Here is a 72,089-nt window from a genome sequence, read left to right on the forward strand (position 1 = left end):
TGGCTGGTTTAATTATTACACTCAGGAAGACGTAAGTCATTTTGCAAGACTTAGCATGTAAGCTGATACAGTGTATGTCTTTTTTGAAGCAATTCTTCACATCCAAACTGTTTTTTTACCCTTTGAGGGTTGGGGGGGGGGGGGGGGGGGGGTGTGTGTGTGTGTGCGTGTGTGTTCCCGGGTTGATTATCCGCCTTTTGAAACTACATTAAATACTCCTCCCATGGCCAACAAGTCCTGATGTTAGACTCAAACCCAGAGTTTCTGGGCCAACAGTGGAGTTGCTACCACTGCAATACAAGGCCTCCTATATAATGCATTAATATCACCTAAAAACATCCACTGATTCCAAGTAAGGGTTCAACTGATTGATTGTAATTTTCTTCTCGATTTTCCTTTGCAATTTCAGAAGGCCTGAATTGAGTCAGTATTGTTTGCAAATCCTCATATGTACATTTCTTACCGATTACATAACCTTAACTATGGATGGATGAAGGGGCCACTTTAACTGTATAACCAGGTGTGATGTTGTTTAAAAATGCATGTGACAGCCTCTGACCTTCTGTCGATCAATCCAATTTCTATTTGCTGAACTCGTAAAGAAAATGCATTAGTTCTCAGGAACAAAATGTGTGTCTCATACAAGATGTGCATGACTTGACAAGTACATTTGTCATTATCTATGTGGTTTGAAAATTTGCACTTCAGCTCTATCCTCTTCATGGGTTTGAACACTCAATGTTAAGATACTTTTATTACAAGCCTGACCTTTCTAGCATCTCCCCTTTTGTCTCAGTCATACGTAAAAATATATAAACCCATCTTCTTCTGTCTCTGTCATATGGACTTAAGAAAGTGGTAGAACTCATTCACAATGAATACTAGATGCTCAATGACAGAAGGTAAATGGATTTTCATGAGATCCTAAAAGTATTTAAGCCTGCTTAACCTACCCAGACATACTGGGCATTAAAGATCTCCCTGTGGTGACATGCAAATCTGCTCCAAAAAATTGTAAGCTGAAGAAACAACAAGACGCACATAAAAATGCCAAAATCTTACCATTGACGTAAGCTCCACATTGTGCTTACTTCATTGTTGTGATCGAACTTCACTATTATCTGAGAGTTAATTTCTATTTAAATGTATAGTGTACATTTCCGTTCAGCCCCTAGATAAGACTATGTTTGGCTAGGTTTTGCATAAACCACAATTGAGCCAAATATGAAATTTGAGTATTGGTGGTGTTTGAGCCTCGTTATCGCATCAATACGTGCATCTCCCTTGCCATCACTACCGTATGTGAAACCGGCCCTGGCAGTGTTTGATACCAAAAGTTGAATCTTGTGGGGGCAATGGGGATCTTGGCTGTCAGCTGGAGAGTGGGTGAGACTTTCACATCACCTCTTTTAGGGATGCCAGCAGAGATGGGATGAGGTATTTAAGTGGGCATTAATTGTCCACGTGAGGGCCTCAATCGGTGGTGGGAGGAAGGCAGTCCATGGGCCTTAATCGAAGTGGGAAGGCAGCAGGGCCTCCATCTGCCACCCTCTCGACTGACTAAATTCTCTTTGCCACCAAACTCACCATGGGAGAGGGCACGTTCCACCCTGAGATTTGGCACATTTCCAAGAACTAGCATCATTTGCCAAGCAAATAAATATACTTCTACAAAACTATTGTACATTTTCCCTGCATGTACCTTTTGACTTCTGGTTTTCGTCATTCCCTATAAGGCAACATGACCAATAGCTGTTATTTTCACCACATGTCAAATATTCTCCAAAGGATTAGAGATTAACAATGCAATACTTGCCATGGGAATTAATTTCAGCAGTACAATAAAACACAAAGTCAGGTGTTACAGTCTAATTTGCACAAAACCAAAGATTATATTTGGGTATTAGAACAGAGCATTTTTTTCAGAGTGAATCGTAGCCAATGTTCACAAAGTACCCTCGGCATTTTTCTCAAGCATGGGGCAAAGTAAGGAGGCAGCCTCCATAAACTGCTAGAGTCAGAACAGTGATTGAAGCTGCATCATTGGTATAATTTTACACCACACGCTTACCGTCTAGCCAAATGAGCCAGCCAACCGACTATTGTTGCACTTTAGGCTAAACTAGCATAACTAAATTTGTTTAGAGAATTTTAAGTGTAAATTCTGTTGAAAGCAATTTGGGTTTCACAATTTTTCCACTAGTTTAAAACACATTGCACTGAAAGCAGGCACACTCACAAAGCTGTCAGCAGCCCCAGAGTGAATTAATTGGCATTGGCATTTCTCACAATAATTGTGCTCGTTAGCATTGCTTTAAGGAAATGCCAAAAAAATAAGCTAGAACTTTGGGGAGCAAAATCGTCAGTAGACACATTTTAAAAGCAGGATACTGTGGATGCTGAGATTCTGCAATAAAACAGAAAACGCTGGAAATACTCAGGTCAGGCAGCATCTGTGAAGAGAGACACAGAGTCAACTTTCAGGTTGGTGACCTATCACCAGTTTTACTCTCACGCTGATATCTCTGCCCTTGGCCTGTTGCATTGTTCCAGTGAAGCTCGAAATAAGCTTGAGGGAAAACCTCAGGCGGGATTCTCCGCACCTTCAGGGGCTAGGCCAGTGCTGGAGTGTTTTGCGCCACGCCAACCGGCGGCGAAGGGCCTCCGCTAGCCGGCGCGAGTTGGTGCATGAGCAGGAGAGCCAGCGTGTGCTGCCGTGATCCCAGCGCATGCGCAGGGGGGATTCGCCTCCGCACTGGCCATGGCGGAACATTACAGTGGTCGGTGCAAAGGGAAAGAGTGCCCCTATGGCACAGGCCTGCCCGCGGATCGGTGGGCCCCAATCGCGGGCAAGGCCACCATGGGGGCACCCCCCGGGGCCAGATCCCCCCGCGAATCCCCGAGGATCCCGCAGGCCGCCTGCAGAGCCAGGTCCTGCCGGTAAGGACCTGGTCTAATTTACGCTGGCGGAACCGGCCGGTCGCTCGGCCCATCGCGGGCCGGAAAATCGCCGGGGGCGTTGCCAGCCGCCACCGACCGGTGCAATTCCCGACCCTGCCAAAAACCCCAGCACCGGGGAATTTGGCAGCCGGTGTCAGGGCGGCGGGGCAGGATTCACGCCGCCCCCCAGCGATTCTCCGACCAGGCGGGGGGTCAGAGATTCCCGCCCCTCATCTTTCAGTTATGCACCTGGACCTTAAATTGAGTTTAACAATTTCAGACCATCAACACTGTTGCCAAATTTTGTTTATTTTTCTTTCCATGTTTCGGGATTCCTCTCACTTTTATGATCACACCTGTTCCAGGCACATCTGTTATTGTTTACTTCCTTTTCCTGCCCCATCTCCATAATCTTTAGCCCTGGAAGGATAAATCTTCTGTCATCAAACTCCCCTGTCTTCCATCCTATCACCGACCTTCCTTTTGTCCTTGCCCCATCCACCCATTGCTCCATACCTATGCCATCTCTAACTCTTCCCTGATGAAAGATCATCAAATTGAAATGTTCACTCCGTCCTTCTTTCCACAGCTGCTGACTGATCTGCTGCGTTTTTCCAGCATCATCTGTCATTATGTATGGCATATTTTACAAGGTTTTGAACACAATTTTTAAAAATTCATGAAGAAACCACCCACTATGTCCCATAATAACTAAGAAGGCATATGGCATTCATCAGCCGTGGCATTGAGAACGAGAGTTGGGAAATCATGTTGCAGCTATATAAAACCTTAGCTAGGCCGCGTTTGGAGTATTGCGTGCAGTTCTCATCACCACATTATCAGAAGGATGTGGAATCTTTGGAGAGAGTGCAAAGAAGGTTCACCACGATCAGGGGTTATTAGGAGAAGGCAGGAGAATGGGGATGAGAAAATAATCAGCCATGATTGAATGGCGGAGCAGACTCGATGGGCCGAGAGCCTAATTCTGCTCCTATGTCTTATGGTATTATGGTCTTGCCTGGCCTTGAGGGTGTTGGCTAAGAGGAGAGGTTGAATAATTTAGGATTGTTTTCACTGGAAAGATGGAGGTTCAGGGAAGACCTGATAGAGGTTTACAAAATTATGAGAGGCATAGACAGGGTGAACAATCAGAGGCTTTTTTCAAGGGTGGAAGTGGCATTACAAAGGGGCACAGGATCAAGGTGAGAGAGGGAAAGTTTCAGGGAGATGCGCGGGGTACGTTTTTCTCGCAGAGAGTGCTGAGTGCCTGGAATGCGCTGCCAAAGAATGTGGTGGAAGCAGGCACATTTACAACATTTATGAGGTATCTGGATGGATTCATGAATAGGGAGGAAAAAGAGGGATATGGCCGAAGAAAGGCAGAAGGTTTTTGATTTTAATTAGGGCATCATGATCGGCACAGGCTTGGAGGGCCGAAGGGCCTGTTGCTGCGCTGTCCTTTTTTTTGGTTCTTTGTTTAAATCATTAAATATATTTTCAAAAAGTCATTTTCAACCATTTCTAGTCATTCACAGCTAGTGGGTTGACACTGATCAAAAATGCTGATGTGTTATGATAAACCCATTTTTCAGCTTCAAACTTTACCAAGTTATCACTTTTAAATCTATCAGGACTATCTTTTCACAGAATAATACAGCACAGAAGAGGCCCTTTGGCCCATCGAGTCTGCATCGACGCATGAAAAGCACCTGACCTGCCTACCTAATTCCACTTGCCAGCACTTGGCCCAAAGCCTTGAATGTTGTGACATGCCAAGTGCTCATCCAGGTACTTTTGAAAGGATGTGAGGCAATCCGCGTCTACCACCCTCAGTGCATTCCAGACTGTCACCACCCTCTGGGTAAAGAATCTTTTCCTTCAATCCCATCTAAACCCTCCTGCCATGAACTTGAACTTCGTTCCCTCATAACTGACCTTTCGCCGAAGGGGAACAGCTGCTCCCTACCCACCCTGTCCATGCCCCTCATCAGGGCCGGCCCAAGGCACCGGCAACTCGGGCAGTCGCCCGGGGCGCCATGTGCTAGGGGCCGCCAGACTCGGGTCCCGCGCATGCGCAGTTGGGCCGGTGCCAAATGCGCATGCGCGTTGGCCGCCCTCCCCCAGGGCGGCCCCCTCCGTCCCCCCCTCGGCCCCTCCCCCGCGCCTCAGGCCCGCCCCCCTCGCCTCGGGCCCGCCTCGGGCTCGCCTCGGGCCCGCCTCGGGCCCGCCCACCCTGCCTCGGGCCCGCCCACCCCGCCTCCGCCCCCCCCCCGCCTCGGGCCCGCCGCCCCCCCCCCCGCCTCGGGCTCGGCCCCCCCCCCCGCCTCGGGCTCGGCCCCCCCCCCGCCTCGGGCTCGGCCCCCCGGCCCCGCCCCCCTCACCCCCTGGCCCCCCCCCTCGGCCCCTCCCCCCTCGGCCCCGCCCCCCCTCAGCCCCCCGGCCCCGCACCCCTACCCCCGGCCCCGCACCCCTACCCCCGGCCCCGCCCCTCCACCCCCCCCGGCCCCGCCCCCCTACCCCCCGGCCCCCCCCCCCCGAAGGGCGTCGAAGTTCAGCTTGCCCGGGGCGCCAGCAACCCTAGGGCCGGCGCTGCCCCTCATTACCCTGTACACCTTGATCAGGTTGCCACTCAGTCTTCTCTGCTCCATCCAAAACAAACAAAGTCTGTCCAACGTCTCTTCATAAGTTAAATGTCCCATCCCAGGCAACATCCTGGCTAATCGCCTCTGCACCCCATTCAGTGCAATCACATCCTTCCTATAATGTGGCGACCAGAATTGCACATAGTACTCCAGCTGTGGCCTCACCAAAGTTCTTTACAACTCCAACATGACCTCCCTGCTTTTGTAATCTATGCCTCGATTGATAAAGGCACGTGTCTTTTTCACCACCCTAATAACCTGCACTTCTGCCTTCAGAGATCTATGGACAACCATGCCAAGGTCCCTTTGTTCCTCGGAAATTCCCAGTATCGTACTATTCATTGAATACTTCCTTGTCATATTACTCCTTCCAAAGTGTATCACCTCACACTTTGTGATGGTATGATTAGCATAGCTGCCTGCCATTGGTGCAGAACACCGGCTTACCATTGGCCCTGGTCGGTCATGTGCCTCTCGACTGGTTGGTTGAGACCAGTCATGTGAAGGCTTCCCGATTGGTCGAGAGGCTGAGTTAACCCCGCCTCCAGGGCGAGGTATAAATACCCAGTAGTCCCGGCGGTCGTCCTTATACTGTAATCGACCGCAGGGCTAACATCTAGCTGATTAAAGCCATACTTTTGTCCAGCAACTCGTCTCGCTTTCAATTGATGGTACATCACATTTTTCAGGGTTAAATTCGATCAATTTCTCAGAGGTTTGTAGGACTGGAGGAGAGAAGAAGCCGTGGAAGGATGTGAAATCAAGGGATGAGAATTTTAAAATCAACGTGCTACTCAACTGGGATATTATTGACCCAATTTAATTAGCTGGCAGGCGTCTAGTGCCAAACAGGATAAATAACAAAAGGGGGCCCTAGATTGGCAATGGCTGATTCTTATGGATCCTTTGGGACTGTGGGTTCCCAAAGTATTTACTGGTTTATTTCAGGCACTCTCATGGTAGGCTGAAACCATGCACATCCTAAATATATCTACTGTCTATCGAATGCTGCAGGCTGGAAATCTAATGGATTGTTTTCCAAGACTGGAGACTCTGGACAGAGTTAAATTCTGTCAGCTTTCAGAATCTTATATTGAGGCAGATGATGATTTTAATAGTCATTGCAAAAATTTGAAGATCTGTTTCCGATCACATTTGGCAATTTGTATACATTCCTAACCTAACTTTGTATGTGTTGATGGCTAAAATTGAAGGGAAACATAGTTCAAACACATTGAGCTATTAATGATTCAAAATAGCAGGATACATTATTCCACAGAAATGTTTGCACGATATTAAGATTGCTGAAGAAAACCAGCATAAGATATCAGTAACATCTCTATCTATTTGTTTCAAAACACATAATTGTCTGACCTCGTAAGTTCAATGAAGCCTTTAGTTCCAAACATGATCCATGTCCAGTTTAATACAGCATGCAGAGAATTGTAAATGGCTTAAATTGCTTTCTTTCTACATTTTATTGCACCGCTAATTGCCAGTACTAGTCGCTGACAATGTATCTGCAAATTGAACTGAGTTTGGTTCCATTAAACTGTGGTAACATTATAGCAACATGCTCAGAATTCACGACTGTAAATATTGCCTCTTGCAGAACCCCTTGGGTCCAACGAATCCAGTTTGAAAGAGTACGCTATATGTGTTTGAAATATTACCATGTAACAGGTTTCTGTGTCTTCGCTGCCTGACTCTCGCAGGGCACAGCTAGTCCACCTTTTCATCACAAGGTTCAGTGAAGTGCTGCGAATGGTTGAATAAAAGAAAAACAGGTTGCTAAGGCACAGAAAAAAGCCAGCATCAACATTCAGCCTAGAAAGACTCTTCACAAAGCCGAGGCAAAACCCATTTTAGTGGGCTCCCCTCTGCAAGGTTTAAATCAAATACATGTGCATTCCGTACACAGTGACACCAGCAGCAACCTCATTATTAAAGACTTACTACATATCCTGTCACCTGTCTTACAACTAGAGAGAGAAATAGGGTGAGGAATAAATGGAGATGCAGTTCTGAATCACAAATAACAGAGCGTGTTAGAAATGGCATTCATATATATTCATTACAAAGTGCTGTAGCTGTCAGTCAAATTTTACCATTATAGCTTACACAATGAAGTCCCTCCTGCAGACATTCTAAAATCATCCACAGCAGCATTTTAAGTGGTTTCTTTGTGGTACAGGAATTCCACTCCATCTGTGAATTCTGCTAATACGCCTACCTCACATTTTCTCCTAGCTTTCAAATAGGGACTAATCAATACATTATTCTTAAAGTTTTCTTTGAAAGGATTTGATTGCTTATTATATGTTATTGGCAGTGTTTTTTCAACATTTTATTCCATAAAAATCATTTAAATGCATCTAACTAGACAATTATTACAGCATTAGAGCTCAATATAAACAATATCACAGGCCCAGATTTTTGCCACAATGGAGGGCCTCTACATCGTGGTGAAAATGGCAGACAAGCCCGGAAACCCCCAAGTCTGGCTCCGGAATTTCCTATTTTCGCAGGCTGTAGTCTGGCTGGGGTTCATGCATGCAAGGACTAAGGAGGCAGCTGGCATCTTAAATCACCAACTTCGTCCACTGAAGTAGGGAATTTTGGCAGGCCATTATTGTGACACCTGAACTGTGCAGATTATACCAGGTAAGAGCTGGTCAGAACTTGGTGGATTCGTTTGGATAGCCAGAGCACCCCGGCAGAAGGGTGAGGAATCTCTTTGGACATGGCCTTGGGACATATTTGGGAGAGGTAAGGCACCTTTTGGAATAGGTGAGGCCGCGTTTGAGGGCACCATTTTGGATTTTTGAAACTAAACATAATTGTGCATATTAAGTACATAAGCTTATTGGAACTATCAAAGCAGTCAAATAACTGTCAAAACTGCCAAAGAGCTATCAAAACTGACAAAGGATAGTGAGTGAGTTGGCATGGAGGGACTAAACGCAAAGGGTGGTGGGTGGGGCCTGGTTGGCAAGCATTGGCACTAAGTTGGCATACAGATTACAAAAAGAGAAATGAAGGCATAGTGTATGTTCAGGGCCATGTAGTGGGTAGAGGCATATGAGTTGGCATTGGTTTTGTGAAGGACATTGGGGAGTGGTTAGGGGTCATGTGCTGGCATAGATTGTCATGGATGGGCAGTGGGTGTGTGTGATGGGGTGCACAGGTGAAGGTTGGGGGGCTGCTTCTTTTTCAATCTTTTAAAATATTTAATTTATCAAAGTGCCGGAGAACAGAGACAGACCTTCGGCCCAGCCTATCTGCACACCCAGTAGCCTTCAGACTCATTCCAGGCACAGAGACCTCATTTCTAATTCAGCCCAGAACCCCCTTCCGGAATGAAAATCTGAACTGTGGGTGACCAGCGAGCATGTGGAAGGATTCCTCCGTCTCTTATGCCACTCTGTTGAGGGTCTCTGACACCTCTGATTGATGTATCTATGAGTCTCTCTGAATGTTCAACATATTTTCTATTGCCACTGTTATGGGCCAGTGTTTAGAGAACCCCAAAGTGTATCATGGAGTTCACCTGACATACAACCTTTAATAGATTGTGGTATGGGGAGCACATGGCCCACTCTACAGGCGTGGTGCAGCAGAAATGGAAAAGTATTTTTTAAAGCCAAAGAATGTTTATTCTATGAACTTAAGTTAACCTTTTTAAAACCTACAGTGAACATCTCAGCAACCATTAATTCAAATACAACCCCCAAAGACTACAACACTAAGTAATCCGTAAGCTGTCCATTTAACATCCAGAAGACTTAAAAACAAAACCTTTAACAGAAGCACATCAGGTTAAAGTCACTACTGAGAGCAGTTATTAGTTTTAAATTACCAAAGGATCGATTTAGAGTTTTTAGATTACAGAGAGAAAGATGAATACCCCTTCTAGCTGTGACTGCAGCTATCCAGCTCTGAAAATGAAACTAAAACACACCCTGCAGCAAACAGCCTAAAACGAAAGTAAAAAGCAGACAGGCAGCCCAGCTTCACCCACTCTCTCACATCACTGCAGTAATAAACACCCCTTTCTTAAAGGTACTCTCACTTCAGATATTTATATACACAGCTATTTATAAACACCCATTTCTTAAAGGGACTCTCACATGACACCTCCCCCAAGAAAAAAAACCCCATCAACTTCAAGATGGTTTCATTTTTCACCTTTTCCCTATCCTTTAAGAAATGCACACAGTAAATATACTTTTTTGTTTAAAAAACAACAACACACGCAAACAGGTACAACAATATAGTCCATTTTCTGTTTTTCCTCCAACTGGAATTATTCTCGATTGACAGTCTCTTTGCACAAGAAGGTCTCTGCATGATCCATCCATTTCTCTTTAAAGTCAGATACTTTAGTTCAATCTGATCACAGAGTCCCTTGTAATTCTCCAACACAGGAGCATTGGTTATCACAGACAAATGCTTGCTGAAAGTCCGCTGTCCGCTGAAATTTTTTGTCGTTTCTTCAGCAAGTCTATCAGTGGAGCAACCACGCCACAAACATTTTTCACAAATGTCCGATCAAATCCACTCATGCCAAGAAATCGCATTATTTCCCTTTGTCTTGAGGGTATCAGAAACTCCTCAATAACTGTTGGTTTCACATCCCATGTGACCATGCGACCCTGTCCGATTGTATGGCCAATGAAAGTGACTTGGGCTTTTCCAAATTCTCTTTTGGCTAGGTTTATCATCAAACCCGCCTCCTGAAATCGATCAAATAACTCCATCAGATGTTTTAAATGTTCTTTCCATGTCTGGCTGAAAATTACGAGATCGTCGATGTATACCGCACAATTGGGTAATCCTGAAACAACTTTGTTAATTAACCATTGAAATGTGGCTGGGGCGTTTTTCATGCCAAATGGCATAACTTTGAATTGGTATGGCATAGATTGTCATGGATTGCTGGCATCGATTGTCATGGATGGGCAGTGGGTGTGTGTGATGGGGTGCACAGGTGAAGGTTGGGGGGCTTGAGGTTGTTTTCGTTAGAGAGAAGAAGGTTAAGAGGTGACTTAATAGAGGCATACAAAATGATCAGAGGGTTAGATAGGGTGGACAGTGAGAGCCTTCTCCCGCGGATGGAGGTGGCTAGCACGAGGGGACATAGTCTTAAATTGAGGGGTAATAGATATAGGACAGAGGTCAGAGGTAGGTTTTTTACGCAAAGAGTGGTGAGGCCGTGGAATGCCCTACCTGCAACAGTAGTGAACTCGCCAACATTGAGGGCATTTAAAAGTTTATTGGATAAACATATGGATGATAATGGCATAGTGTAGGTTAGATGGCCTTTAGTTTTTGACTTCCCATGTCGGTGCAACATCGTGGGCCGAAGGGCCTGTACTGCGCTGTATCGTTCTATGTTCTGTGTATGCTTTCTGATAAATCCGTTTTATTTCTATATCTTTTTGTTGTAACTCCGCCAATTTTCCTGAACTAAAAATATCTGCCTCATCCTCCACCTGTTCTTGTTCTTTTTTAACCATCTGATCAAAAATCGTTTCTGATAATTGTACTTCAACTTCATCTTCGCTCTTTGATTTCTCCTCTTGTCTTAACCTGTGACTTTGTGACCTTGTTACTACACAATCCGGAAAAATCCCAGGATATTCGTCCTTCAACACTTCAGTTGTCTGATTTTCCACTGGCTGATCAACTACAGTAGGCATCACTCCCACCTGCGATCCAGTGATATCATTACCCAAGATAAACTGTTTTCCTGGACAAGATAGTTTCTCTATTACTCCTACTACCACTTCACTGCTCTTCACTGGACTTTCCAACCTTACCTTACATACCCTGCTAGAGGGCAGCAGGGTAGCATGGTGGTTAGCATAAATGCTTCACAGCTCCAGGGTCCCAGGTTCGATTCCCGGCTGGGTCACTGTCTGTGTGGAGTCTGCACGTCCTCCCCCTGTGTGCGTGGGTTTCCTCCGGGTGCTCCGGTTTCCTCCCACAGTCCAAAGATGTGCGGGTTAGGTGGATTGGCCATGCTAAATTGCCCGTAGTGTCCTAATAAAAGTAAGGTTAAGGAGGGGGTTGTTGGGTTACGGGTATAAGGTGGATACGTGGGTTTGAGTAGGGTGATCATGGCTCGGCACAACATTGAGGGCCGAAGGGCCTGTTCTGTGCTGTACTGTTCTATGTTCTATGTTCTATAATGGAACACTACTCCTCTCACCCTGAATTCCACATATTACCACCTTTTGCTGGCAACATTCTTCCCAAAGTACATAACTCCTCATCTCTTACCATTAAAGATTGAGTAGCTCCCGTATTTCTTAAAATTGTGACTTCTTTACCTGCTCCTCCTGATACACATGAGTAAACTTTACCCACACAAGTAAATTATTTGAAGAGATTTGGCACCTTCTTATCAATCACCTCTTGATCAGGCTGTACAATCTTTTGCCCCTCATTCACTTCACTTGGGCTTTCCTTTACCACTTTAACAAACCCCACTGTCTTATCCTGTTTTACCACATCAGCCTTCCCAGTGCTTTTCTTCAACCACCAACACTGTGACTTTACGTGGCCCAGTTTATTATAGTGAAAACATGTGAAACTTTTCATGTCTTTTCCGTCCTGGATTTATTTTTTAATCTGAGGTACACTCTCCTTATTATCTCCCATCAGATCACCTTTACTTTTACCACTTGAGTATTTTTCATCTCCCCAGTTTCTATCCCTCACAGGCTGAAACTGATGTTGGAAACCAAGCTTTGATTTATGAACTAATCCATAATCATCTGTCATTTATGTTGCTAATCTCGCAGTTTTAACCCTCTGTTCTTCCACATGAATTCTCACTACATCAGGAATTGAACTTTTAAACTCCTCAAAATAAATAATTTCTCTGAGAGTTTCATACGTTTGGTCTATTTTCAAAGCCCTTATCCACCTATCAAAATTACTGTTTGATCCTTTCAAACTCCATGTATGTTTGACCAAATTCTTTCCTTACATTTCTAAACCTTTGTCTGTAAGCTTCAGGCACTAGTTCATATGCACCTAAGATGGATTTTTTCACATCCTCATACGTCCCAGATACCTCCTCCATTAGTGATGCAAACACTTCACTAGCCCTACCTATCAGCTTTGTTTAAATCAGTAATACCCACATGTCCTGCGGCCATTTCATTTGTTTAGCTACCTTCTCAAATGAAATCCTCCTTCTCATCAAACCTTGGCAATGCTTGGCCATATTTAAATGGACCCCCACCAAGCTTCGACTATGACGCTCTTTCTCACGATCCTCATCACTATCATCCATCTGTACGTTTCCCTTTACGTCTGCCAATTTTAACTGACTGTCATGTTTCATGGCCATTTTCTGTAATTCAAACTCTTTCTCTTTATCTTTTTCCCTGATCTGTATCTCCCTTTCTCTTTCCCTTTCCTCTCTATCTCTTTCGTATTCAAGCTGCTTTAATTCTTTCTCATGTTTCATTTGTTTAATTTGCAACTGAATTTTTGCCATTTCCAATGAGTCAGACTGTATCTCAGCCAACTTTAAATGCTTAGCCATCGCCATAATTACCTCATCTTTTTGCATTTTATCAGGTAATGTTAACTGCAATGTTTTTGCCAAATCTAACAGTCTGCTTTTAGTCTCTGTCCGTAAGGTACTGTGTGTGACCGTCTCTACCCCCAAACACTTCAGAGCCTCTGAAAGAGCCATTGCTCACAACACACTCCCCGCTTAAACTAGAATACCACACCTGAAAAGCAACCACAATATGCTCACCCCTCACTGTCTTTAAGTTCACTAAGCCAATCCAATTGATAGACTTTTATCCCCCTCGAGCCCCAAATTTGTTATGGGCCAGGGTTTAGAGAACCCCAAAGTGTATCATGGAGTTCACCTGACCCACAACTTTTAATAGATTGTGGTATGGGGAGCACACGGCCCACTCTACAGGTGTGGTGCAGCAAAAATGGAAAAGTATTTTTTAAAGCAAAACAATGTTTATTCTATGAACTTAAGTTAACCTTTTTAAAACATTCAGTGAACATCTTAGCAACCATTAATTCAAATACAACCCCCAAAGACTACAACACTAAGTAATCCATAAACTGTCCTTTTAACATCCAGAAGACTTAAAAACAAAACCTTTAACAGAAGCGTATCAGGTTAAAGTCACTACTGAGAGCAGCTATTAGTTTTTAATCACCAAAGGATTGATTTACAGTTTTTAGATTACAGAGAGAGAGACTAATACCCGTTCTAGCTGTGACTGCAGCTATTCAGATCTGAAAATGAAACTAAAACACACCCTGCAGCAAACAGCCTAAAATGAAAGTAAAAAGCTGACAGACAGCCCAGCTCCACCCACTCTCTGACATCACTACAGTAATAAACACCCATTTCTTAAAGGTACTCTCACTACAGATATTTATATACACACCCATTTATAAACACCCAATTCTTAAAGGTACTCTCACATGACACCACTTCCAGAGACTCATCATCGAACACGGACTTCATAAGTGCTTGTTGTCCTGCAGTCCTCCGAGTGACAGAGACCTTGACTGTGACTGCCTCTGACAGCTATGGATACAGACGAGTGAGCTGACCATCAGAGTGTGAATCCGAGCGTAAACTAGGGGCGGAATTCTCCGTTTGAGATACTAAGTGCTGATACCGGGACTGAATCATGAGTGTTCTACAGCCTCAGATAGCGGCATCAGTCCTGGAGCAATTCAGGATACGTTAATAGGCTAGCACCAGCGCCACATAGAACTAATGCAATTCCAAAGCATGCTGGCATGTAATATGGTGGGGTCGGGACTAGAGCACCTGACGAGCAGGAGCTGCAAATAGGCACTCCACTCCTCACAAACCCTCATCCTAGCCAAGAAAATGGCACTGGTTGCGCTGGAGCACACCCATTCTGTTGATGGGCCAGCTGGGGCCAGAGGGTACTGAGGGGGGTGCCCTGGAGACGCACCCATATGACGCATGTCACTAAGCTCACAGTGCGCAGGGCATGGCTGCCTTGCAGGCTGCAGCAATGATAATCCATGCCTGACCACCCTGACCCCAAGGCCCACTTCCTGGCTGCCCCCCTCTACTACCCCCCCCCCCGCCCCCCAGCCCTGGCAGATGCCTCCCGGCCAGTGGCACAACTGCCAGCACCATATAGTAATGTAGGAGTGTGGGCAGCATAGTAGCACAGTGGGTAGCACTGTTGCGACACAGCACCAGGGTCCCAGGTTTGATTCCCGGCTTGGGTCACTGTCCGTGCGGAGTCTTGACGTTCTTACTGTGTCTGCGTGGGTTTCCTCTGGGTGCTCTGATTTCCTCCCACAAGTCGCAAAAGATGTACTGTTAGGTGAATTGGACATTGTATTCTCCCTCCCTGTACCTGAACAGGCACTGGAATGCAGCGACTAGGGACTTTTCACAGTAACTTCATTGCAGTGTTAATGTAAGCCTACCTGTAACAATTAATATTATAATTATAGGATACTTTTCATACTCCTTCTTTCTCCCTGAGCAACCATGGTGCCTGGTTCCTGATTTTCAGTACCACAAGTGAACCTTAACATCATTAATTCCACCAGGCAGAGGAAGAGCATGCCGGAAGGCCCAGTGAAAGCCAGGTTGTGCCCGTTAATTATATGCCAATGGTTTTTACTGTACAATTCTGTACAATTTGCATGCCCACAATGGTGTGGAATGCATTATCGCTGCTGTCGAGGTACCGGAGCATGGCATTCTGTTCGGCACCCGTGCCCCATGCGCATGCATAAATAATGAAGTGGGAACCTTTCATTTGAAACATTCAGGAGCCTTTGAACACCTGGATTAGGTTTTTATGACCCCCTACCCCAGTGGGATATTATGGAGCGACCAAAGTACATAGCAGTTTAAGTGACCTACTGCATTTGCCGGGCTGGGGCGGGAGACACACGGCCTGGAGTCGTAAAATCCGGGCCCTGCTGAGACGCCTCTGTTATGCTTTGGGGATGATTAACTACCCCATGGGTCTTGCAGAGTACGAGCTCCCCCGATAAGGGGGCGGGGGCCCCTTAACAATACTTGGCTTTGTATAAATAGAGTCGCCAGTAAGGCACCGACTGAAGGAGACTCAGTTGGGATCTGCATGATCTGTAGATAATAGTTACTGTAAAATAAAGTAAGTTTTTGTTTTGAGCAAACTTGGTGTGGACTCTTCATTACCCTTACAAAAGCCTCTTTCAAAAAAGATCCCATCATATCATTGGAGCTAAAACAGAAAATACTGGACATTCTCAGCAGGTCTGAACAGCATCTGTGGAGAGAAAAGGGAGCTAACCTTTCGAGACTGCATGACTCCCTGCCAAAGCAGCAACTGTAGTATTTTTCATTTATTAATAAGGGGACCAGCCTGTTAACACCCAGATGAAGATTGTGAAAATTGGCACCAAACTCTTTGCGATATTTTCCATTTACTGGACAACTGGTTGTGATCCTTTGGCAGGCAGTCCACCATTAGTAGGTACACCAGGCAAGATTTAAAAACATTACAATCAATGCTGTTTTTTATCAATTGTAAGTGATATGATGCAGGGCCACAGAACAAATCATGCCATACTACCTTGTGTAATACTAGGGCTATTAGTATGGATCTACTTTTGATGTCCAATTTCACAGAGTAAAAGGGCCTTTTAGAAGGTGAATTAAAGAATTGATCAACTTCATAAATATGTCCCTTTCAATAAATAAAACAGATCACATTCGTGGTTAAGACACCCTATTAAGTTACCTATAACACAGATGAATCCATTGTGCTGGTATTATTTGGTATCATAGAAATAACCTGCTTACATAACTGGCATATCATAGAATTTACAGGAGGAGGCCATTTGGCCCATCGAGTCTGCAGTGGCTCTTGGAAAGAGCACCCTAATTAAGCCCACACCTCCACCCTATCCCTGTAACCCAGTAACCCCACCTAATTTAAGGGCAATTTAGCATGGCCAATCCACCTAACCTGCACATCTTTGGACTGTGGGAGGAAGCCAGAGCACCCGGAGGAAACCCACGCAGACACGGGGCGAGCGTACAGACTCTGCACAGACAGTGACCCAAGCTGGGAATCTAACCTGGGACCCTAGAGTTATGAAGCAACAGGGTTTACCACTGTGCTCCCGTGCTGCCCCCAGATATGAATGAGATCTGCGGTGAAGTGAACCTTGAGCCCTTGTGCTCAGTTCTCAAGTCATGCCTCTATCATTCAGTATTTCTCAGTCATGCTCCCAGTCTGCGCTTCTGCTCCAGATGTTTCATTCATAAAGTGGGACCCATGAGGAACTATGCTGATAATAGTAGAAATTCATCCAAATCAATAACAAACAAATGTAATAATTACGTTATTCTGTAGCTTTAATTTTTGATAAAGCTTGTGCCAATCTCAGAGAATTCCAATTAAACAAAAGTATAACTACTTGCCAAACACGTTGAAAAATATTAACACATAATCGTAGTGAAAACACTTTGCATATCTTGCATTTCATTTCTTCCACAGGATTACATCATAACCATTTCAAATTTCACTGTGCGACTGTAACTGGACACCATGGGCAGGATTCTCCAATAATGGGGCTATGTCCCCACACCGGTGTGGAAACCAGCGTCAACCACTCTGGCGTCAACGGCCTCCGAAAGTGAGGAATTCTCCACTTTCTTGGGGCTAGGTTGACGCTGGATTGGTTCCCACAGCTCCAGCAGGCGCCAAAGGACCAGCGCGAGTTCGCGCATGCGCAGAACGGCCAGCGTGATCTTGCGCATGCGCAGAATGGCCGCCGTATTTCCACGCATGCGCAGAGGTTCCCTTCTCTGCGCTGGCCCCCGGACAATATGGCAGAGCCCTACAGGGGCATGGCGTGGAGGAAAGAAGACCCCCACGGAACCAGCCCGCCCACAGATAGGTAGGCACCCATCGCGGGCCAGGCCAATGTGGGGGCCCCCCCCAGGGTTGGATCCCCCCCGCCAACCCCCCCAGCACAGCCCCCACACACTTAACTGCGAGGTCCCACCATGTGTGATGTGAGTAATTCACACCGGTGGGACTGCGCAAGACTTGATGGCCACTCGGCCCATCGGGGCCCGGAGAATCGCCGGAATGGCCGCTGTCAACAGCCCCCGACCGACGTGGCGGGAATCCCACTGGCTCCCAAAAACAGCAAAAATAGGGAAGCTGGTGTTGGGGCGGTGGGGCGGGATTCGCTTCTTCCCCCGGGGATTCTCCGACCCGGCGCAGGGTCGGAGAATCCCCGCCCATATTTTTATAAGATTAAAGTATGTTATTTTCTAAACAAAAGGGTGGACATGAATTGGGGAGGTGAAGGCTATGAGCAGTATTTAAAAGAGGTCTCTCTCCCAGTGGCTGGTGAGCTGATGAGAAGCCTGTTGGAGTTGCTTGTGTGGCTTCCATGGGGAGTCCCTTGTTCGAAGGCACTCAGTGTCTGATTGAGGGAGCAGGCATTGGGAAAGGAGATCCCGCAGAGAGCCATCCATTCTGCACTTGCTGCTGACCTCCCATCCATCTCGCCCCGCATTGCCCCATCCTGCCATCACTCATCTGTGGCCAGGGTCCTTCAGCAACCCGGGCCTTTGCTGGATGCCCTGTTGGTGCTGCCAAGTTTTGCACCACTGCTAGCTTCCGTTTGGGATTTCCTGCCTCAGGTTCCTTGATCCCAGTGAAAGCCCATTGCTTCCCAGTTAGGTGCGAAATTGGCAGTTAATTTGGCAGGCCTTCCCAAAAGGAGTAAACACAGGTGCTCGTTGGCTCGTCAGTCAAGGGCGAGACTCCCATTCCCTTCAGTTAAATATTGTCCTATGTGTAGGTAGGAGAGAGAGATTTTATTGAGCAGGGTTTTGGTAGGATATATGGCCTAGTGTGAGAAGTGCACATTGGAAAATCACAATGATCTAATTGAGGGCGAAGACTGCTGCCTCACAGTGCCAGGGACCAGCGTCCAATTCCAGCCTTGGGTAACTGTCTTTCTGAAGTCTACACGTTCTCCAGGTGTCTGCGTGGGTTTCCTCCGGGTTCCTCCCACAGTCCAAAGATGTGCAGGTTTGGTGGGTTTCCTCAAACACGTCCTCATCTATAGTTGTATCATGGTTTAGGGGTTCTTTGAAGTGTTCGCTCCATCAAAGGTCAATGTTTTTGCTTTCTCTCAGGAGGGTTCCATCCTTACTCCGCACTGGTTTGAGACCTGGGGTGTTGGGCCCATATATTGCCTTGGAGGCATTGAAGAAGCCCGGGGTGTCATGCTTGTCAGCGAGGAATTGCAGCTCCCTAGCTTTCCCAGTCCATCGTTGGTTCTTGGTTTCACTAGTTCGTCTTGGTACCTCTGCCTTGCCCAATTGATGAGTTCTCCTCTTTGCCTTTTTGGTTATATTGTTTAGACAGGCACAGAGAGTTTTTCTCTTCTTGATGATGACGTCCTGGATGGTGTGGTCCAATACTGTTCTCGCTGAACAGGACTTAGTGTTTCCTGGTCTTATAGCTGATGGTTTCTTCACAGCTTGAGATGATGGCCATTTTCAGCTCTTTCCAGTGTTCCTTCACTCCTTTAGAATGGAAACTTTGGAGATTTTGAAGAAGACATTATTGGAAGTTCATGAGCATGCTTGGCTCCTAAAGCGGCTCAACGTTTCCTTGCTCTTTTTTTTTGGAGCTGTTTCTTCATTTCTGCTGCTTCTGGTGTAATTTGATGGACATAGAGGAGTGGGTGAGCCGGTGGTCTATCCAGCATCCATCTACATTGATCAGCGGTTTGGTGATGAGCCCATCCTTTTGGTCTCGGGATTTGACGCTGATGAAGTCAATTATCTGCCAGTACTTAGGTCGTGGATGTCTCCAGGAAGTCTTGAACGTGTCTTTTTAGAGGAACAGTAGGTGGGATTCTCCATTGGCTGACGCTGAAATCGCGAAACACGATTGTGCGGAGAATCGGTTCCGACGCCAAAATCGCGGCGGGCGCCGATTTGATGCCAAATCACGATTCTCCGCCACCTCGACAGTTGCACCAATGGGTTCCTGAACCCACGTACAGTAAACACCATTTGCATATCATTAGCGGGCCCAACCCGGTTCTCTGGGACCTCTGCGATTCTTCTCCTCCAATGGGCTAAATTCCTGTTGGCGCGGTTCACGTGTGCTTTTAAAAATCGTGAAACCGGCATGGCGGCTGCCGAGGGAGGGAGAGGGGGTGCGGAAAGTGTCCAACATCGCCACAGTTTGCTGACAGTTGTGCTGCTCGCCGAGGGGGGGGCTTCTGCCAGGGCTGGGGGGGAATAGTGGGGGTGGCCAGGAGGTGGGCTGTGGGGTCGTGGTGGACGGACACGGAACACTATTATCACAGCCGGCAAGGCAGCCGTGCAGCTGCGCACACAGCTAATAGATCATTGTGAACTTAGTGCCAGGGGCTGTATCGGTGTTCCCCCCCCACCCCCCACCCCCCCCCCCCCCCCCCCCCCCCCCCCACCCCCAGGACACCCCGTGGGTGCCCTCTAGCCCCAGCTGACCCATCAGCTCTATGAATGCACTCCAGAGCACCAGTGCCATCTTATTAACTGGGATGGGTGTATGTGGGGATCGTAAAGTGTATGTGTGGCTGCAGCTTGTCAGCCTCCCAAGTGTCAATCACGGACCCGACGAGTCCCACACCGTTTTTCTTTGGAATCGATTGTGTTTCACGTGGTGCCGGTGCTAGCCCCTCCACAGTAACGGAATTGGTCCAAGTACGGCGCCAGTTTTGCTGTCATGGAAGTCCACAAGTCTGCGTTGGCGTCAACACTTAATCTCAAAAACGGAGAATCCTGCCCATTGTGTTAGTAATGACAAGCTGATGTTCCGTGCATTTGGAGAGCAGGAGAATCCCATTGGAGTTGCAGTTCCCAACTCCCCTCTTTTGGATGGTTCCTTTCCCGATTTGCGAGGCCTTTCTAACTGTGGCGTTGAGGTGCCCAAGGAGGATGCTCTTGTCTTACTTAGGAATGTTGGAGAGTATGGTGGAGTAGAAGCCTTCTTTGAACTCATTATTGGCATCAAGGTTTGGGGCGTAGGTATTCACAGCTGTTGCATGCTGGGTCTTGGCAAGTATAGACGGAGGTTCAAGAGGTGCTCGTTGCTGTGATGAGGCTCGAAGCTTCCCTGCACCAGTTCTTTGGGCAGCGACCTCAATGTTGAAGTGCCTGAGTTCACGGGCAATAGGTTTTCTATTCTGGTCGATTATTTGTTCGTGCATTCCAGGTTCCGAAATACGGTTTAACTTTGATTCCCTGACAGCAGGTAGGTGAGCCTGCTGGTTGCGGTTATCCAGCCAGGTTGAAGATGGAACAGATTATTTTTAGGGGCACCTTTTCCAACTCTTTCTCCATGAGGGGTGAGCAGAGTGGTTCCTGAAGAGGGCTGCTCAGTTGTGAAGAAAGCTGCCAAAAATCTCTCCTGTTCCTATTCCAAGAGCGAGACGACTGAATCAAACTCCACTGCCTACTTGCCTGTCCAACGCTAGAGACTTCCGGATCTCACAAGCCGATCGCCACAGGACTTATCTATGTGTGGGGTCTACTGGTTTCCTCCAGATAGATGCCTGGTGCAGTACAGCTTTTAATGTGGGTATGACATTGCACATCAGTAGACACCCGGTCCTTGACAGAGGGTAGGTCCAGTTCTAGTGCAAGGGAACATTAACAACTGGGGATCTCTCTACTGCTGCAGCCTTCATTTGCCATTGCAGCCATTGATACCTACACAAATCACACTTTCTAGCACTTGGCCCTGAGCCATGAATGTTATAACATTACAAGTGCTCATCCACATACTTTTTAAATGTTGTGAAGTTTCCTGCCACTACTACTCTTCCAGGCATTCCACTTTCATCCTCTGGGTGAAAGACTTTTCTCATTTCCACTCTAAACTTCCTTCCCTCATTTTAAAGTTAAGCCCCCTCATTATTGACCCTTTAACTGAAGGGAACAGTTGCTTCCTATCTACCCTGTCCATACCCCCTCATAATCTTATGCACCTCAGTCAGACCGCCCCTCAAACTTCTCTGCTCTAAAGAAAACAACCCGAGCCTATCCAGCCTCTCTTCCCAGCTCAAATTCTCCATCCCAGGGAATCTTCTATAGTGTGGCGACCAGAACTGCACACGGCAGTTTCATACAGCTCCAACATAACCTCCCTCCTCTTATAATCTATGGCACAACTGAAAAAGACAGGTGTCCTGTCTAACCTTTTTAACTACCTTATTAACTTCTCCTTCTGCTTTCAGGGACCTGTGGACAAGCAGCCCAAGATCCCCCTGTTCCTCTGAGGTTCCTAGTGTCCTGTCAATCATTGGGTACTCCCTTGTCTCATTAGCAAGGGGGCTGCAGAAGGATTTGGACAAGCTAGGAGAGTGGGCAATGAAGTGGCAATGAAATACAATGTGGAAAAGTGTGAGGATATGCACTTTGGAAGGAGGAATTTAGGCATAGACTATTTTCTAAATGGGGAAATGCTTAGGAAATCTTGGGAGTCCTTGTTCACGATTCTCTTAAGGTTAAAGTGAAGGTTCAGTCGGCAGTTAAGAAGGCAAATGCAATGTTAGCATTCATGTCGAGAGGGCGAGAATACAGGACCAAGGATGTACTTCTGAGGCTGTATAAGGCTCTGGTCAGACCCCATTTGGAGTATTGTGAGCAGTTTTGGGCTCCGTATCTAAGGAAGGATATGCTTACCCTGGAAAGGGTCTGTGGAGGTTCACAAGAATGATCCCTGGAATAAAGAACTTGTCAAATGAGGAACGGTTGAGGACTCTGGGTCTGTACTCATTAGAGTATAGAAGGATGATAGGGGATTTTATTGAAACTTGCAGGATACTGCGAAGCCTCGATAGAGTGGACATGGAGAGGATGTTTCTACCTGTAAGAAAAACCAGAACCAGAGGACACCATCTCAGACTAAAGGGACGATCCTTTAAAACAGAGATGAGGAGGCATTTCTTTAGCCAGAGGGTGGTGAATCTGTGGAACTCTTTGACGCAGAAGGATGTGGAGGCCAAATCACTGAGTGTCTTTAAGACAGAGATAGATAGGTTCTTGATTAATAAGGGGATCAGACATTATGGGGAGAAGGCAGGAGAATGGGGATGAGAAAATATCAGCCATGATTGAATGGTGGAGCAGACCTGATGGGTCGAGCGGCCTAATTCTGCTCCTATGTCTCATGGTCTTATGGTCTTATTGCTCCTTCCAAATGTTTTAGCTCACTTGGCTAGACAGCCGGTTCGTGATGCAAAGCAAGCCAAAAAAAGCGGGTTCAATTCCCATACCGGCTGAGGTTATTCAAGAAGACCCTGCCTTCTCAAACTTGCCCCTCGCCTGAGGTGTGGTGATCCTCAAGTTAAACCATCACTAGTTAGCTCTTCCCCTCAAAGGGGAAAGGAGGCTCTGATCATCTGGGACAATGATGACTTAATCTCAGGCTTAGATTAGGTTTGGGTCAATTGCGCAGAGATGGGAGAATTCTCAGCTCTGTGAACCTAACCTTCAAAAATAGCCCGAATTTCCGATTTTCCGTTTTGGGAAGCATGCTGGAATAGGAGTTGGAGCAGGCGACCTGGAAGTTGGAGACAAGCCTGACATGGTTTGGGAAACTTGGGCGCAGATATAAAGTGGTCAGTCAGAATGGCACTTTGCATAGGGAGGTCACTAATGGTGAAGTCCCTGTGCCTTGGAGGAAAGGGCATTGCCTTGTCAGGTGAGTGTCAAACCTGTAAATATTGTCAAACTATTAACTGTGGAAATAATGGAAACTGATTACTGTCTCAGCAGAAACCATGTCCTGTGAGTTCTACACTGTAGGGATTCTATGATTCTATAAGTTATGTCCCAGACATGTGTGTTTTTCCCCTTCCAGGAATACACAAGAAAAGGGGTTGTAAAACAATTACAACTCTGGTCTCTGTGTGCTAGTTCTACAGTGTTAGTGTGCGTTGTGAAGGTCACAGCCGATGAATCATACAATCATAGAATTTATAGTGCAGAAGGGGGTCATTCGGCCCATCGAATCTGCACTGGCCCTTAGAAAGAGCACCCTACCTAAGTCCACACCTGCACGCTATCCCTGTAACCCAGTAACTCCACTTAACCATTTTGGACACTAAGGGGCAATTTAGCATGGCCAATCCACCTACCCGGCGCATCTTTGGATTGTGGGAGGAAAACGGAGCATCCGGAGGAAACCCACGCAGACACGGTGGCAACATGCAGACTCCGCACAGATAGTGACCCAAGCCGGGAATCGAACCTCGGGCTGTGAATCAACTGTGCTAACCACTGTGCTACTGTGCTGATGAGCATCGAGGCACCCCTGCTCTGGCCAATAAAAAGTCTCATCTCTCTCTGTGATTACTGGAAGAAAGTTCGGTCAGCAAAGCCACCACTAAAAAGGAAGCAGGATAACTTATTTCAGTTAAACTACAGAATCAAGGCATCCAAGCCAACTGCTAAAGTCAGCGCTTCCGGAATCACCCAACTTAACACCCGCAACGTTTCATCATTGACTCCTCACGGGCAAGCCAAAGACTGACACGTATAACATTTTAAATTCTATTTTTGGGCTCGCTTCTCATTTCCAATCTGTTTTAATGTATGTTACATTTTATTATTTTCTTCTCATGTTTTAGTAACTAATAAACTCACTCTTCCTTTAACTCAAGAAAGCCTGATTAAATTGGCTTCTTTTGAAAAATAAATATGTTTGGACTGGGAAAAGGGATCCACAGAGGAGGGATACTTTTAAAATTAACCTTGTTGTGACCAACTGAGGGGGTTGAATAAAGAAGGGGATCCAGTTCATCCCTTCTCATTCAGGAGCAGTGCCGATTGGGCAAATCTTGTCTGGAATCATAACATATTGACGGACCTCATCCAGGGGCTAGTTGTAACAACATTGAATGTGTTACTCTTAAAAAATCAATCCGTTACGCGGTAGCTCTTTAAACTGAAATCCATAGATTCTGGATCCAGACCGAAGTGAGTCCTTTTTGGACAGGTAGGGAGTTAAGGGTTAATGGTCAAATCACTTTGTATTATGAAGCAACAGACTTTGAAGTGTTAGAGAAGGAAGATTTTAGAGGTAATAGACAGGTTATGCTAAGTGTTATATGTGTAAGGTGCTTGTGCAAGGAGCTATCTGACAGTAATTACATCGTAAGAAGTCTTATAACACCAGGTTAAAGTCCAACAGATTTATTTGGAATCACGAGCTTTCGGAGCGTAGCTTACTGTGCCCACCCCAATCCAACGTCGGCATCTCCACGTCATAGTAATTACATCAGCCATGGGGAGTTAAAATATTACTTTTGGGGCTAACATTGGTACAGCTATCAATAGTTTGCGGTATAGAAAGATAACGGTTAATACATTTTTTTCTTCAAAAGGATTAAGAATAATTAAGTCAGGAAGTCTTGTTTAAGGCACGAATCTTTGGATAAATAACTACAACTATTTACATAAACAAACCAGCTTCAAAGGATTCAAAGGAAATAGATACATCATGAAGTCTTATCTATGGCATGCACGTTTGATGGAGATAAAATATGATGCATAATGGAGTATGATTTTTAACCGTTCATGAGAGGGCTCTAAAGACAGAACTTGTCAACAAAGCACATGATTTGAGTTCAGCTGCTTCTTCATCCTAAGTGTCAATTAAATATGTTCCATATACTGGCTTATCAAGTGGCACATGCTTACTAGGTTTACGTTGTTGTAAATCAGAGGAGGAAGGATGCTGAATTCTATTGGACATTGACCTCAAGATTACTGTCTATCTGGGAGGAGGCATACCCTATAGCACAGTGGAGCTGATAAATTGGTTTGGGTACAATGACCACAGGGTTATGTGTGCCTCACTGCATTCATTTGTTCCTGCACCATAATGCAAAGTCACTTCATTTACACAGTGTCATGGCAACCCCAGGACACAGCACGTCACTGTAAACGTGTTGCAGTTGCACCTAGGGAGAGTACTGTAGCACTGTAGCAAATGATCATGTATTTCCAGGTGCACAAGGGGGCCTAAACAACACATTGCATTGTGACTGTGAAGTGCTTTCCCCTTGTATTCCATTAAATGTGACAAACATCAGACACAAAGCATATTGGTAGCACAAGGTACTGGGAGGCTGCATGTTCACAAGCTCACTCTGTGGTTACTGACCTGTGCTCCTCGTTTACATACATCATGTCAGATTCCTTATTCCAATGTCTTTCCCGTTCTAATTTATTGGAAGAGAAATTCACAACTAACACCTGTAGCCAAGTGAGAATAGTGGTAGGGGAACTGGGTACAATTAAATCGTGATCCTTGATGCCCTTTATGGAGAAAGACCTAATACAAAGATGATGAGATAGAGGAAACATCAACTCAAGAGGCTTTCCCCAATGTTGTGGCCGGTATTATCCTTTCTGTTTCATTTCTCACTGATGGGCATGCATTCTCACTACAATGCATTACAATACCTTGCTTAGGCAATTCTCTTTCAAGATGGACTGTGTAGGAGGATGTACATAATTGAGATAAAGACTTGGAGGAAGATCTTCAGGAGGATGTACATAATTGGTATAAAGACTTGCTTGGAGATACCAGCTAAAAGATTGACATCAGAAGGACCAGATACTAATGTAAAATTCGTTCAAGGATGTGGGTGTTACTCGTTAGGCCAGCATTTATTGTTCATTCCTAATTGTCCTTGAGAAGGTGGTGGTGAGCTGTCTTCTTGAACTGCTGCAGTCCATGTAGTGTAGGAAACTCACAGTGCTGTTAGGACGTGAGTTCCAGTAATTTGACACAGTGACAGTGAAGGAACAGCTATATACTTGGGCAGCATGGTAGCATTGTGGATAGCACAATCGCTTCACAGCTCCAGGGTCCCCAGGTTCGATTCCGGCTTGGGTCACTGTCTGTGCAGAGTCTGCACATCCTCCCCGTGTGTGTGTTTCCTCCGGGTGCTCCGGTTTCCTCCCACAGTCCAAAGATGTGCAGGTTAGGTGGATTGGCCATGATAAATTGCCCTTAGTGTCCAAAATTGCCCTTAGTGCTGGGTGGGATTACTGGGTTATGGGGATAGGGTGGAGTTGTTGACTTTCCAAGAGCCGGTGCAGACTCGATGGGCTGAATGGCCTCCTTCTGCACTGTAAATTCTATGAAATATTTCCTAATCAGGGTGATGTGTGACTTAGAGGGGATCTTTCACATGGCGGTATTCCCATGTATCTGCTGCCTTGTCCTTCTAGATGGTTGCGGATGGTAGCGGACGTAGGTTTGGAAGGTGCTGTCCAAGGAGGCTTAGTGTGTTGCTGCAGTGAATCTTGTAAATGGTTCACATTTCTGCCACTGTGTGTCGGGTGTGGAGGGAATGAATGTTTGTGGATGGGGTGCCAATCAAGTGAGCTGCTTTGTCCTCGATAGTGTCACGCTTCTTGAGTGTTGTTGGAGCTGCACACCTCCAGACAGGTGGAGAGTATTCCACCACATTCCTGACTTATGCCTTTAGATGTGTGGGCAGGCTTGTGGGAGCCAGGAGGTGAGTTATTCTCTGCAGGATTCCTAGCCTCTGACCTGCTCTTGTAGCCATAGTATTTATGAAGATAGTCCAGTTCAGTTTCTGGTCAATGGTAACTGCTGATGTAACTATGATGCAATGTCACATGACTAAACACCAGAGATCTGGAGGGAAGGGGAAGCACAGCTTCATGTAGAGTTACTGAGATGTATATATAGATCTTAATAAATAGTGGTTTTCAAAGCTACAGTCTTAGGTAGCTTTCTTAGGGAAACCATCAAACCTTAAAAAACACCATCTAGACCCCAAACACAGAACGAAACATGGTGACAACAGATAGTGAGTAAAAGACCCAGAAATCCTCCAAGTGAAAGTTGCAAACGTAACCAACCTTCAAACATTTGGAAGAAGGTAAAAGAAACTTGATCGAAGACACACCTGAAAACTCGAAGCATCGCAATTGCAGCAGCTACAGGTTGAGGCACAGACCCAGAATCCGGACAGCAAGGAGCACAGACCAGAATCTACAAGAAGACTACTGAAGCAGTTTCAGATCTAGAGCTTAGGACAAGTATGGAGTCTACGCTGTCACTCCCAGAACCATTCCAAACGCTGAAAGCACTCAACTGACTCAATACAGGGTCAATTGAAGCAAGAGATTTTCCAGATTTTGAATAACTTCAGGTTTGCACAGAAAGGAACGAAGGGAATAGGTCAGTACTTTACTCTATGCAGTAGAGCTGTTGCCAATGATGTGATAACGAGGCAGGGAGTCAATGAGGCATTAAGCTTGTACAATGAAGTCATCCAGAGATTCAATGCGAATTTCAGTGTTCACAAAAAATAAATTATTGAATGAGTAAAATATAATAAGTGGAAGCAAAAGCAGGTGAATACATGGATTCAATAATTAATGATCTGTACAGGCTAGCAGAAAATTGTGACGACAGGACTCTGAAAGATTAATTAATGATTGCATAATAGTTGGGTTCTTCTTTCCCTTATCATTCTTTCCCTTTGAAGTTACCCACAGTAGTCTGTTTTAGCATTTAAGTGTCAATTTACTTATTTCCCCACTTTAAAGTTACCTCTTCTATACCCCATTGTTTTCTCCTAATCACATAGGTAAACACTTGCTTTCCTCTCTGAAATGCTAATTCGCACATCAAAATTCCTTCAGACAGCTGCCCTTACCAACTCCCTTTTTTATTTGATCCCAGTTTCATTTTTCAAGCTTACTTTTCCCCAATTATAGAATCATAGAATTTACAGAGCAGAAGGAGGCCATTCGGTCCATCGAGTCTGCACCAGCCCTTGGAACGAGCATCCTACTTAAGCCCAAACGTCCACCCTATCCCCGTAATCCCACCAAACCTTTTTGGACACGAAGGGTAATTTATCATGGCCAGTCCACCTAACCGGCACACCTTTGGACTGTGGGAGGAAACCGGAGCACCCGGAGGAAACCCACGCAGACACAGGGAGAATGTGCAGACTCTGCACAGACAGTGACCCAAGCCGGGAATCGAACCTGGGACCATGGGAGCTGTGAAACAACTGTGCTAACCACTGTGCTACTGTGCTGCCCACAATTCTTTATACCACAGACATTGGCCTGTGATCTAACGTTGTCTGTTTTCTCAGCATTCACCACATTGAAGCATCAGGCAGCAGAGCTTCAACAAGCACATTACAAGCCAGTGTGCCTGTTGCTGCTCAGATTTCAGGTCACTCTGGGAGATTACCCACCAGCAGGGAAACAGCAGTGGAAACATGGATTGTGGTAAATATGAATCCTGGTAATGGGCAATACAGTGCACATTAACATTAATCATGATAGGTATCTGTGATAACAGACCTGAATCGAAACTCCTGTTCATGAATGGAATGGCATTAAAAGTATGATCTTATGTGTGTCTCTAATAATTAGGGAATCCGGCCAAACATTAAAATGAGTTCTAATGAAAGGCCATGGCCTGAAATGTTAACTCTGTTTCTCTCCCCAGAGACACTGCCAGTGTTTCCAGCATTTACTGCATTCATTTAACTAAAATTGCAGGAGCTGTTTCTTATAGTCTGTACTTTCCTTGATGAAGACTCTGCTGCAAGATATAACTGTGTACTGTGTGCAGTGTCTAATTACTCTGTGTTTATGATGTGAGTCTGTTACTCTTGATGCTCACTATGCAGCATTGATTGAGTCTGGGTGTGGACTCCGTGAAAAGTAACAAAATGCAGAAAGACCTGGAAACCAGAGTTATCAGCATGGAGTAGACATTTTAAAACACTGTAAATCAATTTCTGGTACGCATATTAATAATAATAATCATGATCTTTATTTTCACAAGTAGGCTTACATTAATACTGCAATGAAGTTACTGTGAAAAGTCCCTAGTCACCATATTCCGGCACCTGTTCGGGTACACAGAGGGATAATTCAGAATGTCCAAATTACTTAACAGCACGTCTTTCGGGACTTGTGTGTGGAAGGAAACCGGAGGAAACCCACGCAGACACGGGGAGAACTTGCAAACTCCGCACAGACAGTGACCCAAGATGGGAATCAAACCTGGGACCCTGGCGCTGTGAAGCAACAATGCAAACCTTCTGTACTACCATGCCGCCCTAGAAGGTGGTGTATCGTTTCTGCATGAATCCAAGATATAAAATATATGACAAAGGAATGATGGAGGAAAGGTTAGATCTGCTGACTCCTACACCTTCACTTCCTTTGCTGGGAGATTCACCCATGCAGTGGTATCAAGGTCTTCTTGCCTGCTACAGGATTCCACTCGTATGGAGGTAGTGGCAATCCACAAAAAGCTGATAGTCGTACATTGTGAAAATGCTCTGTCTTGCAATGCCTCATTTATCTTCTGTCCTCTTCCTTACCCAGAACCTGTGAATAGAAAATTGCAGAGAGGAACTAGTTTATTTCAAAGCAATACACAAAGATTACTTTTCCTGGGGTGAACAGTTTGAGGCAGTAGGTGCTTGCATTTTTCTAGGTGTTCAAGGATATTGGTAGTGAAATCATGCTATTCAATGTCACAAAGAAACTGCAGGCGCTGTCTATGGAGACAAATGTATATTGTTTTGATCCCTACGTGGAGAACAGATTGCTGGATATTGTAGTGCTGGCTGGAAATAAATCTAGTCATACCAATTGAGAATGGTGCTGGCCTTGACAACCACTCAGGATGTTGTCCCAAAAGTTGCAAGTTGTCATCGCAGCAGATAGCAAAGCATTGCCCTGCTGACCTAGAGAAATCTAAGTGAGTTGTCCTTAGCTATTGTCAGGTAAATATGTCAAGGTCTGCTGAATTAGAATACAGAGCAGTTGAGAAATAGGAAGGATTAGACAGGTGGTTAGGGTGGGAGGTATGGCAGGCTAGGATGGGGCTGGAGTGCAAGCATAATTAATGTTGGAGAAGTGCAGTGCGTATTGCCACATGGGATTTATGACAATAAAAGGGACGATCTCCCACAAGGAGCGAATTGGGAATTTAATATGTCTGGCTCCTGTTGGGGCGGCACGGTGGTGCAGTGGTTAGCACTGCTGCCTACGGCGCTGAAGACCCGGGTTCGATCCTGACCCCGGGTCACAGTCCATGTGGAGGTTGCACATTCTCCTCGTGCCTGCATGGGTTTCACCCCCACAACCCAAAGATGTGCAGGCTAAATTATCCCTTAAGTGGAAATTTTTTTATAAATAATTGGGTACACTAAATTTATTTTAATAAAACAAAACCAAAAAAAAAGTCAGGCTCCTGTTATGTTTCCCATTTATAAAAATGACGAGAAAACTGCTCGGCAAGGTTTCACATTTTAATGAACATAATTCAAACATTAATTAACAAACAAAGGATATTTTATTCAAAGAGGTAAATTTCGCTTTTAGCAATCAATACAGCAAAGATATGCTTCATTTGGTTACAAGCACTCTCATCTACTACCTATACACGTGTAGGACTATGTGCAATTTCACAATATTTCCAACTCGCTTGCACTATGTAGGGTCTCTCATTTTCAACTCAATTGTTTCAGCCCTTCTGTTGCATTCACGAGCAGCCATATTCCATCCAAAGTACCCGGACAGGGTTAACACTGACAAGGTGCACGTCTCCAAAGCCTCTCTCGCTCAAGTCACAACATTCCTAATGACAGAGAATCCCAGATACTCCCTTCTCCCACTCCTTTAAACAGTCTGGTGGGTTCTGGCAAAACAAAAACAGCATCAATTGGTCTTGTCGAACCCATAGTCCCTCGACCTTCCAGTCTCCAATTTTCTGCCCTTATTCAACTGCGTAGCGCACAGAGAAACACAGGCTCTGCTCTGTTCTTAGAGCCCTGCTTTAACTCTAGGATCAGTTCTAAAACTGCCAAAACGAAAACTGCTCCATTTGGTGAAAGCTTTACATGTTTTCTCTTCATATAAATTCTCTGCATTCTGAACTGCGAAACAAAAAACATGTTGCAAGCTTTCTTTTTACCTGTTGCTTCTGAGCTGTTTATTCCCATGGCAACCTCAGGTCAGATGAGTATTTTGTGCAATCGAAAGATGTCACAATCACAAAACCAATTAACTGTCTTTCAGAAAAATCCTAGCCCACTTTAGTCTCGACGAGACATTAAACAAAGAGAATAAATATGCTGCCCAATGCACATGGGTGATCACAATGCAAAGAAAGAGAAGGAAGGGGAAAGAAGAGTGGCAGGATTGATCAATGATAATGATGTACTTGTGAGTTCAAAGACAGTGTCCCATTCGGTTAGAATTATGGAACAATATAAGTGTTACTGTCCTACTTGGCCACCAGTAGCAGGAAGGAGGTTGAGGAGCAAATAAGGAAATTTCAAAAAGGCGCAAGACGATAGAGTAGTGATAATGGCGGACTTCAATTATTCTGCGAAAGACAGGAAAAGTAGCAGTTTAAGGGGTAAAATGAGTACAAGATAATGTTCTTAATTAGTGTGAGAATGTTGGATCTGGTGTTGGGGAATAAAGTGGGGAAAGTAGGGTGTGTTCTTTCAGGGGCATTTGGGAAACATGATTACATTATTAGACTTAGAGTGCTTATGAACGAACACAGGAATAACCAAGTGTGAAAACACATCACTGGAGGAGGGCTATTTTCAGTGGGGTTCAGGCCCGCTGTGTTTGAATTCCGATTGTACGTTACACGGTAAATGAGCAATGGCTGGTTTTCGAAGAGGCTGTGGTTGTTTACAGACCGCGGACCACCACTGGGGGGGGGGGGGGGGGGGGGGGTGAAGGAGGGGGGGGGGGGGGGGGGGGGGGGGGGGGGGGGGGGGGGGGGGGGGGGGGGGGGGGGGGGGGGGGGGGGGGGGGGGGGGGGGGGGGGGGGGGGGGGGGGGGGGGGGGGGGGGGGGGGGGGGGGGGGGGGGGGGGGGGGGGGGGGGGGGGGAATCAGATAGAAAACCAAACTGAAAACAGGCAGGAAATATAGGGAAAATACTGCGGAGCTGGAGATCTGGAATAAAACAAACGTCTAGCAAAACTTCAGCCATTCTAACATCAGCTTTGAAGAGAGAAACAGAGTTAACGTAAGACTCCAGTAAGACTCAGCTTCGGAGCATGAAGGAGGGTCATATTGCACCAAAGCTTCAACTCTCTCTCTCTCCAAGTTGCTACCAGACTGGCTACGTTTTTCCAGCACTATCTGTTTGAATCCTGATACTACGAGAGAATTGTGAAAGGAAATAAAAGGATAGGGAAGCTATGAGATAGATGAGTTGTAAAAAGGAGCCCAAAGTCTCTTATAATGCACAGTATAAAAGAAGAAGTGGGAATTAAATACAGGGTAGCACAATTAATGACCAAAATGTCTTCTTGCAAAAATGCAGGAATATCATCACATTACATTTCACATCAACCTGGGCTTTAAAGCAGCTCACACACAAAGTGTGAGCAATACTAAGAGTTCAAGTGGGTGGATTTGTAGGTTGGAAAATAATTGACGGGGGTGGGTGGGGGCGGGGTCGGCTGATGACCCAATTTAATGCTCCCTCCACATTAAATGTTCCCCTACTCTCCCCACATACAGGACTGATGAATTATCCCTCCAGAGCAGTCTGCAGCCACCCAAGTGTGCTCAAGATTGTGTGATGTCTACATTGCAGGGCAAGCATTATGCCATAATCATTTTAGATTCTCCGAGAAATGATCTGCATTTGATTAGCAGGAAATAATTGAAACGCATTTACCACAGGGTTTACTAGTTTATGAATATTCAGCGACGATTGTAGTTGTGGAACTCATGAAATAGATTGTTTAGTATTTTTCTTAAATAATAACAAACGGTGTTTTTTGTTGATAAGAATCCCTTCACAACTGTGATGTTAAATTGACCATAACCCTTTGATACATTTTATTTCTGCAGAACTCCTTCCCAGTGCTACTCCAACAAGAAAATTGTTTGTGCGTGTCAAAGTTCACTACATTTTGGCATTAATTAGTTTTTGAAGCAAATATTAGGCAAACACGAGTTCAGACGAACAGTCCTGACATTAACATTGCTCCTGATGAAAATACTTTGCATTCTTTGCAATCAGGTGTGTGTAATTTACCATCTTATGCACTTTCAGGCCTTGAAATTACTTTTGCTGGAAAACATACAAGGCACATTTGCACTGGGGGCTGTCTCATTTGGAACATACCTTTAAATTGAAGGGGGAAATGGACCACTCTTCCATGCTTTTCAAAATGCATGTGGGGAATCTCCCAGGTTTCCTTTGGAAATCCTTCCTTTAAAACCCTTGCAAGGCCTCAGCAGAACTCATGAAAGTTCAAAGCTGAAATTCTTTATGTAGCTTCTAAAAGCTCCAAGCCTTCGTTCCCTAATCAGCTCCAGTGGTAGCTGCAGAGTTGGAATGAAAACATTGGGCGGATTCTCCTGTCCCTGGGCCCTCTGTTTCTCGGCAGCGCGAGATTCTCTCTTCCCGTCGCTTGACAATTAGATTTCCCATTGGAGCCACCCCACACCATCAAAAACCCGCAGACAGGGGTGCTGATGGCAGGAAAAGAGAATCCCAACGGCCGGAGAATTCCGCCCATTATATTTTGGGCAATTTGACCGCTCAGAGGACTATGCTCTGCCTTATGAGCATGGTCTAAGCTGGCGTTGAATGTGCTGGCCACCCATCGAGCTCTTGAAGTGATCCCATTCCTGGAATTTGGACAGCTTTTCCCCATGTACATTAATGACTTGGATTAAAATAAGAGGGGTGGCACGGTGGCACATTGTTGCCTCACAGCGTTGACCCACAGAATTGACCCAGGTTCAATTCTGGCTTGAGGTGACCGTGTGGAGTTTGCACTTTCTCCCTGTGTCTGTGTGGGTTTCCTCCAGGTGCTCCAGTGCCCTCCCACGGTCCAAAGATGTGCAGGTTAGGTGGGGTTATGCGTTATAGGGATAGGACGGCGTGAGTGGGCCTCGATGGGGTGCTGTTTCAGGGGGTCGGTGCAGACCCGTTGGGCCGTATGGCCTCATTAGCCTGTATGGTTCTATGATAGAGTTGTACATCCAAGTTTTCAGATGACACTATGCTAAGCTAGGAGGCGGTTCGATGTGCGAACAGGAAGAAGATGCTCCTGAGGGACAGTGACAATGTGATGGGTGAAGCTATACAAATGGATTTCATTTGTGGGGAATTGTGAGGCAGTCACTTAAGATCCAAGAATGACAAATCAGACTCTGTAATGGTGAGAAACTAGGAGCTGGGACAGGCCGGCTCAAGGCACCGGCAACTCGGGCTGTTGCCCGGGCGCCATGTGCTTGGGCGCCAGAGACTCGGGTCCCGCGCATGCGCAGTTGGGCCGGTGCCAACCAGCGCATGCGCGGTGGCCGCCCGCCCCCAGGGTGGCCCCCCGGCTCGGTCCGCCCCCCCCGCCCCCCCCCGCCCCCCTCGGGTTCGCCCCCCTCGGTCCGCCCCCCCACCCCGCCCTCGGTCCGCTCCCCCGCCCCGCCCTCGGTCCGCCCCCCCCCCGCCCTCGGGTCCGCCCCCCCGCCCTCGGTCCGCCCGCCCCCCGCTCCGCCCCCCCGCGTGTCCGCCCCCCCCGCCCCCCCTCGGGTCCGCCCCTCCTCGCCCCGCCCCCCCCTCGGCCCCCCCCCCCCCCCCGGCCCCGCCCCCCCCCCGGCCCCGCCCCCGCCCCCGCCCCCCCCCGCCCCGTCCCCCGTCCCCCCCCCGCCCCCCCCCCCGCCCCCCCGGCCCCCCCCCCCGGCCCCGCCCCTCCCAAGGGCGCCGAAGTTCAGCTTGCCCGGGGCGCCAGCACCCTAGAGCCGCGCTGGCTGTGGAGAAGCAAATGACTCTGGGTGTTTATGTGCTCAAATCCCTAATGTAACCGTAAAGCGAATGAAATGTTATCCCTTATCTGAAGGAGGTTGGAATTCAAAAGTGAGGCACAGATGTTTCCGCTGTAGATCATAGAATCCCTACAATGCAGAAGGAGGCCATCCGGCCCATCGAGTCTGCACCAACCCTCCAGAAGTGCGCCTTACCCAGGCCTACTCCCCCGCTCACCCAGCCCTATCTCCCCGTAACCCCATAAACTAACCTGCACATCCCTGACACCAAGGGGTAATTTATCATGGTCAATCCAATTAACCTGCACATTCTTGGACTGTGGGAGGAAACCGGAGTATCCGGGGGAAACCCACACAGCCATGGGGAGAATGTACAAACTCTACGCAGACAGTCACCCAAGGCAGGAATCGAACCTGGATCCTTGGAGCTGTGAGGCAGGGCCTCTGTGCCATCGTGTAGTAGAACTTGGTCAGACTCCATCCTTTAGGTATAATGGATTGAGGCATGGCCAAACAAGATGTTCAAAATGATAATGGAATTCAAAGGGTAGATATAGAAGGTTGGGTTTTATGGTTCTACTCACTGTAGGAATCATCACAGACCGGACAGAAATCTGACAGACCAGCAAAACATCCGTTGACATCACGCAGGAATTTTGGGTCCCACGATGGACGGAACCGGAACATTCTGGCCAGAGGAACTATTTTCCCCTAGTGGGGAATCCAGAGCATAAACTAAGTGTAATATTTCCCGTTCTCCATTAGCTAAATAACAATTGCAACTTTATCTACATATAACTACAATGCAGAGGCTTCCAGGATTAAACTGATACAGAAAATCACGCTTACTGGGGTGACCTCCACCCTGGTCCCTGAGTGGTTACCCAGGTTACGGACCTTCTCGGCAGACACCAGACTAAGAATGAAAGCTAAGGCCATTTGGGAATGAAATAAGTAGTACTTTTACACACCAAGGTCTGTGGAAATATGAACTCGCTTTCCCAAAGGCAGCATGCACTGGGTTGAACAAAACCTAAGATTAAGATAGATTTTTATAGTATGTGTTTAAGGGTGTGGATCGAAGGTGGGTAAATGGAGCTGAGATACCGGTGAGGCCGATAAATTTGTCGAAGAAATCGACGTGGCTGGGAAGGCCCTCCCAATTGTGAGCACAGAGCTTCATTACCATATATTAGAAATTTCTCTTGCCCAGAAGATTGTCAAATTGTCAGCCTGGATTATGTCAGGATGCATCACTTGCAATCCAAGATCACAGTCAGGCACTGATGAGCAAGAGGAGATTGACATTAGGTGGGCTTGTGAGAGGGAATGGTGGTGTGGTGTGGGGAGGTGCGGTTGGCACGTGGGTAAGGCTGGAGGTCAGTACTGGGGGAGGCTGAAGGCTTTCTTGAGGGTCCTTTGGAGAGCACTCCTCTGCTGGGATGCCAAAAGAATCACTTAACTGCCAGCCGTTGCCTCAGGTCATATAGCTAATCCCATATATGTAATCCCCTCAAGTGCTATTAAATTTAAGATGTGACACTGATTATGTTACCATGCTGTGGCTTTGGACATTCATTAGGCCACCTCCCTTCCCCAGGAAGGCCTGATTTCATCACTTTGAAATGTAAAGAAGTGAGGATGGATGCAGGTTGTGGTCAGGTTGTCTCACTCTGCTACAGGAAATAGGACTTAGAAGCTGAATAGGATATTTGGCCCTTCAAGCCCACTTCACCTTCGAGTAGATCATGGCTAATCTGGTTATATCTCAACTCACTTTTGTGCCTATCTCCCATCGTCTTTGACTCTCTTGTCTATCAAAGCCTGCTTAACTCTGCCTTGTGCGAATTCAATGACCCAGCCTCCATGGCTCCCTGGAGAAGATAATTCTGGACACTAACCATCCTAACTAACATTTTCATCTCACTTAAAATGAAAACCTTAAACTGCGTCCATTCCAGTCTCTTCCATGAGCAGAAAAAGTCCTCCCACTATCCGTGCTATCAAGTTTTTTCATTTTCATTTCCCTTTAGGATCTTGAACTTTTTAAAAAGATCACCTCTCATTCTTGTAATCTCCAGTGGGTAAAGGCTCAAACTGTTCAACATTCCTTCGTAATGTAAGTTCTCCATCCCAGGAATGAGTCAAGCGATATTTCAATCCGCCCCACAATGCCGATCCTCTCCCCACCGCCCTAACCACTACCCCCACCCCACCCACCATCGTGGGTTGAGGAGAATTGGAACAAGTCGCAACTTTTTTAAAACTGTGCTCACCTTAGTTGGATTGTGGGATTTTGATGCCTATGAATCAACTCTCAGCATTTGGATCACAGGGCGTGATCTAACGGCTGCGTATTCCTGGTGAGATCCGTGTGGGCCAGTTAGATCACGGGAGAGTCCCAAATCAGGAACCGCGCTGAGCGTTTACGATCTAACTGGCCTGCTCCCATGGCGGGCCAAACGCGACAAGAAACCAATAATCAAAAATAAGGCCAATCTCCATCTCAATAAAGATGGTCACCCAATCGACTGGCCTCCTGCGATCTGATTGGCTCCCCAGCAAGAGGTCTGACTAGTACTGGTCCACACAATTGTGGGCCTGGTGTCATGGCACCTGGGAGGGTCTTCCAGGCCAACGTAGGCTCCGGGGTGGTTGGACAGGGCAGGGTGGCACCTGGGATCTCCACTTGGCACCCATGTACCTTGACACTGCCATCCTGGCACTGCCAAGGTGTCCAGATGGCACTGCCAGGCTGGCAGGGGCCAGGGTGCCATTGCCAAGGTTCCCAGGTGCCAGGTGACACTGTGAAATTTAAGGGCCTGAGGGAGGCCATGCCCATGAAAGAGAATGGGGGGGGGGTATGAAGGTGGGAGGGGGGGGGTATGAAGAAGCCTCAAAAATGTTGGGTGGAGGGAGGGGGTCCTGTAAAGGGGAGCTTGAAAGAGGAGGTGGGAAGGCCTGAAAAGGGGTCCCTCAGTGGGTGTCCTGACTTGGAGGGGTGCGGTAATTCCCATGTGTGAGTGACATTGCCCAGGGGATGGGGGTGTGTGGGGACCCTCAAGTTCACTTAGAGATCGGGGCACCCTTTCAAAATGGTGGCCTGACCTCGGGGGAGCCGGTCTGGCCAGCGCGTTCAGCTCCCCAGTGATGGAAATAATCCTAAATTTTTGGCTAGTCGGGTGAGAAATCCCCAGAGCCCAAGTGTGGTTAGATAGCAGTGGGGAACTCGCTGACAGAGCGGGTAGAAACTCCTTGCCAAACCCGCTGAAATGACACTAAGAAACGTTTCCGTGGCGTCGCGCCCACAAAATCCGATTTTCTGGCTCTACAATCCTGCTATCAGTGTGCAAGTTATTGAATTTAACAGTAGAAACATTGGGACGGCTCACTGATTCTATTCTCTGGAAATCTGACCATATACGCTCCTCACCTTCAAATTAGCGTTGGAAACAACTTTGGTGGGGAGGTGGGCAAGTCCAAATTCTATTCCTACACCTTAAGAAACTTTTTTAAAATAAATTTTATTCAGGTTTTCACAAATTTTTACCAACAAGAACAGAAAAAAAGGAACAATGTCCCCCTTATACACAGATATAAGATAACAGAAATAATTAACATGAAAGCAATACAAACACCCAATAGAGAAAACAAACAAACCCTCACACCCTCCCCCCCCCCCCCCAACCCCCACTTTACCGGGTTGCTGCTGTTGCTGACCATCACCGAACGCTCCGCCAGGAAGTCTAGAAACGGCTGCCACCGCTGGAAGAACCCTTGCACCGACCTCCTTAAGGCAAATTTGACCCTCTCCAGTTTGATAAACCCAGCCATATCGTTGACCCAAGATTCCACGCCCGGTGGCCTCGCATCCTTCCACTGTAGCAGAATCCTGCGCCGGCTACCAGGGATGCAAAGGCCAGAATACCGGCCTCTTTCGCCTCCTGCACTCCCGCTCCGCTGCTACCCCAAATATTGGGGTAGCAGTGGAGCCCCCAGCCGGCTCTACCCTGGAACCAACCACCCTTGACAGCGTCTCCATGACGACCCTCCAGAAGCCCTCCAGCGCAGCGCACGACCAGAACATGTGGGTGTGGTTTGCTGGGCTCCCTGAACACCTGACACACCTGTCCTCTCCCCCAAAGGACCGGCTCAGCCTTGCCCCAGTCATGTGCGCCCTATGCAGCACCTTAAATTGAATTAAGCTGAGCCTAGCGCAAGAGAAGGAGGAATTCACCCTCCCCAGGGATCCGCCCACGTCCCCTCATCAATCTCCTCTCCTAGCTCCTCCTCCCACTTACCTTTCAGCTCATCCACCGAGGCCTCCTCCTCCTCCTGCATCACTTGATAGGTTTCGAAATCCTCCCCTCTCCAACCCACGGCCCTGAGAGCCCCTGTCCTGAACCCCTCTTGACGGCAACAGTGGGAACTCCGCCACCAGCCGCCTGACAAACTGCATGTATCTGAAGGTGTTCCCCGGGGTAGGCCAAACCTCCCCTCCAGCTCCCCCAGGGTAGCAAACTTCCCATCTACAAATAGGTCCCCCAGCCGCCTAATACCTGCCCTGTGGCAGCTGAGAAACCCTCCGTCCATTCTCCCAGGGACAAACCGGTGGTTCCTCCATATCGTGGACCACATTGAAGCCTTCACCTCCCCCCTATGCCGCCTCCATTGCCCCCAAATTTTAACGGTGGCCGCACCACCGGACTCGTAATATACCTCGTTGGGGGAAGCGGTAGCGGCGCCGTCACCAGCGCCTCCAGACTCGTGCCCACACAGGACGCCATCTCCATCCTCTTCCATGCTGCCCCCTCCCCTCCATTACCCACTTACATATCATCGCCATGTTGGCGGCCCAGTAGTACCCACAGAGGTTAGGCAGCGCCAACCCCCCCCTCTCCCTGCTCCGCTCCAGGAACACCCTTCTCACCCTCGGGGTCTTCTGCGCCCACACAACCCCATAACGCACCTATTGACCCGCCTGAAAAAGCCTTAGGAATCAGGATAGGGAGGCACTGGAATAAGAACAAAAACCTCGGGAGCACCGTCATTTTGACTGACTGACCCTGCCCTCTAGGGGAGTGGAAGCACATCACACCTCTTAAACTCCTCCTCCATTTGCTCCACCAGCTTTGTGAAGTTAAGCCTAGTAAGGCCCCCCAGCTCCTAACTACCTATACCCCAGGTACCTGAAACTCCTCTCCGCCCTTTTTAGCGGGCTCACCAATCCCCCTCTCCTGGTCCCCTGGGTGCACTACGAACAGCTCACTCTTCCCCACATTGAGCTTATACCTGGCAAAATCCCCAACTCCCTAAGGATCCTCATCACCTCCGGCATTTCCCCCACCGGGTCAGCCACGTACAAAAGTAGGCCATCCGCGTATAACGACAGCCGATGCTCCTCCTCACCCTGCACTATCCCTCTCCAGTTCCTCGACTCCCTCAGCGCCATGGCCAGGAGTTCAATCGCCATCGCAAAAAGCAAGGGAGACATAAATCTCCAGCGGTCCACCCCTCCCATCTGGTCCATGAACCCCCTCAACACCTTGGCAGCCGTCGGCCTCCTACCCATCCTGGGCATGGAGCGATCAAGTGCCGGTCCAGCACCGTGTTGAAATCCCCTCCCATTATTAGACCCCCTGTCTCGAGATCTGGAATCTGGCCCAACATACGCCGCATGAAGCACCATCATCCCAATTCGGGCGTACACATTGACAGCACCACCCACTCCCCTTGAAGCTTGCCACTTACCATCACATACCTGCCGCCACTATCTGCCACCACGCTCGACGCCACGAACGATACTCTCTTCCCCACCAAAATCGCCACCCCCCCACCAGTTTTTTTGCATCTAAGCCCGAATGAAACACCTGCCCTACCCACCCCTTTCTCAACCTTACCTGATCCACCACCCTTAGGTGCGTCTCCTGGAGCATGGCCAGTCCACTCTCAGCCCCTTCAGATGCGCGAATACACGGGCCTGTTTGACCGCCCATTCAGTCCCCTTACATTCCAGGTTGTCAGCCGGATTTACATAGATTTACATAGAATTTACAGTGCAGAAGGAGGCCATTCGGCCCATCGAGTCTGCACCGGCTCTTGGAAAGAGCACCCTACCTCCTTCCCAAGGTCAACACCTCCACCCTATCCCCATAACTCAGTAACCCCACCCAACACTAAGGGCAATTTTGGACACTAAGGGCAATTTATCATGGCCAATCCACCTAACCCGCACATCTTTGGATTGTGGGAGGAACCGGAGCACCCGGAGGAAACCCACGCACACACGGGGAGGATGTGCAGACTCCGCACAGACAGTGACCCAAGCTGGAATCGAACCTGGGACCCTGGACCTGTGAAGCGATTGTGCTATCCACAATGCTACCGTGCTACCGGTCCCCCCCCCCCCCCCCCCCCCCCCCCCCCCCCCGGCCGATCAGCCATATCCCTTCCTATACCAGCCACATGCCCGCGTCCCCTGCACGGCCTGTTCCCCACAGCGGCAGTTCCCCACCTCAACCTCCTCTATCGACTCCAGCTTCCCCCTGGCCCTTTAGCAGCAACCCGGTACCCCCCCCCCCCCCTCCTCCCCCCACCCCCCATTGTGCTCCTGTGAGTCAGCTGACTCCTGCTGACCCTGGCCACTCCCTCAGCACCAAGGCCCCCCCCCCCCCCAGTGCAACACTGCCCCTCCCCTCCCTGCCCTCGAACAGGCCCGCTTTCTTCCCCTTCCAGCCCCAGCATGGGAAAAAGCCCGTGCTTCCAACTTCAGCCCTTCCCCCAACTTCAGCCCAGCCCCCTTCAGCCCTTAGCGCGGGAAAAAGCCCGCGCTACCTACTCGGCCGGTCCCGCCTCCTCTGGCGCAGCTCCCTTTCCGCGCCCAAACTCCCTAGCCCCATCCCAGACCACCCTCCCCCCCCATGAGACCCTATCAGCCCCTACCAACCATCAATGCCCCAGGCTGACCGCCTACCCCCCTTCACGGTAGCACGGTAGCATGGTGGTTAGCATAAATGCTTCACAGCTCCAGGGTCCCAGGTTCGATTCCCGGCTGGGTCACTGTCTGTGTGGAGTCTGCACGTCCTCCCCGTGTGTGCGTGGGTTTCCTCCGGGTGCTCCGGTTTCCTCCCACAGTCCAAAGATGTGCGGGTTAGGTGGATTGGCCATGCTAAATTGCCCGTAGTTTCCTAAAAAGTAAGGTTAAGGGGGGGTTATTGGGTTACGGGTATAGGGTGGATACGTGGGTTTGAGTAGGGTAATCATTGCTCGGCACAACATCGAAGGCCGAAGGGCCTGTTCTGTGCTGTACTGTTCTATTCTATTCACGAGCCCATCTGGCGGGCCTGAACGATACCCCATCAACTCCCCAAAGAACAAAGGAACAAAGAAACCCCCCCCTCTCGAAGCACAACACAACCATCCCCGACCATCCCCCCAAACCTCAGTCTGAGTCCAGTTTTTCAGCCTGAACAAAGGCCTCGGCCTCCTCCTGGGACTCAAAATAGTGATGACGGTCTTTGTGGGTGACCCATAGTCACGCCGGCTGTAACAGGCCAAACTTCACCCCTCTCCTGTGCAGCACTGCTTTCGCCCGATTATAACTGGCCCACTTCCTCGCCACCTCCGCACTCTAATCCTGGTAAATTTGGACCTCCGCATTCTCCCATCTCCCATCTGCTGCTCCGCTCCTTCTTGGCCCACCTAAGCACACACTCTCGATCAGCGAACCGGTGAAACAGCACCAGCACTGCCCTCAGTGGCTCGCTGGGTTTGGGCTTCCTCGCCAGCACTCAGTGGGCCCCCTCCAGCTCCAGGGGCCCTTGGAAGAACCCCGCTCACATTAGCGAGTTCAGCATAGTGACCACATAGGCCCCCATATCCGATCCCTCCAGCCCCTCCCGGAGGCCCAGAATCTTCAGATTCTACCGCCTCGATCGGTTCTCCAATTCTTCGAACCTCGCCTGCAACGTCTTGTGGAGTGCCTCATGTGCCTCCACCTTCACCGCCAGGCTTAGTACTCATTCTCCGAGACCTTTTGTCAGACCTCCCGGATCGCCGCCCCTTGGGCCGTCTGGGTCTCCAGGAGCTTATCAAATGAGGCCTTTAGTGGTTCCAGCAGCTCTGCCTTAAGCTCCCTAAAGCAGCGTTGGAGCAGCTCCTGCTGCTCCTGCGCCCACTGCGTCCACGCTGCCTGGTCCCCGCTCACCACCATCTTTGTCTTCCTCCTTCGCAACTTTCTCTGCTCCAGTGCCGCTATTTTAATCACCCCGCTCCTGGTCCAATCCATACACCAGCAGGGAAGTGTTGCTGTTCCCTTTCCACACCGGGAAAAGTCAAACAAGTGCCGTAACGGGCCCTAAAAAGAGCCCAAAAGTCCTGTGCTAGCGGGAGCTGCCGGACGTGCGCCTTAGCTCCGCATAGCCGCAACCGGAAGTCCCCCACCTTAAGAAAACTTAAAGAACAGGAAATCCCAGGCCGACAGAGTGCAGGTTTCTGATATGTGCACGGAAGCCGAATTTTCTACTTGCTAGATGCGATAAAATTGTTTCAAAGGATCTTTCTTCAACTTAAACCTATATTGTGATTATGGAGTACATTTTAGGGCTGGCAGAGCCCATTCTGCTGGCAGGACAGGCAGCTGGAAAAATGTGTGATAAGTCCTTTCTTATGCCGGATCCTGGCATTGTTTCCGAGTGCAAATATTTTCTCTGTGGAAAACCGGCAGCAGAACGTGAACACATTGTGATTGTTTCACTTCACAGTTTCCTCCAAAGTTGAGAACCGGTGACACTCTTGATGCTATCTATTACCTCCCCAGTGGAAGACGGTTCTGCAATACGGAGCTGAATAGTTGCCTCCTTTATGGGCTCTTGCTTTGCCAAGATTTACTATCTTACCCTCATCCTGGGAGGGGGGGGGGGGGGGATGTACTCCACTTTTAAGGTCAGATGCTGTTCCCTTGAGAACACCAGATGTTCTTCATATTCTTCAGCCAGCTATTTGACAAGGCCCAATTAAGAACACAAAATCGCACCACATAACCAATTCGGGATGACCCTTGAAGAATTAGCAGAGGTGGTTGACCCAATATCAATTAAGCACAAACCCTACAGTTCATTGGTCTTGTAACCCTGGCATCAAGGCCAGGAGCTGTCTCTCCTTGTGACTTAAACAATGCAAATGACAGTGAAGTCATTTTATATTTCAAGTTCAACTTTATATTTCAAGGGGGGTGCTGATGGTCTGTGAGGATCGTAGAATGCTTCACGCTGGAGACTTAAAAGTTAAGAGCACAACTGCAGTGTTCAACGAATAAAACCTGCCCCCGTTGCAATCTATAAAAGTAATCTGGATGCTTTTCAGTTGGCATAAAGCAATATTTTTGCCCCCTGCTTTTTGTCAGGCAATGCAAACCTTGCATTAAGACATTTTCTTCATAAAATGTGAAAAGATTCGAATTTCAATAAGGTTGTTTTTGCAAAAATTTAATTAAAATCGAAATTCTTCACAATGCACAATCAACAGGATCCATCACAGAAGTGAAAGCAATGTTGAACCCCATTACATTACGGTTGTAAATTGTGCAATTGGTTTGAATTAACAGCTCCCTACTGGAATGGATATAAGCCATTCCAAATCTCCATAAATATTCATGAACTTTTCTCGATGAACGTTCATTTTAGCTTATCATGTAGTTCTCATATGTTTTAGAGTGATCACCATTAAAGGAGTAATAACCCACGATTAAACACAATTTGATGTTCAGTGCTTTAAGCTCAAAGTAGTTATTTAAAATAAATTGATTTGATCGACCTTTTCCCTTGACATTGTCAGAATTACCTCATGAGGATCTATTAGGCTAACCCATCATGTATTTGTTTAGCAGTGAAACTGGAGATCTCTCTGAAGGCATACATTTTTGGTTCTTGTCCCCTCTCAGCCCCTCTTGCCTTGGCTGGGCTATTTACTGACTTCAAACCAGGCAGGCGACCACACCTACACACTTTAGGTTAGCCATAAGTGAGAAGGTAAAATAATTCCCTTAAACTTTCTTTCTTCCTCCCCCATCGGAAGTACTAAGATCAATCATACCCAAACTAAGACCGATAATTCTGCAGCACCAGGAGGCTAAACCTCTCGTTCGAATATCGAACCACCACTACCATCTCACTATAAGCTTTGTGGATTTGGACACTGCAATTGGATGGCTAAGTTTGTGCATATTTGTGCCAATGAGATTCGGTTCCCAGCATCCTCTCAACAGTGATGAGGCATGGACGACTTATGCAAGCCAAGGAAAGCAGCTGAACAGATTCTACCTCCACTGCTTCAGATGAATATGGGCATTTCATGGCAGGGCAGGGTATCAAATATGGCTCCAGCGTGCAGGGATCCCCAGCCTGTTTGCCCTCTGAATTACCAGTTACTCCATTGGCTGGGGTCATGTGAGCTAAACTGGATGATGGCTGTATTCTCAAAGAGATGCTCTATGACAAGCTTGCTAACAGCACAAGACCAACAGGTCTCTACGTCTGTGACACAAAGATGCCTGAAAGGAAAATCTCAAATTGACTGAGATTGGAGTTGACGTCGAGGAAGCCCTCGCTGTTAACAGGAATGCCTGGAACAAACAATGAGAAAGGGCTTAGAAAAAGCGGAGGACGAAAGATATGACCATGTGGCAGAAAGGAAAGCCTACTGGAAGGACAAATGCATCAGTCGACCTTAAGCCAATGATATTCACAGATTTACAGGTGTCTATTTACAGTTATTTTGGGTTTCACTTGTCCCCTGCAGCTTTGTCCCTTGTCTCTCTCATTTCCTTTGCGTGCCCTTGGCCCCTCGCCCCCTCTCCTCCCTCTCCTTTTCCTCTTTGTTCCGTGTCTGTTTCTGTCTCCCCTCCCGTCACACCCTCCCCCACCCCTCCCTCTTACTCTACTGGTCGCTGGCTAAGAACAGATCTTGAAACAAGTTGGTCAAATGCTTCCACAGCCTTTGGAAACCATCTTCCGACCCACGGACGGCAAATTTTATTTTCGCTAGTCTGAGAAATTCTGCTAGGTTGGACAGCCAGTCTGCAGCTTTGGGTGGTGCCAATCGCCAACCGAGCAAGGTATGTCCGGTGGACAATCAGGGGGGCAAAGATTAGGGCATCGGCCCCCCTTCCCATAAAGAGTTCTGGCTTTTCTGAGACCCTGACAACCGCCACATTTGGGTTAGGGTTAGGGTTTCCCTAACCCCAATTTGGGCACGGGTCCACCCTCACTCCCACAAGTCTGGACATTACCTCAAAAAAGGTTGTCCAGTACCTGACAAGCCTGGGGCAGGTGCACACTGTGCACCACCTTTAGCTGTGTTAGGCTAAGCCCTGCGCATGAGAAAGTTCAGTTCGCCCTGTACAATGCTTCGATCCAGATCCCTATCTCTATGCCTCCCATTTTTTCCTCGTCTCGAGCATACTTCCTCCAGCAGTCGTCAGCACATGTCTGCACAGTTTCCCATCACAAGGTCGCCTGCATCCAGCAGTTCTTCCACTAATGAGTGTCCTGGTATCAGGGGGTACGTCGTTGTTTCTTTATGGAGTATGTTTTTGACTTGAATGTATCTCAGGTCATTTCCTCTTGGTAACTGGAAAGACTCCGTGAGTTCCCCCAGGGTCACTACTCAATCGTCCTTATACATGTCCCTAACCGTCAGTGTCCCCTCGTCCTGTCTCCACCTTTTGAAGGTGGCATCCATTCTTGCGTAGAGTAAACCTGTGGTTGTTGCAGATGCGGGCCATGGTCGACATTTCGGTTAGGCCGAAGTGCTGCCTTATCTACCACGTCCGGAGCATGGATACTATCACTGCACTCCTCGGGTGTCTGATCAGGGGGGATTGAAGAACGGCTATGATTAGGGCTCGGAGCGACGTCACTATGCAGGAACTCGCCTCCATCTTCACCCACTCTGTTCCCGGTTCCTTCACCCTCACTCTTTCTGTGGTGGCTGCCCAAAGGTAGAACTGTAGGTTTGGGAAGGCCAGGCCTCCACATTTCTTTTCCTTTGTTGGTCCTTTTTTTGGATCCTTGGGCTTTTCCCCCTTCCACACAAACGCCATGGTGAGCTTATTGACTGTGTTGAAAAAGGCCTTGGGATGTAGATCGGGCAATCCAAAATAGCTGTTTTTGGTGCTTTTGTTTCCATTGTCGCCATGTGTTCTCTGTTGTACCCAGCCTTCTACCCCTCACCCCCACTCCTCAACCATTCCCTTGGGCCTGTCTGCCCCCCTCTCCTCCCCCCATGCCCCTGCCGGCTTCCATCCCCCACCCCCCACCCCCCCCCAGCTATTCCCCCTCTGTTTCCCCCCTTATTTTCCTCCCATCCAGAATTTTCTCCCCCCCTGCTCCTGGGCACTCTCTCCCCGTCAGGGGTTGTGCTGCGGCCTACCCCTCGATTTCCCTGTGCTTGCTCACCTGCTAGTGTGGTGGCCATCCCCCGCCCCCAGGATCGATCCAAACCTTCCCCCGACTGTTGCGTTTCTCTTTCACCCCTTTTCACCCCTTCTGCATTCTACTGCTCGCACCTTCTCCTTTCTGAGACTCATCGTCAGATCAGTCCCACGCTAATAGTCTCACTTTTTAAAATCCAATGAGACTTGAGGTGTCTGGTTCACTGCTGGTGTTGTTGCCTTACCAGCCCATGCTTGTGCACAAATTTGTCTGCTTCTTCCGGTGCGGTGAAGTAGTGCTCCCTACCCTGGAAAGTCACCGAGAGTTTGGTGGGGTATAGCATCCCGAACCACACATTGTTCTTGTAAAGGGCTGCCTAGGTTTTGTTAAATTCTGCCTGGCGCTTGGCCAGGTCTGCCTCAATGTCCTGGTATATCTGGATCGAGTGTCCCTCCCACTTACAGGACTGAATGTGCCATGCCCAGTTCAGAATCTTTTCCTAGTCCTGGTACCGGTGCAGTTTTGTGATGATGGCCCGCGGCTGCTCCCCGACCTTGGGCTTTGGCCGGAGTGATCTGTGGGCTTGTCAACTTCTGGGAGCTTGGGGAAATTTTCCCCTCCAACAAGCTTGCCCAGCATCTGGGCCACAAATTCTGCAGGGTTTCTGCCCTCGGTACCCTCTGGGAGGCCCACAATGCGGAGGTATTGGCGGCGCGACCGATTCTCTTGGTCCACGACATCCGTTGCCATCAACCTTGCCATCTCCATTTCCAATGAAGTGTCCAGTCGCTCTGGTTGGTGCGGACTTCTCCAGCTCTCTGATCATCGCCTCCCGTGTCTGTAGACGCTGCTCCGTCTTTTCCAGCACCGCTTGAAAGGGGACCAGTACCTCCGCGACCGCCATTTCCACCATTGCCAGCATGTCAGCCTGATGGTGTCTATGAGTCTTTGGAGGTCCGTGTGAGGAGGTCCCTCCATTCATTTTTCGGGGGTAGCCCGGCATGTGTCCTGGCGGACCATCTCGTTTGGGTTTGGCCGGGCCCTCCTGCTCGCCATCACCTCAATCTTCCTCTCCAGACTTTCGCTGGCTCTGCTGTCTTTACAGCTCCTCGGGTGGAAGCCTGGCTTGTCTCCTTCGTTGTGGTGGTGTTGGAGGAGGGTGGGGGTTTTCCCCCTGATTTAGGAGCCTATTTTTGGTCTACAAATGCCTAATTTCAAGTTTCCAGGAGGAGAGTCACCTTTCGTGCGTCCATTTAACACATCCCCATCGCTGCAAGTCACTCGGAAAGAATTCTGATGCAGACACAAACGTAGCTTGAACAAATCTGGGCAATGACTTTTTTGTAGCTTCTTGTTAATGTTCAACTTTCACACAGGGGCTAAATTGCCCCTTAGTGCCCAAACGGTTAGGTGGGATTACGGGGATAGGGTGGGGGTGTGGGCCTGGTAGGGTGCTCATTCAGAGGGTCGGTGCAGACCTGATGGGCTGAATGGCCTCCTCCTGCACTGTAAGGATTCTATGATTTAAAAAAAAATTTAAGTTCCCAATTTTTTTTTTCCAATTAAGGGGCTATTTAGCGTGGCCAATTCACCTACCCTGCACATCTTTGGGTTGTGGGGGTGAGACCCACGCAGACAGGGTGAGAATGTGCAAACTCCACATGGACAGTGACTACGGACCGGGATTGAACCCGGATCCTTGGCGCCGTGAGTCAGCAATGGTAATGACTGCGCCATCGTGCCACCCCGGGCTTCTCGGATTCCACAATGTCCTTCAACAGGGAAAAAACTCAAATCAGATTTGCTCTTAATTTAGAAGAGAAGATGTTTCAGTCTCAGTGTTGATCGCCTTGCAATCACTTCTGAACTCACCATTGCACCTACACTGAGCTCCCTCTGTCAGTCATGACCTCCATAACTGGGCCCCACTTATAGGGCGCGATTCTCCCAAAACGGGAGAAATCGTAAGGCTGCCGTCAAACCCGGGCGGGTTTGACGCCAGCGCGCCCCTTCCCGACCGGGAACCGATTCTGGTCCCCGGTCGGGGCTAGCAGCCCGACGCCGCAAGCTCCGGCATCACGGGCTTAACGAATTTCGTTAAGCCCGCTTGCCGGAGTTAGCGCCGGCTGACGCGTCATATGACGTCAGCCGCGCATGCGCGGATTGGAAGACTCCAACCCGCGCATGCGTGGATGACGTCATCGCGTATTTGCACGAAACCCGTGCATGCGCGGGCCGGGATGCCCCTCAGCCGCCCCGCGAATGGATACTGCGGGGTGGCAGAAGGACAAATAGTGCGCGGGTATCGGGCCCCGCTGCCGTGATCGGTGCCCACCGATCGCGGACCCATGGCACCCTGGCACGGCCGTGGTACTGCCGTGCCAATCGGTGCCATGGTTATAAAAAGCGAGTTATTCCCGCCGTTTTTACGAACGGCCAGACCAGGTCTGTTTGCCGTTCGTAAAAACAGCGTAAAGAGCTGGGACTTCGGCCCATCGAACAGCTGTGAATCGCTGCCGGCCGTAAAAAAACGGCGGCAGCGATTCGTGTCGGGAGTTGGGCGGGGGGGGGGGGGGGGGGGGGGAGAATAGCGGGAGGGCGGGAAAAATGTCGGGAAGGCCCTCCCGCTATTCTCCGACCCGTCGTGGGGGTCGGAGAATTTCGCCCATAGTTTCTTGGCAGTTAAGCACCAAGGTCATGAACTGCTTCCCATTTCTTTTAGTTTTTTGCAACAGGAGCTCACTCGGAAGGACACGAGATGCCATTACAGAAAAAAAAAAACATCCTTAGCAAAGGACGACATATTTTTGACAAATTCCATCCGGGAGCACATAGAAAGTAAAACACACTGTTGATCAGGCAAATTTGGTTGGTTTACTTCACAAGGTCACGCCGACGCCACTTTAAATCTTAAATTTAAGGGACTAGGTTAGCAAGGGCGGGGGGGGGGGGGGGGGGGGGGGGTGAGGCTGAGTTAATAGCTCTGTCAGAAAATGGTTAAACGTTCTCTTTCTGTTACATGTCTGAATTTGACAAGCAAGATCGTTTAATTAGTAATTTTCCAAATTCAAGCAGCCGTGGGTATCAGAAACTCACGTGTCTTAGTATGTACAATTTCCTAATAATTTAACTTAATAGTCAGAAAATTGCATGCCCAACTTCCGAGTCTGTATTCCGGCGGGTCTGCCTTTCCCACTGGGAGTATGAAATTGAAAAATTAAGTGTGGAACGTAATCATTCATTATATCCCAACTGCTCACTTGCCACTCAATTTATGCCTTTCTGCCAAGCTTTTAACTACTTGAAAGAGAAATACGGCAAGCTGTTCAGTGTACTAACTATGACTTTGCTGCAGATAAGTAGAGTGACTGTTGCTGACACAGAATTCAAGCTGACATTTCAGTCATTTTGTCGATTTCCATGTCTATCCCCACAGGATATTGCTGGAGGGTCTTCCCTCAAGAGGCCGATTTATCTGTCAAAGAACTCAAGAGCATGTATCCTGTGGGCTCCCTTGAATGATATCAGATATCTTTTTGTGACGGACTTCATGTTGGGAAGCACTGCGAAGGAACTGCAGTTTCAAACTTTGCTGGCACCTCAACAATAAAAAAAGTTCAATGTCGTGCAGCCTACATGCCACCTCCTTAAAGAATGGAATCGATGACGCCTGACCACGGGAGAAAGATTTCCTCTGTGCGTTAAAATAGCAACATTTTAAAAACAGGTTTATGATTTCACAAAGCACAGCACAAAGGAAATCTTCGCCTTTGTGTTCAATCAGTTTCTTTTAAAATCCGTGAAGAGTTCTTACCTAAAGATTCCAAGCAAAGTACCATGGTTAACTGCCTGCTGTTCTATTGCAGGCAGCTAGGCTCTGAAGGACAGAACTGGAGATACACATTACAAATACCTGCTTGTGAAATAACTACAATTTCCATCTGCTTCCATATATGGGAGCACAAGTGAATCCCCAGTTAATTCTCACCACCTGAACACGACTAAATACTCAGTTTCAGGACCATTAACAGATCTTTAAAAACTAGAGGTGATCAAAAATTTAAGGGGATTACGTCAGACTTCAATATTCTGTGCCGAGCATTACAGTGTGAGCTGTCCCTCCATGACGAACCCCCAATGTTTCTTCACATCAATTTATTTTTGCAAAGCAATTGACAGTTGATGGCTTGCACATCTATTTAATTTCAGAGATTTCCTTTCCCTCCAGCATTTGTTTCAAGCCAGCAAGGCAAATCTATAACCTGACAATAAGTGATTATTATTATTATTGATTCACACACACGTTTTGTAGAGCGTATGTTTTGCAACAATGAATGAGTATCTATACACTATTCAACGGTTCTACTATCGTCAGCATGCCCATGGAACAGAATCTCACTTAAAATATTTGACAGATAGAATCCCATGTCCACTGCCTCCGAAAGTGCCAGTGTTTCAGCAGCCAGAGTACTTTTACCAACATTAAAAAAAAATGTTCTTACCTTCCTAAGCTAAAGAACACTGGGCGCAATTCTCCGCCCCCCACGACGGGTCGGAGAATAGCGGGAGGGCCTTCCCGACATTTTTCCTGACCTCCCGCTGTTCTCCCCCCCCCAGGGCCGCCCCACGACACGAATCGCTGCTCGCCGTTTTTTACGGCGAGCAGCGATTCTCCCCTAGCCGATGGGCCGAGTTCCCAGGCCTTTACGGCCGTTTTCACGAACTCCAACACACCTGCTCTCACAGTTCATGAAAACGGCCGCAAAGTGCCGTTCTGGAGAACCATGCCACCGATTGGCACGGCCGCACCACGGTGCCCACCGATCGCGGGCAGCGGGTCCAAACGCCGCGCACTCTTTGTTCCTCCGCCGCCCCGCTGGATCAGTCCGCGGGGCGGCTGAGGGGCATAACGGCCCGCGCATGCGCGGGTTTCACGCATACGCGCGATGACGTCATCCGCGCATGCGCGGCTGATGTCATCATTTGCATCAGCTGCCGTTAACCTTGGCGCGCGGGCTTAGCGAAGTTCGCTAAGCCTGCGATGCCGAGGTTCACGGGGCCCCGCTGCTAGCCCCGACCGGGGAGCAGTTTCACGGCAGCCTTCATGACTCTCCGCATTTGCGGAGAATCGCGCCCACTATTTCCCATTCTCACCTGTAAGAGATATCATGGCTACAAGTTTACGGCGGCGCATAGGCACCTGATCTAGAAGTTTGCAAAATCGTGCGAGGAAACATCGGACTTTCTTCCTGATGGCATTGGGCAGTCGAGCGATATTTTGGTTAGCAGGCGTGAGTGAGAGTTGGCTTCATGCTTGCCGACAATTAAAACTCTAGTTAATGGGCAATGGAGTGAAACTCACAAAATGGGCAATGGAGTGAAATTTTACATTGACCATGCGACTTATCCATTTAATTTTCTTAACTTTTTGTTTGCCCTTGACTTTGTGGTTCTGTATCGTGGTTCGCAGCTCCAATGCATCAAAACTCGCCATCCATTCTTATTCCAGTACAGTTGGCAATAACAGTCTCTAAATAGGATTGTTGGTTTTAAGTTATTCCTAACTTAGAATGGTTAACATCCAAATCAATTTATTTTAAAGCCTCATACCCTGACTCCTCATTTTCAACTCTACTTTTCAGAAATTAATTTAGGGGATGTGGACATCATTGGCTCGGCCAGCATTTATTTTCATCACTTGAACTGAATGGTATGCTGGGCCATTTAAGAGTCAACCACATCACCAGACCAGGTAAGGTCCCACACACAATATTCTCCAACTACCTGGAGCGAATTCTTTGCATCAATCGCCCATGCCATGGCAGTTGTCAATTTACAGTCTGATTGATCAGATAAAATGCTATGTATCATTCATGGATCACAGCATGATTCCTTACACAAAGATCATTATTAAAAATACACTCTGTTACTGTACCATGACCAGGATATTCATATTTGCACACATGTCTCTGAACCCGTTAGTGGTAGTGTGCCGCTTTAAGGGGGTGGGTTCTCAAAGGGTCATTTGACCTACAGTGCCAATTGGGCCATAGACCATGAATCCTGGGGTTGAGGGCACGGGTATTACTGTTAGTCTGGAGTTGTGAAGAATGGCAGTCTTTATCTCACTCCCTGTAAATAGTTATTTGCCTCAATAAACTGTTTATTCGTTAATTTGTTATTCTGTCCCAGAACAGCAGGGGCCAGCTGGTGAGGCACAAGTTGCGGCTGTCCATCAAGCCGAGGAGGAGGAATGAAAGAGGCATCAGGCCACGTTTCTAACATTGGTGCCTTTCCTTTGAGGAGCTGCTGGACTGTGTGTGCCGTCGCCGACACCAGATCATCATAGAATCCGTGCACCACCTGTGCCAGATGGTGGCATAACTGGCACTACGGGGGTCTCGAGGGGGGGGACCTACACCTGGTGGCCATCAGGTCATGGTCGCCTTGAACTTTTATGCCTCTGGCTCATCCCAGGGCTCGAGCGGGGACCTGTGTGGGATTTTGCAAACGTCCTCACATAGGTGTATCCGTGCTGTCATGGATGCCCTCTGCACCTGGGCCACTACATATATCACCTTCAGCCAGAGAATTGTCGGGTCCGTGGCTGGGCATGCTCACAGCGATGACCTACAGCGGCCATGCCGTAAAACATGGCAACTGCCATGCGTGGACCCCACCTGCCAGATAGTGCCCCCCCCCCTCTCCCCGGCCACCCCTTGGCCACACCCCACCAGTCCCCCCAGTCCTCGTGGAAGACCCCCCCAGCCAGCAGCATGGTTCCCGGCCGACTGTGGAGGCGCAGGACATAGTCCGCAGCCGCCATGCCGGGTCCTCGACCGCTGAGGCAACACGTCAAACGTGCAGTCGGGAATCCGGTCCATCGGGGGTCAGAGCATTGGGGGGGAGGGGAGCCTTCAGGTGAGGCGCTGTGGCCGTCCCAATGGCGTATGGCGCGTGACGCGATGCCGCCGTTGCGGAGGAGACGGAGCATACGAAACCTACGTCAAACAGGCGGCGTCCCCGATTTCGCAGTCAAAAGGGATTCTTTGGCAGATCTCCTATTACGAAATCGGCGTCAGGGAACGGAGAATCCCGCTCCGGGTACCCAGGTCTTTGGGTGATGATAGACTCACTTGCTACAGGGACATCTGCATTGCTTTGGCTTCTCACTTATTTGGCTAATGCTGAACTCCATTACAGCTACTGCCCTCTCCTCGACACCCCCTCCCTCCTGCTGATGATTTGGAGTGCCTTTTCTTCAAACGGGTTGGGGGTCTGTAGGTCTTGTATACTCCCTCTGGTCTTCCCCATTTCCAGTGGTTATGGACAATTCTATCCTTGAGGACACAGAGAGGATATATTGAGTCACTGGGACACAAGTTTGATGGGGGTTTGTAGCTGTTGGCATGTGGATACAAGGCTCCTAACCAAGGAGGGAAATCCATGTGTTGGGTGTTCGTGGATGGTGGGCAGTAAGGGAGATGCAGGCAGCTGGGTGAGGGACGAGAGTGATGCCAGGGGCACAGAGTTGGCTACTCACCTGAGCTGCCTGAAGGTCCTCTTGGTTATGCTGGCAGCACGGATGGCCCCTGTCACCTCATCCCAAGCCTGATTGAGAAGAGCAGCTTAGGTCACCACCCCACCATTGGGAGGCGGCTGTACATCTTCTCCTCGAAAGCACTTAGATGTCTATTGATGTCGGCATCCAGAAAGGGAGGTGCAGCTCTTCTAGTCACCTTCTCCTTGCTGGAATATGAGAGTGATGTAAGTGGAGCGCTTAAAAGCTACTCCAGCTTGCCAGGTTCTAAGGGCTAATTCTGACCCCGGTGAATGAGCCGCCAGCGGAGCCAGGTAAACGCGGGCTGCACGTTGCCTGTGTGCTGGCCCATTTGCATGTTCTGAACGGTTTGTCGCCGCCAGCGGCAGCGTGCATTTACAGCAATCCTCCACTGGCGGGAGCCCTCGATAAATAGCAGCCTGGATTCTCCGTTCTGGAGCCTAAGTACCCCCGCCAGTGGGGAGAATTCGGACTGGTCTCCGCTGGAACTTGGAGTGGCGCCTAGGTACGGTTCTCTCTCCTCAAGAATGCAAATTCATACAGGGTGCAGATCTCGCCGGGTTCCACCTGGATCCCGGTATCGGCCATCATTTTGAGCGGGAAGTCTGATCACAAGTCCAGCGGCGCCCCCAACCCCCGCGCAATGCAATCCTGACACCCCCTCCACACCCGCTGACAAGGAGGGGCATCATACCCCCACCAACCACAGTCTTCCGGTAGAATGATGGGGTGTAGATTAATTTGTTCTTAATCTAGGACAAAAATTGGGCACAACATCGTGGGCCAAAGGGCCTGTTCCATGCTGTATTTTTCAATGTTCTATGTTCTATGTTCTTCCCTCCCCAGCACAGGAAAAATTACTCACCCCCCCCCCCCCCCCCCCCCCACACCATGCTTGCATGAGGGTGACCCGAACCCCCACCCCCGACCTGACCTCCCCAGTTAAGTGGCTTTTCTGCAGTGAGAAAAGAGGAAGTGAACGTGGTAAGGAGCTGTCAATCAAAGCAAGGGTGTTTATAATTATTGTGGTTAGCATTCAAACCTGAAGGAAAGAGAAATAAACAATCCACCAAGTAGCTGAGTCTGAACCATTAAAAGCTGTCAATCACTGGCTAGTGGAAGGTATTGCTCTGTGAAATTGAATGGACGTTTTGCATTTCAAAGAGTGTCAGTGGCTTTGAAGCCTTTTCAGGTGTTGCGGGCTTTCAAGGAAGCCTCTGACACTTGCAACAGCTGTTGCTTTAAAGGCTTTTGTCTGAGGGAGCGGATGTTAGGAAAGGGAAAATGTTCCTGCACTGAGTCTTCACTGGACTGCTCGGCAGCTGTCAGGCAGAGCGGTTTATGGTAAGAGGGGACACTTCAGAATGAAAAAAACTCAGACCAGGAGGCTGCTGTTCAGCAGAGGGATACCTGTGTGTACCATGCCAAGGATGATCTTCAGGTCGTCCAGGGTTGGAAGGGGCAGACCAGACATAGGACCCCCATCTTGGGGGTGGGGTAGACCTCAATCATCCAACCCCCTGATCCTTTGAGGGACCCCCCCCCCCCCCCCCCCTCCAGCAGCCTGGCAGCAGCAGGGAGGCACAGTATCAGTGCCATGGCTCTCTTGATCTCCTTCAGGCTCCAAAGGGGTAGGGCTACCCTCGCACCAAAGCCCACCCGATGGAGCACCCACCGTGGGGGTTGCAGTATAACGGTGGGTGGGTGGGTGGGTGGGGGGGGGGAGGTTGGTGAGAATCGGGATTCCAACCTGTTGATTGCACGCTAAACCTGAATTTGCATCTTCCTGCCAGTTAGGGGTGGGTAGTGCGCTACAGCAGGCAGTGGGGCATTTCTCCGACCAACCGGGATTCCCTAGCGTAAGGGCAGGGAATGAGGAATCCCGGCCAGCGTGATGAAATTTAAGGCAGTTTGTTTCTTTTCTCTCTCTCTTTGCGTCTGATGCCATTCATATTCGTCGAACATCCTGATGAGAAAAGGGCGACAATAATGTCCTGATTGGATAAACTGATTATTAGCAGCTTTGCATAATCCATTAATTCAAATGACTGATCCAGGCATCCTCAGTTTGGGTTTTGCCAACCTTTAATACAATCTGTTCTATTCTGCCAGTGAATGACCATCTGTTTTTCAAAATCTATCTATTGTTGATCATGACATAATCATTTTACAGATCATCATTCGTGTGGATTTTATCCAGGAACTCTAATAGAAGGTCCAAACCTTCATCGCTATCCAACTGATAGCAATCAACTCACAAAATTCTTCCTTTCGCTTTTACCTTTTTGGAGGATTGACAACATCAAGGCAATATTTCGTATTTGCTTCTGTCGGGATGTAACCCGTGAGAACGTATATGCTTCTTCTTCCACTGGTTCAGTCTCCATGGGAACCATAGAAAGGTTACAGCGCAGAAAGAGGCCATTCGGCCTGTTTTGTCCATGCCAACCCGACGACACCTCGGTGCCCTTTCTAATCCCAGCTTCCTGCACTGGGTCCATAGCCCTGTAGCTTACAGCACTGAAGGTGCACATCCAGGTACTTTTTAAAAGAGTTTCGGGTCTCTGCCTCCACCACCAACTCAGGCAGAGAATTCCAGACTCCCACTCTGAGAATATCAGCGGGCAATCATACCTGGACAGCTTAATCCTGCTTTCTGCCGTTTTCTACAATGGTCACGAGGATTTTGATTTGAAGCCTGAAAAGCCTTCTCAAGTTAAAACCTTCACTTTTCGATGACCGTTCACTATTACCATGTTCTATTCCAGCAGTCCAGGGGTAGGATTTTCAGCTGGATCTTCACGTTCCGCCAAAGTCAACAGGAATTTAAACGGATTGCTGCATCTGGCATGGGAAAACCCACCATGGTGAGGCCGGAAAGTCTTAGTGAAGATGTAGAGGAATGATACTGGAACCTAACCTTTACGCACTTTATAAGATTTTATTTACAGAGATCCACATATTTTTTCATCCTCCTCATCACGGTGCTGTGCAACGTCCAGCGCTGCCCTGCATCCTGAGATATTAGTTTGTGGACTGATGCTCAGTGTTACACTATTTGGGGTGATGCTGAGCATTCTGGTCTCAGAGTCTGATCCCTGGTTCCTGTACTATCACTGTTGAAGTTAGCTGAAAGTACCCTGATGAGTATATCGCCATACTCCATCAATTGACTACTCTCGTTTGAAGTAATGAGATAGAAAATTGCTGCTCTCCATTAAGATGTTCATATTATCTGCCTCATAAATCAGAAGTTAATGTGAATTTGGAACACATCAGCTGGTCAAGCGCATTTCACCATCTCCGTATCAACTTGGTTGGTGTCACTTACACTCCCAGCTTTTCTGGAACTTTATCTTGTTGCCGCCCTTGTCTGTTCCATAGCAGATGGATGTAGTGCTAATAAGATTTGACTATTTGAAAGTCTAAATTTAGTGCACAATTTTGATCTTTAATGCCGATAGTCATAATTTGAAGTTGCCTGGATGCACTAAAATAGACACCTGCAGGTTAAGCACTTCAGTGTTGACTAGGTGTGATTTCTGTGGAATAGTATATGTGGGCTCCTCACCCCCCTTTCCATTGACGTTGTGGCGTGCTCTGGCTGGCAGACAATGGCCCATTGCGGAATGGCTCAGCCACAGCGCTAGAGAGTTCACAACTTCTCGAAAGTGGCTCTGGAATTCTGGAGGAAGGGGTCCTGGAGGAGGAGGTTCAGACGACAAGGCATGTCCTGTACCTGCAGGGGAGGGACGGCAACCACCTAACCCTCCTTGTCTTTTTCTCTCTCCTGCAGCACCTGCTACTGTATTGCCTGGCCTGATGGCCTGTTCCCCACCCTCACCCAGTCAAAGAGAGGTACCCAGCAAGATGCCCACATTCAAACATTTCCTTTCTCTTGCTGATAACAATAAGATGTTGATGCACTATCAATTACGACGCGACGAGAGTAGAGTGTAATCAAGGCTTTATTACACAGAGATGTGTGGCCTCCTACAGCAGCTGACAAAATAGCTGCTGTTCGGAGAGCACACACATTTATACTCCGCCTACTGGGCGGAGCCAGCAGGCACAGATCTACCCCCGTACCTGTAGTACACAGGCCTTATCATAATACCCATATACACAATATAATACAACAGTGGTGACTACCACATTCACCCCCTGTTAAAAATGAGTCCAGCGGAGGTGGTGGAAAACTATATACATACAGATTGGTTTTAAAATTACAGAGAAGGTTACAACTTGAGACGATCGGGCGCCTTGATCTGTCGTTGAGAGAGCCGCAGTGCTGGTGGCGACTCAGGTGTCAGCTTGGTCTTCGGTGACTCCGGGAGCGTGTCAAAGTCCTCTTCATCCCCGGGTGGGAGCAAGGGGAGGACGGATTGTCCTGCGATGAGGTGCGCCGGGCCAGAGGGGGGGGGGGGGGGGGGGGGAGGGTGTGGGGTGACCCAGCTGGTGCCAGATCCCTGAGGTGGCCGTCAGCGTACACTATGTAGGCGTACTGCGGGTTTGCGTGGAGTAGCTGTATTCTCTCAACCAACGGGTCCGCCTTGTGGAACCGCATATGCTTGCGGAGGAGAACAGGTCCTGGAGCTGCCAGCCACGTTGGGAGCGAAACCACGGAGGTGGACTTCCTGGGGAAGGCAAAGAGACGTTCATGGAGGGTTTCGTTAATCGCGGTGCACAGGAACGACCGAATGGAGTGAACTGCATCGGGGAGGACCTCCTGCCAGTGGGAGGCTGGGAGATTTCTGGACCGTAGGGCCAGCTGGATGGACCTCCAGACCATCCCATTCTCCCGCTCCACCTGCCTGTTTCCCCTGGGGTTGTAGCTGGTCATCCTGCTCGAGGCAATGCCCCTGTTGAGCAGGTACTGGCACAGCTCATCGCTCATAAATGAGGATCCACTGTCACTGTGGACGTAAGCGAAGAAAATGAACAGAGTGAAGATGGTGTTGAGGGCTTTGATGATGGTGGCAGACGTCATATCGGGGCATGGGATGGCAAAGAGGAATGGGGAATACTCGTCGACCACATTAAGAAAGTACGTGTTGCGGTCAGTGGAGGAAGGGGCCCTTTGAAGTCCATGCTGAGGCGTTCAAAGGGGCGGGAGGCCTTCACCAGGTGTACTTGGTCTGGCCGGTAGAAGTGCGGTTTACACTCTGCGCAGACCTGGCAGTCCCTGGTGATAGCCCTGACTTCCTCGATGGAGTAGGGCAGATTGCGGGCCTTAATGAAGTGGTAAAAGCGGGTGACTCCTGAGTGACAGAGAGCGTCGTGCAGGGTCCGGAGTCGGTCCACTTGTGCGTTGGCACATGTACCTTGGGACAGGGCATCGGGGGGGGGGGGCTCGTTGAGTTTACCGGGGCGACACAAAATCTCGTAATTGTAGGTGGAGAGCTCGGTCCTCCACCTCAACATTTTATCATCTTTGATCTTACCCCGATGTGTGTTGTTAAACATGAAGGCAACCAATCGTTGGTCAGTGAGGAGAGTGAATCTCCTGCTGGCCAGGTAATGCCTCCAATGCTGCACAGCTTCAACGATCGCTTGGGCCTCCTTTTCGACAGAGGAGTGCCGAATTTCGGAGGTATGGAGGGTGCGGGAAAAGAATGCCACGGGCCTGCCTGCCTGGTTGAGGATGGCGGCCAGAGCGACGTCTGATGCATCGCTCTCGACTTGGAAGGGGAGCGTCTCGTCGACCGCATGCATCGTAGCCTTGGCGATGTCGGCCTTGATATGGTTGAAGGCCTGGTGAGCCTCAGCCGTCAGTGGGAAAGCGGTGGATTGAATGAGTGGGCGGGTCTTGTCCGCATAGTTTGGGACCCACTGGGCGTAATATGAAAAGAACCCCAGGCATCGTTTGAGGGCCTTGGGGCAGTCGGGGAGGTGGAGGTCTATGAGGAGGTTGCATGCGGTCGGGATTGGGCCCTCGAACTCCGTTCTGAACCACATAGCTGAGGATGATGTCATAATATACATCCAGGTATATGATGGAGTGCAGACAGGCAGTGATTGACACACAGGATGACCAGTGAGCACACAGAACACAGCAGCCAATCGCCAGACAATCACCAGACAGAACATGACCACTATAAAGCCAGAGGGCTCGAGTTTCCCCACTGTCTTGGGATCCAGCCTCTGAGACAGTCAGAGCTCGTGAACAGCAGCTAGTACAAACACCATGTGGTAGTCAGTTAGTCTGGTCAGGCTAGCCTTAGGTCTCCAGTCAAGTCAGCATAGTGTCAACCCACAGTTAAGCATGTAATATAGTTAGTTGTTCAATAAAATCGTGTTTCATCTCTTCAAGTGTTGGAAGCCTGTCTCTCTCTACACTGCATCAAACGCAGTCCACATAGACCCAGCTTACCCAACACATCACATGGCTAATCGGTTCAAGCTGAACACACACTTCTCCTTGTTGTAAGTTAGGTTGAGGAGTGTGGCGGTGTGGAGGAATTTGGAAAGGTTAGCGTCGTGGTCCTGCTGGTTGTGGCCACAGATGGAGACGTTGTCCAGGTACGGGAAGGTGGGCCGCAGTCCGTACCGGTCGACCATTCGGTCCATCTCCCGTTGGAAGACCGAGACCCCGCTGGTGACGCCGAAGGGAACCCTAAGGAAATGGTAAAGGCGGCCGTCTGCTTCAAACGCAGCATATGGGCGGTCCGCCTTACGGATGGGGAGCTGGTGGTAGGCAGATTTTTGGTCCACTGTCGAGAAGACCCAGTACTGTGCAATCTGATTGAACATATCAAGATATGCGTGGGAGGGGATATGCGTCGAGTTGCGTGTAATGATTGATGGTCTAACTGTAGTCAACGACCATCCTGTTTTTCTCCCCGGTTTTCACCACTACCACTTGGGCTCTCCAGGGGCTGTTGCTGGCCTTGATAATACCTTCCCGCAGCAGCCACTGGACCTCAGACCTGATGAAGGTCCTGTCCTGGGTGCTGTACCGTCTGCTCCTGGTGGCGACGGGTTTGCTATCTGGGCTGAGGTTTGCAAAAAGGGAAGGCAGGTTGACCTTAAGGGTCGTGAGGCCGCAGACAGTGAGGGGTGGTTGGGGCCCGCCAGATTTCAGTGTTAGTCTCTGGAGGTTGCACTGGAAGTCCAGGCCAAGTAGCAAGGCAGCACAGAGGTAGGGGAGGATGTAGAGCCGGAAGCCGCTGAACTCTACGCCCTGGAGGGTGAGGGTGGGGATGCAGTACCCCCGGATCGCCACGGAGTGGGATCCGGAGGCCAGGGAGATTCTTTGATTAGCGGGGTGTACCGTGAGGGAGCAGCGCCCTACCGTAACGGCGTGGATGAAGCTCTCAGTGCTCCCGGAGTCCAGAAGGCAGGATATCTCGTGCCCGTCGACCTTCACCTTTGTCGAAGCGGTCGCGAGGTTGTGTGGTCGAGACACGTCAATCGTGACCGAGGTGAGAAGTGGCTGGTCATCGGTGGTTGCAGGCGATGAGCGGCCCAATGAGGTGCCCGATGGGCAGGGGTCCTGAGGCGGGTAAGATGGCGGCGCCCAAGGGCTGCATGTGTCCTGGGGCAGGCAAGATGGCGGTGCCCTCGGGCCGCACGTGTCCTGGGGCAGGCAAGATGGCGGCGCCCACCGGCCGCACGAGTTGTGCGTGGAGCAAGATGGCGACGCCCACGGGCCGCACGTGGTCTGAAGAGAGGAAGATGTCAGCGCCCACTGGCCGCATGTAGGGGGTGCCGGGACAATAGTGGCGATTGAGCGGGCCTGGCACACTGCAGCGAAATGTCACTTCTTGCCACAGGCCTTGCAGAGCGTGCTCTGCGCCGGGCAGCGCTGCCGGGGGTGTTTTGTCTGTCCGCAGAAGTAGCACTTGGGTTCCCCGGGGTTGGTTGGCTGCCGTGCGGCGCAGGCATGGGGTTGGCTGAGGGCAGTTGCTGATGGGGTCCACAATGCACAGTGGGGGTGGGCCGTGCGGTTGGGGGCATAAGCCTGTACGTTGCGTGAGGCGACAGTGAGCGAGAGCGCTTGTTTCCTGGTCACTGCGAGGTCAAATGTGGCCCCTTCTAAGAGGTGCAGGTGGATGTAGTCAGACCCTATGCCCGTAACGAACGTGTCTCTCATTAGGAGGTTCGAATGTTCGGTGGCTGAAACGGCCTGGCAGTCACGTCTCTCACTAGGGCGAGCAGGGCAGGCTGGAAATCTTCCACAGACTCACCAGGAAGTTGGTGCCGCATGGACAGGAGGTGCCTGGCGTAGATCTTGTTGGTCTGCTGAGCGTAATTCTCCTTCAGTAGAGCCATGGCCTCTGGGTAGGTAGACGCATCCTGGATGAGGGGAAAAACATTGGAGCTCAGCCATGTGTAGAATCTGGAGGTTCTGTGCTTCTGAGATTGGGTCTGGAGCAGACCCGATGTACGCTTCAAAGCAAGCTAGCCAATGTCCAAAGTCGTTTTTGGCGTTGTCTGCTTGAGGATGCAGCTGCAGGCGATCCGGCTTGATCCGGAGGTCCATCTCTGAAAAATCTCTGTAATAAATTGATGCACTATCAATTACGACGAGACGAGAGTAGAATGTAATCGAGGCTTTATTATACAGAGATGTGTGGCCTCCTACAGCAGCTGATGAAATAGCTGCTGTTCGGAGAGCACACACACTGGGCGGAGCCAGCAGACAGGGATCTACCCCCGTACCTGTAGTAAAGGGGCCTTACCATAATACTCATATATACAATATAATACAACAGTGGTGACTACTGCAGATGTCCAATAAGATGGGGAAACGCAACACTAACTCTCTTTAAGTGAACCCCACAGAGAACCTGTGTAATAAATTTAATTTGATCTTTGTAAAGGCTTGACAAATCGTCACAGAAAGTTTCCCGATGTGTTTCGGAGGTTCCTGTCACAGCTCCTGCAGTGATAAACATTAAACGGTGAGTGTTCATTAAGTTCATTAAGTGGGGCCTGAATCATAGAACCCTACAGTGCAGAAGCAGGGCCGGCCCAAGGCACCGGCAACTCGGGCAGTCGCCCGGGGCGCCATGTGCTAGGGGGCGCCAGAGACTCGGGTCCCGCGCATGCGCACATGCCAACCAGCGCATGTGCGGTGGCCGCCCTCCCCCAAGGCGGCCCCCTCCGCCCCCCCCCCCTTCCGGCCGCACCCCCCCTCCGTCCGCCCCCCCTCGGCCCCGCCCCCGCGCCTCGGGCCCGCCCTCCCCCGCCTCGGGCTGGCCCGCCCCCCTCGCCTCGGCCCGGCCCGCCCCCCTCCCCCGCCTCGGCCCCGCCCCCCTGCCCCCGTCTCCCCTTACCCCCCCACCCCCCCGCCCCCGAAGGGCGCCGAAGTTCAGCTTGCCCGGGGCGCCAGCAACCCTAGGGCCGGCGCTGTGCAGAAGAAGGCCATTCAACTCATCAATTCTGCACCGACCCACTGAAAGAGCATCCTTCCTAGGCCCACATTCCAGTGCCATAAACCCACCTAACCTTTGGACACGAAGGCATGGCCAATCTACCTAACCTGCACATCTTTGGACTGTGGGTGGAAGGTGGAGCTCCCAGAGGAAACCCACGCAGACACGGGGAGAACTTGTAAACTCCACACAGTCACCCAAGACCAGAATTGAACTCGGGTCCTTGTGAGGCAGCAGCGCTAACCATTTCACCACTGTTCCACCCCCTGAGGTTAACATCAGCTCTGTGCTTACTCCCAAACAACTGTCTGATGTTAATGGAAGGCGTTGGGCCAAGTACTACTCAAGAAAATGTTGTGCAGCCTCTGTAATGAGCACTGGGAGGCGTATTAAGTGTCAATTAGCAGTTAACTGGCCTCCAGGCAGCCATACCTTGCACAGATTTCAATCCCTTTTTGGATGGTATTCTGTGATAAATGTAGCCGAAACTAGCTTTCCAGCTTCAGACCACACTTCAGCCACTTAGGGAGATATTTAGTGGTTAAAGTATTCAGTGAAACGTGTTAGGGAGGGAGGTGGTATTTGCACTATGTTTATAGTCTCATGTATATTGTTTGTATTGCTGCTGTTACAATGCCAAAAAATACCTCTATAAAATGTTTATTAAAAAAAGTATTCAGTGAAAATTGCACTTTAATTTCTGTGAAAATGACATGAATTATTAGCAGCTTGTGCTCACAAAGTAACACCAAATATTGAACGGTATAAATAGTGCAAATGTTTGCAACACCAATTTATAAAAGTGCACCTTCAACGGTGTTTTTTGCAAAATCATATCTGCCAGTTCAAAGTTAAATATGATTTTGAAGGTAGCAAGCGTACAATGTGTGTCAATGTTGGAGGCAGGAACACCCAGGTGAGACAGCAGTCGAAGGTCTGCTGGATTCCAGGACCCAGCTTGGTCCCAGTAAGATGCTGAGTGGCCCAGTCCCAGGTGGACCTGTATGAGGCACTGCGAAGCATGTCCCAGTCTCAGGTGGGCATTTTGCGGTGCGCTCCACAGCATGTCCCAGTCACTTAGGATCATCGCTGAGGGCGTCGACACCTTGCTGCAAACATTAGGGAGCCGCTAGGGCTGGCAGAGCCAGATGTTGCAGGGGCAGCCGGGGCTCAATCCCACTGCCCCTCCATCCCGAGGTGACACCCAGGGCTCTACGGGCACCGACCGAGAGAAGAGGGCATTGGGTGTCAACCCAGATCCACCCTAGGAAGTATCGATGGTGCCCACCATCGCCCCTGGGTTGCACGCCCCTGACAACGGCCCATCTCGTAGTCAGCACCCGGAACAGAAAGCACGGTGGGGCATGTGCTGTCGGCAAGTGTGCTGGAGCCCTCCAACCCTAGGGCCACCAGAGCATGCCCACCAGGGCATCGAAGGCCATGGGACATGGTAAGCAGCAGGCTGCCTCCACCTCTGATGTGCATCCTGGCGACACACCTCGATGCAGCGGTAGAGCACGGTAAGTTGAAGATGACTGAGAGGGCACTGGGGGGAGAAACGGGGAAGAGGGGGAGAGGGTTTAGGAGGGGTGGGGAAGAGGCTGGGAGGCGTGGGGAAGGGAGGCTGCACCACTGGGGCTATGGGCAGTTGGAGACACATATGTACATCATTAAAAAATGTTACACTCGAGAAATATGACGCCTCTGGCACTCGGCACTCTCTTCTGCAATGTGGGCCAACCACCAATGCACTACCCCAGTCCCTTGGGCATGGTGGTCCTGGATTTCTCACCCCTCTCCACCCTCCCCTCACCCAGACAAACCACATGCCTGTGATGGGTGTGAACGAGCACTCAACAGACAGGCAGGAATCAGGCCAGCATAGTTGTGGAGCACCAGTGCTCAGCTCTCAGTGGGTTATCATCAACCCCCTGTCATCAACAGTGATCCGTTGACAGTGCAGGCACAGTACCATCACCCCGGGGTGTTGTCACACAGACTCAGGGAGGGTACAACAGGATGGTGGCGCTGTGCCAGGGGGATGGGGGGAGGGAAGGGGGGGGAGGTAAGATGATAGATGAAGCCACATCCTATGTGAAGAGGGGCAGGATAATGGCCCCTGGTGCTCCGGGCTTGCCGGACCTTCGCTGCTGCTGCCTGTTCCCAATCCTCCAGTTGGTCCTACGGATCCTTCTCCCCTCCTGGTCCAACCTCATCCTCCTCCTCCTTCGAGGTGGCTTCATGTTCTACCTCCTCTACCTCCAGCAATTCGCCCCACTGCAGTGCCAGGTTGTGGAGGGCACAGCAGATGACCCTTTAGGGGGGTCAAGGCATCAGGACCACATTTTGCGCAGTCCAATGCACCGCTCAATGACAGGCCGGGTGGCCCCATGGGCCTCATTGTATCTGGTCGCCGCATCGGTCCCCGGCGCCCGTACTAGCCTCATTAGCCAGAACCTCAGCGGGTACCTCTTATCCTCCAAGAGCAAACTGGCTCCCCTGGGGTGGTCCTCGAAGAGGCGGAGGATATTCGACTGCCCCAGGATGTAGTTGGTGTGCGCACTCCCTGGCGGGTGGCGCGCCAGTGCAAGAGCTTCATGTGTGGTTGCACAAGTTGGACATTGAGGGAGCGGAACCCCTTCCTGTTGATGTAGGGCACTCCTTGATGCCCCGGAGTGTGCAAAGCGACATGTATGCCATTTATAACCTCCTGAACCTGGGGCATCTCGGCGATGGTAGAGAATCCTGCTGCCCGGGCATCTTGTTGGGCCTGGTCCAGGTCAAAGTTTATATATAGTTTGCTGCCTGGGAAAACAGGGCATCCCTGACCTGATGGATGCACTTGAGGGCTGTTGCTTGTGAAACGTTGCATAATTTCCTGTTCGAGCCCTGGAAGGATCCTGAGGCACAGAGGTTCAAGGCTGCGGTGACCTTGACGGCCACCGGGATTGGGGATCCGCCTCCTGCACTTGGTGCCAGATCCGCAAGACCATGGCGCAGGTGCCGCACCGTCCCCTTGTTGAGGCAGTCTTCTGTGGCACATGCCTGGCCTGCCAGCAGCACCGTGAGGGCAGCGTCTGTGGGGCCTTAGCTATCATCCACCTCATGTAATATCTATAAGGAATTGGAGAGGGTGACAGACTGACAACCAGTGGTGTCTTCCACCCCGGGATTCTCCATTCACCCATTACTCCCACATCCCCAGCCATCCTAAACACCCTGCCCATGCACCCCCGGCTGCAGCGGGGAGCCCTGGTCACTGGAGTCTGATGTGTTGGGCGCTCTGGATCCGTGAAACACATACAGGCCACCAACACTTAAAATAGTTCAATACTATTTTATTAAATCTTATAAACTGCTAAACATACTATTACTGTGGGTTACACGATGCTAGATTAACTAGAGACCTGTGCGTGTCCTAACCAGTCGAATCACTCAGTGCGTGGTGAGAGTCTGTACTGTAACTGATGAGCTCTTGTGCTTCTGAGAGGCTGCATCCCGAATGAACGGGAAGAGTGATGCCCTCTGTCTTTATAGTGAGTGTGTTCTAACTGGTGATTGGCTGCGGTGTTTGTGCATGCTGATTTGTCCTAGTGTATGTCCATCAGTGTGTGTGTCTGCACCATGATACACTGGTTTATATTATGACATCCCCCCTTTTAAAAAAATGTTGTGTCTATGGCAATAAATAGTGTGAGTGCGTGAAGAATGTTCCTAACGACATGTGTGGTGCAAAGACGTATTTACAGAACTATGTACAGGAAAACTAAGCTATATACAAGGGAAGGTGCCTGGTGCAGATAAGTAGTATGCAACGCATTGAACAAGAACAGTGCTATGTACAAACCAAGAGAAAACGAGTAAACAAGGCAGGGAAACATCTCAGAGAGTCCATAAATTTGCAAAGTTCATAAATTCAGTCTCTGAGGTGGGCGACGAGTTCTGGTTGACCGTAAGGGTGGCACACCACTCATCATCCGGATCGATGCTGTGTATCGGAATGGGCTTGGTGCTGTGCTTTGGAGACATCCTGTGCTTTGTTATGATGCCGACTTGAAAGGCCTGCAGGTCATCACTGTCAAAGTCGGGGGACAGGTCTGGGACAGGCTCCGAAGTTTGCCGATGATAAGCGAAGTTTGCCGATGATGAGCGAAGTTTGCCGATGATACGAAGTATCGGTGGTCAGGCAGGTAGTGCTGAGGAAGTGGGGAGGCTGCAGAAGGATCTAGACAGTTTGGGAGAGTGGTGCAGGAAATGGCTGATGCAATTCAACGTGAGAAAATGTGAGGTCCTGCACTTTGGAAAAAGGAATCCAAGCATAGACTACTTTCTAAACGGTGAGAAAATTCATAAAGCCAAAGTACAAAGGGATCTGGGAGTGCTTGTCGAGGATTCCCTAAAGGTAAACATGCAGGTGGAATCCGTGATTAAGAAAGCGAATGCAATGTTGTCATTTATCTCAAGAGGGTTGGAATATAAAAGCAGCGATGTGCTACTGAGCCTTTATAAGGCTCTGGTTAGGCCCCATTTGGAGTACTGTGTCCAGTTTTGGGCCCCACATCTCAGGAAGGACATACTGGCACTGGAGCGTGTCCAGCGGAGATTCACACAGATGATCCCTGGAATGGCGGGTCTAACATATGATGAACGGCTGAGGATCCTGGGATTGTATTCATTGGAGTTTAGAAGGTTAAGGGGAGAACTAATAGAAACTTACAAGATAATACATGGCTTAGAAAGGGTGGACGCGAAGAAACTGTTTCCGTTAGGCGAGGAGACGAGGACCCGTGGGCACAGCCTTAGAATTAGAGGGGGTAAATTCAGAACAGAAATGCGGAGACATTTCTTCAGCCAGAGAGTGGTGGGCCTGTGGAATTCATTGCCGCGGAGTGCAGTGGAGGCCGGGACGCTAAATGGCTTCAAGGCAGAGATAGATAAATTCTTGATGTCACGAGGAATTAAGGGCTACGGGGAGAATGCTGGTAGGTGGAGTTGAAATGCCCATCAGCCATGATTGAATGGCGGAGTGGACTCGATGGGCTGAATGGCCTTACTTCCACTCCTATGTCTTATGGTCTTATGGTCTTAGGCTCGTTGACTGTGGGCTGAATGGCCCGGACATCCCTGCGAGGCTGGCTGGATTGATGAAAACTAGCAGGCTGAGTTGATCTGCATAAAGCAGCATAGTGGCCAAGTTTGCCACACTGCAAACATCGTCGGGACTTGGCGGGACACTGCCACTTTAAGTGGGCGGAACCTCAGTTGGCGCACGCCGTTGTGTCAGTGCGTTCATTGCGCCACCGTGTAGGCGTGGTGCGATCCGGCAGGCCTGCGGATTATGTTCGTCGACGCCGCCTCGTTCGGTGCGTCCAAGCGCCGAAGCCCGTGAAAAGCGCACAAAATGGCCGCCTTCATCCAGGCTGAGGCCCTGGAGCGATTTGATGACTTGGACCCGTTCTGCCTCATGGGGAGCTTGCTGCACCAACTGGATGTGGGAATACCGAGTGGTGGCGTGCTATATATGGCGGACAGATACCTTTTTTTGAAATAGCAATGCATTTTGAGTGTCATTTTGGTTACCCCATTCAGGCCTATGGTGATTTTGATATCACACTTCTGTCCTGAGCATTGCAACAACATTCAAGAAGGTTGGGAGAGAGCAGTTTGCTTGATAGGTGCCCAGTGATCTGAGCTCAGTCTCCACTCCTTCCCCATTGGTATACTATGACTAAAGAAAGTGTGCATTACCGCAACTCATCAATTTTGCTTCATCAATATCTTCCTCACTATTATTTTTCTATAATTCATGGGGTGTAGGAGATCCTGACAAAGCCAGCATGGTTGCCCATCCCTAATTGCCACAACTGCTTGCAAGGCCATTACAGAGGGCTGTTAGGAAACATCCACATTGCTGTTGCCCCACCCAGAGTCGCATGTAGGTGCGATCAGGTAAGGATGGTAAATTTCCTTCCCTAAAGGACCTGTGATTTCTATCATCAAAAAGGAAAAATCAGTCATATTTAGGATCACCAATTCAACACCATTCTGCCTGGATTATTTATCGTGGATCTTCATTTTTACAATGCAAATATACTGGAATTCACTGCCTACCATTCGCTGTGGGTAAATCTATTGCATCTGGATGGCTTTGAGTGGAGTAGAAGGCCCACCACGCTTGCAGGGTAACTTAGAAATGGACAATAAATGCAGCTCCTGACAACTAATTAAAAAAATAAATTACAGCTTCCTCATAGATCATGGGGCTTTTGTTTTTTTTCTGGATGACAGCTACAAGAATCCTAAGGTAGTGACCACTCAGTCCAGGATCGGCGCCAGCTTTGCTGTCGTGAAAGCCCACGAGTCCTGACCCGGCGTCAACACTTAGGGCTGGATTCTCCGATGTTGCGGCTATGTCCAGAGGAATAGTCTGGTTTTCCGACCAAATATTGGCCCCGCCCCCGCACCGATGCTCCGCCCGGTTGGGGGGCTAGCAGCCGGGTCACGTAAATCCCCCAGCTTTACCCACAGATATGGAAGGAGAATGGCTGGTTCCGTGGCTGCGCACGCACACGGCGGCGGCCGCGCCTTACAACATGGCGCCGGCCCCGGGCGGACTCGACCTGCCAGATAGTGTCCCCCTGTAACCCCCCTCATCACCTCTGGACCACCCCTCATCAGTCCTCCCAGCCCCCGCCGAAGCCACCCCTGCCAGCAGAATGGCTCCCCCCCCCCCCCCCCCCCCCCCCGACAGTGTTCGCAGCTGCCACGTGAGGTCCTCGAAAACTGAGAGGACACGCGACAGACGCCGTCGGGGAGTCAGCCCATCGGGGCAGAGCATCGGGGGAGAGCCTTAGGTGACGTCCTGAGGGCGTCCCGACGGCGTGCGGCGTTCTCAGCAATACCACCGTTTTTGAGTGGACGGAGCTTTCGAAAATCGGCGCTGCCCCCGATTTCGGCGTAAAAACGGATTCTCCGGCTAATCGACGAACGCGATTTCGGCGCCAGAACGGAGAATCCCGCCCACTGCCTCCGGGATGGAGAATCCAGGGCCACATATTTGAGAGTATTACATCATCTAATTATCTGGGCTTCAGCATTCACACGAATAACTCCTAGAACTTGACTTGCAATCCTAAATGTTCTGATCTGTGGTGCATGAGCTAACAAAGGCATTTTGTTGCCTTTGTCTGAATCCCTTATCAGCAAAGACTGTCCCTGCC

At 49.2% G+C, this 72,089-nt stretch overlaps 2 long non-coding RNA genes across 2 annotated transcripts in view; both read left to right on the forward strand.

Annotated features, from left to right (window-relative positions):
- Positions 1-4,641, forward strand: part of LOC119963415 — an 18,122-nt gene extending 13,481 nt beyond the window's left edge. The window contains exons 2-3 of the long non-coding RNA XR_005460096.1: positions 1-31; positions 4,588-4,641. The exon at positions 1-31 is cut by the window's left edge and continues 74 nt beyond it. This is a non-coding gene — a long non-coding RNA (uncharacterized LOC119963415). The remainder of the gene's footprint in view (positions 32-4,587) is intronic.
- A 27,041-nt stretch (positions 4,642-31,682) lies between these two features.
- On the forward strand, positions 31,683-52,511 carry LOC119963416. The gene is made up of 3 exons (XR_005460097.1): positions 31,683-31,914; positions 33,575-33,746; positions 51,365-52,511. It is a non-coding gene; the product is annotated as an uncharacterized LOC119963416 (long non-coding RNA).
- Positions 52,512-72,089: the final 19,578 nt, after the last annotated feature.

This window comes from Scyliorhinus canicula, chromosome 3, assembly GCF_902713615.1.
Source record: "Scyliorhinus canicula chromosome 3, sScyCan1.1, whole genome shotgun sequence".
In the NCBI taxonomy this organism is placed as follows: domain Eukaryota; kingdom Metazoa; phylum Chordata; class Chondrichthyes; order Carcharhiniformes; family Scyliorhinidae; genus Scyliorhinus; species Scyliorhinus canicula.